General features: G+C 40.4%; 1 protein-coding gene across 1 annotated transcript; it reads right to left on the bottom strand.

The window, feature by feature from the left end:
• Window positions 1–29,263: 29,263 nt before the first annotated feature.
• Window positions 29,264–69,778, bottom strand: CDKL4 (cyclin dependent kinase like 4). Its single transcript, XM_006728029.3, has 9 exons — window positions 67,423–69,778; window positions 64,067–64,188; window positions 52,308–52,380; window positions 46,260–46,350; window positions 45,157–45,354; window positions 43,662–43,744; window positions 41,538–41,594; window positions 36,804–36,938; window positions 29,264–34,390 (listed from the first exon to the last, which is right to left on the bottom strand). Exons 1-9 carry the CDS (start codon window positions 67,588–67,590, stop codon window positions 34,289–34,291), a joined length of 1,029 nt encoding a protein of 342 aa, XP_006728092.1. The 5' UTR covers window positions 67,591–69,778; the 3' UTR covers window positions 29,264–34,288.
• Between the last annotated feature and the right edge of the window lie 2,311 nt (window positions 69,779–72,089).

Here is a 72,089-nt window from a genome sequence, read left to right as displayed (position 1 = left end):
TGTTTACCATGATGATCGATCCCTTGAAAATATCTTCCATTTCCCTGCCTCTCTCCCTTTACCACACTTGCCTCGCGAAAAGCCCAGCCTCAGAGAACTCTATCCACCCACTAGTTCTGCGCCTGCCCATGTGACGTAGGCTGTGCTAGAGAATCCAATGGCTCAGCTGGCGTCACCATATTTCGCGAGCACAAACCTCAAAACGGCAAACCTCAAAACCTCGTAAACTCAACCCATCTTCAGGACACCTAATTTACACCTGTGCCTCTTTTCTTACCTTATTTCTCCCACCCATTTCCACCTTCTTTTTGCTCCTGATCTCGACTTTCACTTCGTTAATAAAATCATAACCATCCACCTGGAGCCGTATCCTTCTCTTACATCTTAATGCAAGGACCATGGGTATCACTCCATTGTGACGCTCTTAAAGAGTTGGTTTGGCTATGGGCAAAGGAAAAGAACATTTCTGAGCCTTCCTAACATCCCAGGTACCTTACTTACATATTAGTTTATGACGCAGGGGTTAGCATCCCCACTTTTCTGAGGAGAAAACTGAGGCTCAGCTAGTTTAAGCACTTTGCCCTACCTCACCCAGTGCAATGCCGTGGGCTGACTCCAAAGTCCGTGCTTACTGACTGCACTTCATCTCCATGGTTCCCAGGCCAAGGACTCTATGTACATTGCTGTTTTAGATTTATCTTTTTGAAAAATGAGACTGTTCAAGAGACGAAAGTTCCAACAGCTTCGTTCTTTGATCTTGCGAAGGACACCAGTGTGTGAGAGGATTTCAGGTCCAGCTGGGGTGAACAGCAGGCTGTGACTTGAACAGGTCATCCTGCTCAATCCCATTCTTGTTCTTTGGTGTTTTGTTTTTAGGAGGTGAATACGAGCCAGAGTCACTGTGCAACTCCTACCTTTAAAACTTAGTCCTAGGAAAAATGGATCTTTATCCTAAGTGAAACCAAAACATATTTTTATGTGTGCAATCTGTACACGTACTATATGCTCTTTATAAAATGAGACCAGCACTGAGTCTCCCTCAAATGAGACCCATTGCTAAATTAATTTAGCATGATATAACACCATCAGAAGGGGGGGGGAGGCTGTTTTCTACCATTTACAAATCTTTTAAATTTTGAAGTATTCTTAAAGCCAAATAAATGTGTATGCTTAAGTGCACATTGGAACGTCTTTAATTATGTGTTCCTGTTGTATATAATTATCATGGAATGCAGGCGAGCTAAAGATGGGACACGATTTTCCCCCTGGGTTCTCAGTCTGGCACATCTGACTTTGGCTTCCACTCCAGGGCACTTGGAGATTAGAGCTAAAGAGCCTGAAAGAGCTCTTGCTTTGCCCTTCTCTCTAAGCTCCACAGCCCATCGCTAGGACGGACAGTGACCCAAGGGCATCTAGCTGGGCTAGGAGAGTGTGGAGTGGGGGCGGCGGGGGGGAGAAGGCTGTGCTGATGGAGGCATGGGATAAAAATATATGAAAATGTTGAGCCCAGAACTCTATGCTCCATCTCCCCATTCCTTACCCAAGCCTCCCTTCCAAGCCCCTCACCTGCCCAGCTCCAAACTCCCATTTCCTCAGAGATTCTGAATTCACTGAACCCAACCCTGACCTCCCCCTTCTTCCAGTGAGAACTTTCCTTAGGAAAACCACCTTTCCCCCCACTGCACGCCCATCATTTTGACTTGCCCTTTCCCAGTCAAGAGGATCTTTATTGATGAAATTCATGTAAAAACGCAGGAACAAGCGAAATGGTCTTGGAGGTACCCTTTCAATGACACCCACTGTAGATCCAACTCCATGCAGTCCTCAGTATGGCTTCAAGACTGGAATGGAGACTCTGTAAAGAAGATACGCCAGGGCCTAACTCACGCCAAGTGTTAAATTAGCTGTCTTTTACAGATTGTCAGGAGCGAAGAAAACATATATTCTCTGATAGGGTCTTCCTTAATCTACCTCATTATCACACAAAATTTCACAAGAGTGGTTTATGGTTTTATATCTAGCAAGAAGATAGTACTGGTTCCAAAGAACAGAGCGAATTTATTTCTGCCGAGTAAAGTGATTCCCAGCCCACCCCTCCCCCTCCCCCTCCCCCCCCCAAAGCAGAGAGGCTGCAGCAGCATTGATTTTTTTACACTTGTCTTATAACATTTCTCTTTCACGTTCTTTTAAAATCTATATTGCTAAGATGCTAAGACAAGCAACTTTCTTAGAAAAAGAAATCCCTGATGCAATGTTATAAAAATAATTTTCACTAGAGCTGGGCGTCTCTGTATTGCTCTTTCCTGACTTCAAAGCCACAAAATGCAGTCATTTCTCTGAGCCTAATTTCTTCAGGCATCGTGACCCTCTGCCATTAGGCTCATGGGAAACATTTCGTTCGAGATCCTAATTTTGTAAGTAAAGGGATAGAGCCTAAAGAAAAAATCAAGTACTTGCTTGAGGTCAAACAAGTCTGTTAATAGCAAAAGCAAAATTAGATCCCTTGGTCCTAAAGCACTTTTAACATTTCAGTGTGATCTTGCCTGGTATTTCAGGGAAGGTCTGCCTTCTTCAGATCCTGTGATTCCAGGACCAGATAACAACATGAGCAGTATCTGAACTTAGCCAGAAAAGGGTGTTGGTTCACTCTGATTTTTTTTTTTTCCTTTCAAACGTTTATTTTAAATAATCCTTGCTCGTGTGAATACCCTGCTCCTCAACGATCCATCATCCAACGGATTCTCAAACCAGTGGTTCTCAAAGTGTGATCCTGAGGCCAGCATCATATGGGACTTGGATAGGAAAGCAAATTCTTAGGACCCCCAACCCCCAGACCTGCTAAACTCTGAGGGTGGCATCCAGTAATTTGTGTTTTAACAAGCCTCTAATTGATTCTAATGCACACTGACATTTGAGAACCACTGATTTAGATACTCCTTGCTGGCATTAATTATAACACTGAAGTTGCAATGTGGTAAATTTCCATCATCCACTGAACACTTACTAGCTGGCATTCTTCCTCTTTTCTCTTCTTTTTTTTTTTTTACTGACATATTATTGACATATAACATTGTATAAGTACAAGGTGTACAATGTTTTGATTTGGTACATTTCTATATTGTAATATGATTACCATCGTAGTGTGAGCTAACATCTCTTTCAGGTCACATAATTATCATTTCTTTTTGTGTGGTGAGAACATTTACGATTGAGTGTCTTAGCAGCTTGAAGTATCTAATACAGTATTGTTAATCACAATGCTTTGCATCAGATCCCCAGAACTTATTCATCTTCTAACTGCTGGTTTGTAACTTTTGACCAACATTTTCCCATTTCCTCCAGCCCCTAGCCCCTGATAACTACCATTCTACTCTTCCTAGGAGTTCAGCTTTTTTAGATTCCACATCTAAATGAGATCATAGAGTATTTGTCTTTCTCTGTCTGATATGTCTCACTTAGCATAATGCTCTCAAGGTCCATCCACATTGTCACAAATGGCAAGATTTCCTTCTTTTTCAAGGTTGAATAATATTTCATCATATATATATTCCATCACATATATATCACATCTTCTTTATTCATTCATCCATTGAGGGACACGTCTATATCTTGGCTATTGTGAATAAAGCTGCAATAAACATGGGAGTGCAGGCACCTTTTCAATATCCTATTTTGATTTCCTTTGAATATACATCCAGAAGTGGTATTGCTGGATCAGCAATTTAGTAGTTGTATTTTTAATTTCTTGAGGAAGCTTCATACTATTTTCTGTAGTAGCTAAACCAATTTACATTCCCACAAACAGTGTGCAAATGTTCCCTTTGCTCCACATCCTCACCAACACTTGTTGTTTCTTAACTTTTTGACAAAAGCCATTCTAACAGGTGTGTGGTGAGATCTCACTGTAGTTTTGACTTGCATTTCCCTGATGATGAGTGATATTGAGCATCTTTTCATGTACCTGTTGGCCATTTGTATGTCTTCTTTGGAAAACTGTCTAGTCAGCTTCTTTACCCATTTTGATGAGATTGTTTGGGTCATTTTTTTGCTATTGAGCTTAGGAATTCTTAATATATTTTGGACATTGACCCTTTACCTGATACATGGCTTGCAAGTATTTTCTTCCATTCTATAGGTTGCTTTTTCATTTTGTTGATTGATTAACGGGAATCTTTTTTTTTTTAAGATTTATTTATTTTAGAGAGAGAGAGAGTGTGCGGGGAGGGGGGTGGGCAGAGGGAGAATGAGAGAGAGTCTTAAGCAGACTACCCACTGAGTGCAGAGCCCCATGTGGGGCTCGATCTTGCGACCCTGATATCACAACCTGATTGAGCTGAAACCAAGAGTCGGTCGCTTAACTGACTGTGTCACCCAGGCACCCCTAGCTGGAATCCTTCCATACGGAAAAACTTTCCTTTGCTTTGCCCTACTTTTCTCTCTATTCTCTTCTCGTCCCCCATCACCATGGATTCATAGACTTTGGAAATTCTGTGTGTTAAAATCTGTTACCGTCACCATTCTTTTGAATATCCAAATAGTCCCACATTTACCTGATGGAATCTCCTTCAAGCTGTTGCTGTGTTCTTTCCACCAGGCTCCAGGAGATGTTGACAGCATGGTCTCAACACAAGCAGACTCAGTGATTCTTGACTGTGTGTTTGCCTGTTTTTATATGAATCTTGAGGGCAGGAACAAAGTCTGCTAGTTAACATTAGCCAGAAGGGACCTGATATCTAAATAATGTTCTCCACAGTAAATGTATTCAAGCAAGGTGAGTTTGACCATTACTTTGGGAAGGACAAAGCCTGTTCAGAGTTATATCGAAGTCTCCATGATTCTTAGACTAGGGTGATTCAGAAGAGGTGTAAATTGTGGTGTTTTGTTATGACTTTAGGTTAACTGACTGTGAGGTCTAATCCTTAATCAGATAAGAGACACTTGCTCATAATTGGCAAGAGCATGCTGGAGATGGTAAAAGAGATATTTGGTTTCAGTCTTTAATTTGTATAGTTTTTAGGATCTGTGTAATACAGTGCACACACAGCTACTTAAAATATTTCAATGCTTATCAGAGTCACCTAAACATAAAATTAATCTGCAAATTTAATACAGCTATTTAAAATAATTAATATTTCAATGCATACCAGAGTAACCTAAACAGAAATTAATTTGCAAAGAGAATAATACTTTACACTTACGAAATGATGACTGTGAGTCAGGCACTGCACCAAGTGCTTAACATGTGTCAACTCAAGTGTTGCTTTCAAAACCTCTATGAGGTAGGTGCTCTATTATTCCTCTTCTATGGATAAGTAAATTGAGGCAGAGACAGTTGCGGTATCTTACCCAGAGGCAGCACAGCTGAGCAGCGGGAAGCAGTCCATGTTCTTAACTGCCACAGTATAATGCCTTTCTAAATTTCTACTGGTAAATATAATTATTTAAAGAGTTTGCTCTATGATTCGCTTATTATTCAGTTTCATAATATTTTCAGGAAGAGAACAGAAGCAGTGGAGTATTGTGGCAACAGCCCAGGCATTTTGAATGTCAAAACCTGCTTGTGGGTTTCAACTAAAGCTCCTATGTGAACTTAGGCAAACCTGTTCTAGGCTTCAGTGTTTTCATCTGTAAAATAAATCTAATAATACGTTCTCTCCCTACCTTGTGGTCATAAGTATTAGATAAAATAACGGGTGTGAAAGTGCTTTGTAAATTGGGCTAGACATAGAATCTTAACAGTATAAAACATATCTTATGTTTTTCTATTTATAAAGCCAGTTCACATCTCAGCTTAAAATATTTTAGATCCTTAAACTATTTCTCTTAGACTTTATTTGTGACTGAATGTTCCAAACTGGCGATTTTCTTCTCTTTTTTCCCCCCGTAATTATTTGACTTCCCAATCTTGGACTTATTAAAATTTTTATAAAGTCATTATGCAAATAAAGCACCTTTTACATGCTTCTCCCTGGGGCAAATTTTAACTTCTTGTCATGTTTCAATTTTATCTGCCACAAGCAGGCGACATAATCTGCAGCTCTGGTGGCTCATGCATTTGTGTTTTGCATATTTCATACAAGAAAATGGATTGGAGAGAGAAGTCAGCCAGATGGGAATCTCTTTCCAGGCAGAGAAGAGCTAGAAAAAAATTTGCATGACCACGATCTCTTCTGTGGACAAAGGATGCTTGTTTTCAGGACTAGCAATTGGTCATAGGGTGACAACCCATCCCCGAATTCCTGAGGCAGCCCTAGGTTTTCAATCTGAGGTTCTTAAATAGTTCCCAAGATGCAATTATTTCCAAATTTAATCAACCCCAGAAAATCGCTAATTAAAAATAATCATGTAAAACAGCAGGTCTTTTCTCCAAAATTAAACACACTTTCTTTTACTGGCTGTTTAGACAAGCCTTGCAAAAGCCCAGCCACCTGTTCTTTGGTGGTGGGGAGGGGGAGAGGGCAGGGGGTGCGGGGAAGTGCTGAAGTTCCTAGGAGGTGACTGTTCTTGGCATCCACCCCCACCCAGTCCTTCCTGGAATCTGTCATTGTCAGTTTCTGCTAAGATATGACTTTGTACTTGGTGGGAAAAGATAGGCAAGAAATTTTTTTTTTTTTTACTTCTCTTTGACTCTCTTTTCCATACTCTTGTTTATATTCTTGAAATGGCATAATTAGAGTAAAGCTCCTAAAATAGTGTGATCCTCCCTCCGCTTCTCTCTTTCACTCCCTACTTGCAGTCCCGGCGGTCCTGTTTCCCCAGGCTCTGCCCTACTACCCAGGAAGTTGGGTGTGGTTCCCAGAAGGTTTGGTTGGGATTTACATTCTAGTTTGCATTGATGATTTAATCCATCCTTTGGGCCTTTTTCAGCAGAAAACCAGGCAGAATATTTTTCTAACCTATTTTGTTTTTCTCTAAATTAAAACCTCAAGGAACAGAATGCCACAGAGTAAAACCAGTATAGAGAGGGGTGTTTTTCTAAAATCAGGGAATTCTCAAGAATTCATGGACCATCATGGAGACACTTGGCAAAGCAATACTTTGGAATTGAGATTAGTGTTCTTTTCCAGCTCAGTTTCTTTTCTGATGAATGTTCACTGTCCTAATAGCTCAAACAAACAAACAAACAAACAAGAAACAATGAAAAAATGCTTTAAGTTCTTGGGGGTTGTGGATTTTTCGTGTTGACGCCATTGAGCAAGCAGTGAAGAGATGAGCTCTGGCAACTCGGAAAACCTAACTTCTTGAGGCAGTATTGCTTTGTACCACTTTATTTTGTAAAGCCTCACAACTCTATTTTTAAATGTTTATTCATCTTTAATTCAGTTCTTTTTTAGTTCATTATATTGTTTTGTCTGTTTTGTTTTTAATTGCCATACACTTTGCATAGAGCTGATGCACACATACTAGATGTACAATTCCATGAGTTTTGATGATTGTACACACCTATGGAACCTTAATAGAGATGTAGAACATTTTCATCACTCTAGAAAATTCCCTTGTGCTCTTTACTTATCCCAGCTTAACTCTAAATAACCACTCTTCTGATTTGTATCACCACGGGTTGATAGATCTACCTGTTTGAACTTATATAAATGGAATCATGCACTATGTACTCTCCTTTTTGTATCTGGATTCTTTTACTCAAGATCATGTCATTGAGATAGCAAGTCTCTCATTCATACTTTGTGTGGATCAGTAGTTTGTTCCTTTTTTTGTGTGTGGTTGCCTTTTTTTAAGTGTGGTAAAATATACATAAAGTGTACCATTTAACTATTTTTCAGTGGGTCGTGTCACCTTCGCCACTACCCATTTCTGGAAAATTTTCAACATCCCAAACTAAAACTCTGTACCCATTAAGCTGTATCTCTCCAGCTCCTGGTAATGACTATTCTACTTTCTGTCTCTATGAATTTGACCGTTCTAGGTATCTCATAGAAGTGGAACCATGCAGTATTTGTCCTTTTGTGTCTGGATTCTTTCACTTAGCGTAATGTTTCCAAGGTTCGGCCATGTCGAAGTATGTTATCAAGAATCTCATTCCTTTTTAAGGCTGAATGATAGTCCATTGTATGTATACACCACATTTTCTTTTCTTTTTTTTTTTTTTTAAAGATTTTATTTATTTATTTGAGAGAGAGAGAATGAGAGAGAGCATATGAGAGGGGTTAGAGGCCAAGCAGGGAGCCCAATGCGGGACTCGATCCAGGGACTCCAGGATCATGACCTGAGCTGAAGGCAGTCGCTTAACCGACTGAGCCACCCAGGAGCCCTACACCACATTTTCTTTATCTGTTTTTCTGTTGATGGACATTTAGGTTGTTTCCACTTTCTGGCTATCGTGAACAATGGTGCTATGAACATTGGTAGACAAGGATCTGTTTTCATCCAGGCTTTCAAGTCTTTGGGGTAGATACCTTGGGGTGGAATTTGCTGGATCATATGGTAATTCTAGGTTTAACTTTTTGAAGAGCCACCAAACTGATGTCCACAGCTGCTGAACCGTTTGATATTCCCTGAAGCAGGGCAGGAAGGAGTTCTCAATTTCCCAGCCAACACTCCTTCTTTTCCTTTATTTTTTTAGGGGGCACCTGGGTGGCTCAGTTGTTAAGCGTCTGCCTTTGGCTCAGGTCATGATCCTTTATTTTCTTAAATAATAGCTATTTTGAGGGGTGTCAAATGACATCTCATTGTGGTTTTCATTTGCATTTCTCTAATGACATGATGTTGAGTATCTTCCTACACTTATACTTACTATGTAGCTTTCTGAACTTTTCCCCACATTTCTCCAATCTTTTTGCAGGAACGATTTGAAATACTATATAATCTAGGACAATAAACCTCAGATTTTTTATCCTTACAGAGAAATTCAATTTGAAAATATTTTAGAGGAATTGACTTATTTTTTTTTTGTAGTTGTTGTTGCCAAGAAAGGACTAAATTAATACTGCCATGTCCTATGGCCATCATTTTATAAATGAAAAGACATTTTAGTTAAAAAAAGAAGGAAGAATAATCCCCAAATAAAGGAGAGACTTTTGCATTAATTTGGCTTTAGGAAAATCTTTTTTTTGTTTTGTTTTGTTTTTGGTGGCCAGTAAAGCAAGGTTTATTGAGCAATAGCACAGTGATAGTACAAAGCTCCCAAGGAGGGAGGGGACCCGAGGGTTGCCCAGGAAAAACTTATTTTTTTATCCATATTTTTCTCATTCTTGCTGTGGTCCAGAAAAACCAACCGGTCTTTGAGACTTGCTGGTCTGGAGCAGGCCTCTCCAAAGGCAGAAACATGCACCCAGGGGGTATATAAGATCACATGGAGGGAACATATCAGAACTTCTATTCATTATTTATTTATTTATTTATTTTGGTCTGGAAAATAAGAAAGAAACGAAGCGTTCTGCTATTTAACATGGAAGCCCACACCGGCGCCCTCACTCAGCCACATCTGAGAGAAAGGGGTTCCGTGACGTGGATAGTTTGACAGTGAGGTTTCCATTCACTCTTCGAGTTTTAGCATTTTAGAGTATTTGTGGAATACTGTAGCCTTGATAAGACTTTTTTTTTCTTAGATTTATTTATTTATTTGAGGGGGGAGGGGCAGAGGGAGAGAATCTTCAAGCTGACTCCCCACTGAGCACGGAGCTTAATGTGGGGCTAGGTGAGATCTTGACCTGAGCTAAAACCAAGAGTTGGACGCTCAACTGACTAAGCCACCCAGGCGCCCCTTAAGATTTTATTTTTGAGCAATCTCTACATCCAATGTGGGGCTTGAACTCACAACCCTGAGATCAAGAGTCAGATGCTCTACCAACGGAGCCAGCCAGGCACCCCAAAGTCTTTAGAACTCGCTCTCCATATTTTGACAATTCCCCAAAATGTAAATCTCACTTCTCAATATAAAATGTGAAAAACTATGTTTTTCAACCTTTTTCAGAAAGCTAAAGTGCAGACTTTTTTTTTTAGATTTATTTATTTTAGGAGGGGAGGGGCAGAGGGAGAGAGAGAGAAATCCTCCAGCAGACTCCCCAATGAGCGCAGAGCCCGATGCGGGGCTTGATTCCAGGACCCTAAGATCATGACCTAAACTGAAAACCAAGAGCCGTTTGCTCAACCGGCTGAGCCACCGAGGCACCCCTAAGGTGTAGACTTTTGATTTAGGTTCCATGTGTAAGGCTCACGTGAGTTAGACTTTGATTTGGAACTGAATTACACAGATGAAGAGGCAGGGTGTGAGGCATCATTTTGCTATGCCAAAAGCCAGCATATTGTCGTGGAGCCAGCAGGGACAGGTGCAATCCCGTGGTGAGCCAGTTCTCGGTTGGACCTTTAGGAGTTCACTCAAGGAACTGTTTCTTCAGCCCTTCTGACTATTCTTTTTAGTTGACTACATCCCTTTCTGCTCAAACTAGTTGGAGTAGATTCTACTGTTTTCAACCAAGAACGCTGCCTGACCAATTTCAGGAGATAACCAGAAGACAAAGGTTTCCTGATTATCTACAGGCAGAGTCCTTAAAATAATTGTCAACCTTGGTGAAGAGTTACCTATCTTTCTTTTACAAAAAGACAAGTGTTGATCTTGTCTTTCAAGTGTTGACAAGAGGCTTTCAGTCATTTCTTAAGCTTGCTACTAGATATTTTTTGGGAAAAACAAACCAGACCAACTTTTCAAGACACAGGCAACATTTTAGAAATAGATAATACAGTAACTGCTTTTCGGAAGAAATTTATACTTTGAAGAATTTGTTTTGAAAAAGTATACTTGGAAAGGATTCCATCATTATGTGATTTTTTTTTAAACCTCAAACAATATAATCATACCTTTAAAAAAACCTACATTATGTGCACACATGAAAAACTTAAAAACAGAATTTTCTAACATGTTTAAAAATCTTACAAATGAGTTTCAATAGGCTTCAAATACACTTGTTTAAAATAAGAATTTGACAACTTCCAATTAATCTGTAAGAATAACCAATTCACTTTAGGGAAAATGGAAAACTTTCCTAATCAGATTTCAACAAAACATTAACATAATTGTTAGATAAGGATTAAAAATGAGTATTATGATTTAGGAAACTAAGAATACATGATACATATTGTTTTGAAGTATTTTTTTTAGCTTTGACAGACTTTAAAAGAATGTATTGAAAAAAAAAAAGAAAAAAGCTGAACATAGAACCAGAACTTTGCTTCACTGAAAAGTGCTAAACCAGGGCGCCTGGTGGGGGGCTCAGTTGGTTAAATGACTGCCTTCGGCTCAGGTCATGATCCTGGAGTCCCGGGATCGAGTCCCACATCAGGCTCCCTGCTCAGCAGGGAGTCTGCTTCTCCCTCTGACCCTCCTCCCTCTCATGCTCTCTGTCTCTCATTCTCTCTCTCACAAATAAATAAAATCTTAAAAAAAAAAAAAGTGCTAAACCAAACATTACAATCATGACATATTCAATTATGTTGCTCTTACTAATTATATTGCTATGCTAGTAATGATATTTTTAGTAAGAGCAAAATTTTTGTATCCGTAATAACTAAAATAAATATTTTCTAAAGCACATCATTTAGCTCCGTGTGTATATGTGTATGATTTACAAGTTAGAAAATATAGATATATTAGAGGTACATGCTTAAAACCTTTTTTAACCCAGTATATCAAAAAATTATTTTAACGTGCAATTGATAGAAAATTAATAATGAGATATTTCACATTCTCTGTTTTCATACTGCCTTTCAAATCCAGTGTGTATTTTTTTAAAAGGTTTTATTTATTTATTTGACAGAGAGAGAGAGAGCACAAGCAGGGGGTGCTGCAGGCGGAGGGAGAGGGAGAAGCAGACTCCCCACCGAGCAGGGAGCCCGACGTGGGGCTTGATCCCAGGACCCCGGGATCATGACCCGAGCCAAAGGCTGACGCTTGACCGACTGAGCCACCCAGGCGCCCCTCAAATCCAGTATTTTACACGTAAACATATTTCAATTAGAGCCAGCCGTAACTCAAGGGTCTGGTGGTGCCTCCTGTATAATCCAAAGCACAGCTCTGGACAGTGTAGCTGTAACTATAATTTAACTTCCTTATTTTCAATGTCTTTTCTAACTTTGTTTCATTCTGGACCAGGCTGTTGCAAACAGGCAAGTGTAATATATTTTTCCAACCATCTTTCAAAACAAACAACAAAAATCAGAAGAATAGTGTATGCCTAGGGGCGCCTGGGTGGCTCAGTCGTTAAGCGTCTGCCTTCGGCTCAGGTCATGATCCCAGGGTCCTGGGATCGAGCCCCGCATCGGGCTCCCTGCTCGGCGGGAAGCCAGCTTCTCCCTCTCCCACTCCCCCTGCTTGTGTTCCCTCTCTCGCTGTGTCTCTCTCTGTGTATGCCTAGTTCCGTGTAGGTTTATTGGAAATAGTCTCAAGATTTTGCAACTTTGCCTCTAGAATCCCTTATCTATACCTTTCCTAGGTAGTATCTACGCTACGGGAATCTGAATGTGGGTGTGGTAGTTCCCGTCTACCCTCTCCAAAACAGGATTCTAGGTAATTATATTTTCAACCAGAATTGGGGTATTGTAGCCACCAGTTCTATCGATGTGTCTGCATTTTATCAGATGAGTGCCGGGTACTTGTTTTGTTCTAAGAATTCATCACTCAAACCACATTCAAGTGCCTGCTTAAGATTGTATATAGTATTTAAACAACTCAGATATAATCTAATATAGCCTTATTCTCACACTTGAGGCCTTCTTAGTGTCTAAGAAGGGCAATTATTAAACTAATTTCTGTAAACATAACTGAGGTAAATAGAGGCCTCAGATAAGAATTCACCTCAAAATTAGTCAGAAGAGGTTTAGGCCTGTAGATGATAGAAATTGGCTTGGTTGATGCAAATGCAGGCTACATATGAATCATTCTTGTTTATTAAGCCTGGAAGGGCAGTAAAAGGTTTTGGCTCCTGGTTCTACTTTTGTCTATGTGATTGGTTATTTTTAAGCAAAAATTATAGAAACCTGGTCATTATGTGGTCAGTGGTGCATTTTAAAGCTCATAGAGAAGATCATGTTCACCTGGACCACTCACGCTCATTTTGTAGATGAAGAAACCCAGGCCTGAGGTGTGTGGGCTGGGGCTGAATCCCAAGTCTCTTGACTCCCTGCCCAGTGATCTTTCTACTGAGCTACCGAAGGACACGAATAAGCAATATTCAAAAGAAAACATACAAGTGGCAAAAACACATATGAAAAGCTTGTATTGAATGCAAATTAAAACCAGAAGATACCATATTTCATTGAACAAATTGGCAAAGATACAAGTTTATAACAAAGATTTTGGGGGGATTTTTTTTGGTGTTATTTATTTTTTTTAATGTGAGACTTTTGGGAAACGGGCCGTTAAGCACTCAGCTGACTGGTGCCTGAAATTTCACAGAGATCTAGTCCTTTGGCTTAAAATGTTGTCTCATCTTAAACATGAAAAAAGAAGTAAAATGTTATGCTTTACTAATCTACAATCAGAGAAAATGGGTGCCTCAGCTCCTTTGCTGAGAATGGGGTTTCCCTGAGGTAAAGAGAAAAAGTCAAACGTCTGTAGGTTCTTTTTTTAAAAGATTTTATTTATTTTTTTTGACAGAGAGCGAGAGAGACAGCGAGAGAGGGAACACAAGCAGGGGGAGTGGGAGAGGGAGAAGCAGGCTTCCCGCGGAGCAGGGAGCCCGACGCGGGGCTCGATCCCAGGACCCTAGGATCATGACCTGAGCCGAAGGCAGACGCTTAACGACTGAGCCACCCAGGCGCCCCATGAGCAATTTTTTTTATCTGCATAATCTTCTATAGTTTATAGAGGTCTTTAAAATCCTGTTTCGTTTGACTCAACAGTCTTGCAAGCTAAGGAGGAAGGGTCTTTTCAGTCTGCAGATGAGGAAACTAAAAATGAGAGACTTTTTTTTAAGTAATCTCTACACCCAAGGTGGGGTTTAAACTCATGACCCCGAGATCAAGAGTCACATGCTCTACCGACTAAGCCAGCCAGGTGCCCCACAACCCCCCCGCCCCCAGCCAGGTCTCCTACTCCCAGCCCCTTGTTTCTTCCACTTTACCACACTGCCTCTCCATAAAAGCGAAGGGGAAAAAAACCTCATCATTCCAATTAGGATAAATCCCCAGCAACTTTATTGCTTGAAATTCATGCCCTTTCAAGTGTTCGCCTGCCCTTTGCGCAGAGTCCAAAGGCTGCTGCCTCGGGCGAGTCCCTGAACGTCGCTCGTGTCGTTTTCCGCGCTGGGCAAGTCCTCAGGCGGCCACGGCGCCCTCGGAGCCGCTCCGCGCTCTGCTCACCGGCCCGCCGGCGTCACCGGGTCTCTGCCGCGGCCACAGCCGCAGGGAAAGCCGGCGGTCCCTCGGGAGCGAGAAGGGGACGCGGCCAGCACGGGCGCGCACTGGCCGGCCTCCCCGCGTCGCGGGAGTGCGGCCTAAGCTCTAACCGGGGGAACGCGAGGAGGAGTGACGGAGGAGAGTTCCATCGGTCTTGCGCACCGGGAAGTTCCGGGCCCTCGACTTGCCCTCTTCTCCCTGCCCTCCGGCTTGAACGCTGCTGACCGCACCGGCCTTGGAAGCTGCGTGTCGGGGTGGCGGCGCCCCGGTCACCGCGCGCGGGCCCCTGAGCGTCTGCGAGGAGCGCACGTGCCCGCCGCGGCCGACGAGGCGACTTCTCTGTAGTTTGCATCACCGAATTTTTTTACATGCAACACTTTGTTAAAAAGGAATTGTAATCACACTGTTCTACTTAGAGGTGCGGCGAATGGCACTCGGTGGTCACCAGAGTACTCCTGGTAAGGTCACCCACCTTTAGCTTCTACCGTCCCTGCCGCAGGTGCGGTGGATGAACATGGCCACACGCTTCCCCTGCCCCTCTTTTCCTTCCCCTCCTTTCTTTCCTTTAAAGAAAACATTGACTGCAGGTGGCCCGCAGAGTCAGGGCCGAGGACAGGCGCTGAAGAGGATTTGAAGGGCTCCTTATGTTATTCAAAGTCAAACCCGCGTTCTCACAGTGGTCCACGAAGGACTGCCTGTGGTTTTTGAGCTTTTAGAATCAGTCTGTAGAGAAGCATGGAGAACAAGTCTACTTTCGGAACGCTGTGGATGTTATCAACCCTGAAGACATACATGACAGGGGACAGGAGTTAGCAGGGAGGAGCAGGAGAGGTGATGGTGTGATCGTGTCTCCCACCTTATGAACTGAGTATAGCTGATTGACTTTAAAAGGTGTACGTGTATTAAAGGCATAAAGGGAACGAACAGAGGAACTAAATAATGCTGTATCTATTCAGAGGGGGAGGAAGGTGGAAGCGAGGAGTCAAAGTGAGCAAAATCTGCAATCAGCAATCAAAAAACAAAGTAATAAATACCTAGTTTAATATCAGCACGTTAATGCCAGAGAGTATTAGCTTTTATTACTATTTTATAAGGACACTTAACAAAGGGATGCATGCTATTAACTGCTGTCTAAAGCACTGTGGTATCTTTCTTCAAAGATGGGCCTCCATGCAGCATGCCTCTTCTTATTCCTGCTCCTGGGTAGCCCCTGCCACACCGAATCTGACTGACCCAGGACTCACTTGAATGAATAGAAGTGGCAGAGGTGACACCCTGTCCATTCTGGGTCTAGGCTTTAAGAAGGGCCAGCACTTCTGCTTTTGCCTATTTTGGAGCCCCGAGCAAACATCTAAGAAGTCCTGCTACCCTGTTGGGAGCAATCACACGGAGAGAGAAAGGCCCTCAAATTACCAGGGGACACAGAGAGAGGCCCGGCCGCCCAGCGCCCCACCTCAGCCCCCCTTCAAAGCAGGTGCGTGAGGGAGGCCATCTTGGCTGTTTCAGCCTCATCGCTATCTGACGGCAGCAGCACGAGATACCCGAACAGGGCCAGTAGAAATAATCATCCCGCTGAGCCCCAGCTGACCCACACAAGTGTGAGAGATAATAAAATGGCTGTTGTGTTTGGCCTCAAAGTTTTGGGGTGGTTTGTTATGCAGCAAAAGATAACTGAAACAGGCAGGTGTAATCTTTTTCTTTCAGGTCACCCACTTCCTGCTCAAGTTCCAAAATATTAATCCCCAAATTCCAAGAACTGAGGAGAGTGTGGGGAGGGGAGGAGAGAGAGGAGGATGGAGAGGAGAGAGAAGGCAGCAGGATGTTTGGTTGCACGTGGGGTGAGGTGGGAGTGAAAGGACCTCTGTGGTAGGGGACTAAAAGGACGTTTATCCCCATGAATGTCAGAATTCAAATTTGGGGTTTTCTGGAGCCACTATAAATACCTCACCTCCGTCTTCTCATTTTCTTCCAATCCTTAGGAAAGACTGCTACCCACAAATTACTTTGTATGAGTAGAATTTTTGTAAAAATTCAGGGGCTGAATTCATGGTTGGACACTTCCTAGGGAAAAAATCAGAACGCGGAGGAGAAGGCTTATTCAGTCCCTTCCCTGCAGGTGGACTTGGCCTTGGTCCAGTGATTTGCCTTGGGCATCAGACTGCGAGCAGATGTGAACTGCACTGCTCCTGAACAGAAGATTCTAGAGGCATTGCAAGTTTCCACCAGGCCTTTCTTTCCTGTGCCCTCTGCCATGAGAAGGGCATACCCCATAGAGCACCTGCTGCTTTAGCCTGGGTCCCTAAGTGAGAAGACACATGAACCTGTTCTCAAACCACAGCCTGCAGCCAAACCACAACCATGGCCCTGTAACATGAGCAGGAAATAAATATTTGTTGTACGCTGCTAAGATTTTGAGGTTACACAGCATAATCTAGCGAAAGCAAACAATATGAAGCCCAAATTCTAGAGGCTTCCAAAGGGGAGAAAAGAAATCTGGTAAGTTACAAAGGGTCCAAGTCAGACAACATCAGGCTTAAGATTAGCAATGCCAATCAGCAGTTTCAGGATCATTACCTTTAGAAGGTACAATGGAGCCCTGCCTTCAAAGCATTCTGACTTTAAAATTTATAACTGATAAAATTATGAAGACATACTCATATACACAAGAACTTGGAAAGCATACCATTCATGTGCTTCTCATGAAATAAAATATATAATATGTATATGGCCTTATAGGTTTTTCTTTTTTTAAGATTTATTTATTTTAGAGAGAGAGAGGGGCAGAGGTAGAGGGAGAGAGAGAATCTCAAGCAGACTCTCCGCTGAGCACAGATCCCGACACAGGGCTCAATCTCATGACCTTGAGATCATGACCTGAGCCAAAACCAAGAGTCCAATGCCCAACCGACTGAGCAACCCAGGTGCCCCGGCATTATATTTTATCCTACCAAAGTGAAAAGAAAAAAAACCTCTTTCCTGTTACTGAGGGTATAGGGAAATAAATGATGGTGCTGAGAAATATTGAGATTAATTTGTTTCTGGAGAATTTAGCAAAACATAAAAATCCTAAAAATATTCCCACCTTTTGAATCAGCAATTTCATTTGCAGAAAAATATTTGGAGAAAATTAGCATCAATATAGGCAAAGATTTAGCTACTAAGATGTGGCATGAAGCATCATATGTAATAGTGATAATTGGAAACAGCCTAATGTACATACTAGGCAGGCATTAACTATGATGTTGTAATTTTTAAAAATTATCCCTTTGAAGTAAACACTTTGTGTCTTACAAAATTTTTTTAAAGATATAAAAATAAACCTTTTCTTTTTACTCTTATGCTCGAGCCACTGAGTTTCTTCCTTGAAGGCAACTGTTCCAATTTTCCTTTCAATCTTTCCAGAGACATTCTTCCTTGTATATGTATACATGATAACTAGATTATATATTAAATTACATATGCATATATGTATTTTATAATGGTAGCATACTGCTCTGCTCTTGGCTTTTTACACTTAATTCTTCTTAGAGATTATTCAATATAAGCATGTGGATAGTGACCTCATTCCTTTAAACTACTGTAGAGTATTCCTTTGATATGTGTCCCTTAATTTACCTAAGCTGTTTTGAGAAGATCACATCTGTAAGGGATTTATAGAAGAACATTTAATAACATGCATAGATGTTCATGATTTACTAGGTGAAAAAATACATGAAGCAGCAGATTACAAAGTGGTTGAGAGCTATAGTAGTCTACAAGTCAACAGATAGTCTCTTCCAAATGCTCAGGACACATATACACATATTCACATGAAAGCCTGGCATTTGCCATTACAAATTCCTGGACTGACTCAACCATTGTGCCCTTTGTCCTAGCGAGTTGGCCTTTGTAACCAGGGAAACAGCCCCAGTTCATAATCTAAAGAAATACTGCAGAGATAGTCCAGCTAAAGATAAGGAACAGGGTTATATTATTCTCTGGGTACTTGGTGATCTCTCTCTAGCGCGCGCGGTTTTGTGACTTTGACAATCAGTGGTTAGTTCTCATCCACATTGTCTATAGATTTCTGAAATTGGTGACAGGTACACAGATAACCAACCTGTGGAGTTTGGTGAATCTTCATCCTCATGTTTCCTAGACAACCACACGTGGATACTGTATAGCACATTCTTATTCCTTTGACCCAGATACTCTGCAGAGGCTGGTGTTGATGCACATACCTGGCATTCCCATCTCCTTCAAGGCAAATTTCCACATTTCTCTGAAGAGTTTGCTTCTTGAAGTCCACTCCATGATGTACATGTGATTGTCAATGGTATGGTCTCTGGTCCCTACCCCACTGACGGCAGAACAACCCTTCCTCTCTCCACCCTTCTTCTGGAAGCCATTCTGCGGGGCCCAGGTTGGAAAGACTTGGTGATCTTAACACACTTTTCTTTTCCAGGGATGCCTGTGATGCCGGGCAGCATCCTGGTAGAAGCATCCAACCCCAGACTTCCCTGCTGCTTAGTCAATCCAGGAGTGGACTTCACTCCCACCTCCTTTCCTCACTAATAATCGAGTTAGAAATAGATCAGAGGAGGGGCGCCTGGGTGGCTCAGTCGTTAAGCGTCTGCCTTCGGCTCAGGTCGTGATCCCAGGGTGCTGGGATCGAGTCCCACATCGGGCTCCTTGCTCGGCGGGGAGCCTGCTTCTCCCTCTGCCGCTCCCTGCCACTCTGCCTACTTGTGATTCCTCTCTCTCTCTCTCTCTGTCAAATAAATAAATAAAATCTTAAAAAAAAAAAAAAAGAAAGAAATAGATCAGAGGAAGGGACTAATCCATGAGTGACCAGAGGCCTTTCAGTCTTGTAGAAACTATAAAATCAACACTAATAGAAAAACAGTCCTGGATCAGGCCCTCGAGATTTGCCTGCCTTGCCGGTCTGAGTTTTCCCTTTTCAGCCTCACTCTGGCTGGACGCGGGACCCTCCCTGGGAAGCAAGGACAAGAAGGGAGGAGACAGGTCCAGACCCTGATGGTGTGAAAAGCTTGTCACAGCTGGAACCTTATCTCTGCCTCCACAAGGGCTGTTCATATTGAAACAAGTATGCTTTAAACAACAACAGCACAACTTTTTATTTTGGAATAATTCTAGATTTACAGAAAAGTTGCAGATACGACTTACAGTTCCTGTATATCCTGACCCAGTTTCCCCTAATGTTAACATCTTGCATGACCATGACACATTTGTGAAAGCCTAGAAACCAATATTGGTTCATTACCATTCACTGAATTCCAGATTTTATTTGGGTTTCACTAGCTTCTCCACCAATGTCCTTTTGCTGTTTTAGTATCCAGTCCGGGATCCCGCGTTGCACAGAGTCATGTCTCCCCTGCTCTGTGACAGTTTCCCAGCCTTTGTCTTTCACAACCTTGACAGTTTTGTAGAGTATTGGTCAGATATTTCATAGACTCAGATTCAGGTCATCTGATGTTTTTTCTCATGATTACATTAGGATTATGGGTTGTAGGAAGAATAACAGAGGTGAAATACCCTTCTCTTCATCCCAGATTGGGGGTACAGGACATCAACATGGCTGATCACTGGTGATGCTAACTTGGATCACATGGACAGGTGGGGTCTGTGGGTTTCTCCACTCTCGAGTCACTGTTTTGTCCCTTTCCATATTCTATCCTTTGGAAGAGTCACCAAGTCCAACCCACACTCAAGGGGAGGGAAACTGGGCTCCACCTCTTGGAGGGAATAGTATTTACATAGATTATTTGGAATCAGTCTGTAAGGAAGCTTTGTCCCTCCCCCCTCCCTCCCTCATTTATTGATTTATGTGTGTGTGTATATATATATACACACACACACCACACAAAGTTGTTTAAAAAATATATCTAAGTGGCGACAGTTATTATCCGTGTTGTTGGATCATGAGCGACTTCCTATTTTCTTATTTGGGTTTATCTGCATTTTCCAGATTGCCTACAAGAAACCTAAATTATTTTTGGAAATAGAAAAAGCCAATGCTATTTTTAACATGCTCATCACAGAGAATTTGGAAAATATAAAATTTTATATAGAAGAAAGTAAAGTTATAATTTTACCACTTAGGACTATTACTAATAATGCGTTGTATTTCTTTAATTCTTTTATGTAAATGTGTGTATGATCTTTGCCACTCCCCCCTCCTACCCAGGTTAGGATCATACCATATGGAATGTTTTGTATTCCGCTTTAAAAAAAAAAAAAAAGTAACACTGTATCATAAACATCACCCTAAGTCTTGAATACTTTTAAAAACAATGTTTTAAAAAAATACCAAGCAAAGTAGTGGGGCAAATGTGCAGGAACTGAAGTATAAAGATTCATTACAAAGTGCACAAAGCAAGTTGCAAAGCCGTATTACAGGGTGATCATACAAGATAGTCACTAAGCACATAGTTTCGGTTATCTCTTAGGAGGAGGAATTATGGGGAAATAGTTGGAGGTTTAAAATTTTAAAATAATGTGTATATTGTTATTATCTCTGTAACCAAAAAAATAACACAGATTTCAAAATAAATAAAAACATTTTTAAAGGGCTGTACAATATTCCACTATACCCTAAAATTTCCTGTTGCACATTTGGATTTGTTTCCACCTTTTCATTATATAAATAAAGATCATCCTAGGATGAACGTCTTTGCTTTCAAGTCCTTTTCTGAGCTCTTTATAGCCTATGATAAATTTGAAGAAGAATTCCTAGGTTAATTTGTGTGTACTGATCTTAAAGGATTTTGCTTGAAATGCATGCTTATACATAAATGTATGCCTGTATATAAAGGGTAACAGATTTAACTTTCTATTTTTTTTTTTTTAAGATTTTATTTATTTATTTACTTGACAGAGAGAGAGACAGCGTGAGGGGGAACACAAGCAGGGGGAGTGGGAGAGGGAGAAGCAGCCTTCCCGCTGAGCAGGGAGCCCGATGCGGGGCTCGATCCCAGGACCCTGGGATCATGACCCGAGCCGAAAGCAGACGCTTAACGACTGAGCCACCCAGGCGCCCCTAACTTTCTATTTCTTAATAGAAATCAGCAAGACCACTTAGTTTATAGCCTCTGGTTTACTCAGAGAATTTCTCACGGGAAAAATGTACTCTCTTTTGAAATATATTCCAGAGTCTTCCTTGAAAACTCTAGGAGAAACTTTGAAAACTGGCTAATAGTCTATAACAGAGAAATGGAGGCAACAGATCAATGTTCTTGATTCATTAAGCTAATGTGACGCAAGCCAATTCACTCGCAGTACTCTGACATGGAATTCAGAAGAGAGACTGTAAAAAATAAATATAAAAAATTTAAAAAGTCATTAATCCATGGTTTTATCCTCTAACCTATTTTAAAAATTAAATATAGGGGCGCCTGGGGGCCTCAGTCGATTAAGCATCTGACCCTTGATTTCAGCTCAGGTCATGATCCTGGAGTCCTGGGATCGAGCACCCCCCCACCTTCCCCCCGAGTCGGGCTCGCTCTCTCTCTCTCTCTAATAAATAAATTAAAAAATTTTTAAAAAGTAACTATAGTCCGGGCGCCTGGGTGGCTCAGATGGTTAAGCGTCTGCCTTCCGCTCAGGCGGGGAGCCTGCTTCTCCCTCTGCCTCTGCCTCTCTCTCTCTCTCTCTCTGACTCTCATGAATAAATAAATAAAACATTAAAAAAAAAAAGTAACTATAGTCCTACTTTTTTTAAAAAGAAAGTTTTATTGAGGAATAATTCATATATCATAAAATTTACCCTTTTAGAGTATACAATTTGATGGTTTTAGTATATTATTACTGTGCAACTGTCACCACTATCTTATTTTGGAACATTTTCGTCATTCTTGCTTTTGGAAATTATTTCCCCATTTTATGTTATAATTATTATACATAGAAGCTGCTTCAAATCTATTATCAAATGAGGCAAGGAGGAGACACATGTAGTTAAATAAACAAATACAGTTTTGACCACCCAGTTAATCTGTGTTTAACATTCTTGAACTTTATCAAGGCCTCGGTTTTCTTATCTGTAAAATCAGACGTTTGGTGTGCTCTCACAAAGGACTCCAATTTAAATTCTATCTTTTTGTGTAGCATTCATATGACTGTTCATATTTCATGATAATTTCAGTCCCATCACTTTGGGTAGAGCCAGGCCTTGTATATACAGAGGAGGAATATGCAGATGCCTTCGTTTCCAAATGTGATGAGATCTACCCAAAAGAGACAACACCTTGTTACAGTTTGGGGCTAACCAGTTAGCTAAGGACACATGTTTCTGCATGGTTACTTTAGTTAGGACTGACCTAACTAAACTACAAATATCTGGATGTAAGGATTTAGCAAAAATGGAAAATGCTGCAAAGCAAAGGACCCGGCTTCAGATAACTAGTGCTTACCACCTTTAAATGCAAAAATAAGTGAAATTGGTGGAAGTTTTCCGAAAATTTTAAAGCTGGCTCTGCCAATTCCAGGCTACCTCCCCGAACCTGAGATTTCTTACTTGTAAAATGTGGCTAACAATACCTATTTACTCATGTGTTTGGGAGAGTCTGTGAGAGAGTAGTATAAAGCATCCGATCCAGTGCCTGACATCTAAGGAGGGCTTACTGTAATTTAGTTCCCTTGGACCAGTTAATCTACCAAGAGGTAGGTCTGATGATCTAAAGCTCATCAGAAAAGAGGTGATAATACATAATGTCATACATGATACATGTATAAGTCAGTGAAATTAAGGATTATTTGAAAAAGCCATGGGGCACTTGGGTGGCTCAGTCAGTTAAGTGTCTGCCTTTGGCTCAGGTCCTAATCCCAGGGTCCTGGGATCGAGCCCAGCATCAGACCCTCTGCTCAGTGGGGAGTCTGCTTGTCCCTGTCCCTCTGCCCCTCCCCCACCCACCCTCTTGCTCGTGTTTGCACACACTCTCTCTCAAATAAATAAGATCTTTTTTTAAAAAAAAAGGAAAAGCCATAATTTGCCTCCATAATGCATCGATGATTTGTATTTCAAGTATGATAGCTGCTTTATATTTAGAATATTGATTTAAAATATTTCTTTCCTTGCTACTACACAAGGCTTGAGATTTCTATTATTACTTAATGCTTCTCTCTTGCTTTGATCCTATCAAATTTCCTAAAATATCCAACTGCTTTGGTCATTAGTGCTCCCTTGTGGGTTTAGAAATTCTGAAAATTAAGGGGTGCCTGGCTGGCTTAGTCAGTAGAGCACGTGACTCTTGATCTTGAGGTTGTGAGTTCCAGTCCCACACTGAGGGGTAGAGTGTACTAAAAAAAAAAAAAATCTTAAAAAAACCCCAAATTCTGACAATTAAAAAACCAAACAAAAAACACTTTGTAAATTTGTGCAAGACAGTGTCTAATGGTTAACAAGTTGAGATAAAAATACTGTAAAAAATGTTCTAGGATTTTATATATTCAGAGTCCTGGAAAATCTCCTAGCAATGTAACTAGATGGAGTCTTCTTGGGGATCTTGGCCAAAGATTTACTTTAATCCTTAGGGATTGTGCAATTTGAAAATTGAAGTTTCAGTTTCACTTGTACTTAATGGCTACCTTTCAGCCATATGTATTCTGCCTTGTCAATGTTATTGATCAAAGAGCACGTTGTGCACTTATTGGGCAAAAATTATATTCTTCCTCTTCAGAGTGGCATCCAGCTTATCTATTTATGGTATGCCATAATCTGTAGCAACAAGGAGTTTAAAGTGCTTACAAAGGCAAAACAAAACAAAACAGCAATAACAAAACCAATACCATGCCCAGTGTTGAATAATGTAAACCCTCTAGTACCTCTTATATATTTTTGGTTTGCTGAAAAATTGACAGCTGGGCTCTTGCAAAGCAACTGCACCCTCAGGATTTTGCACTCACCACCATGGAGCTGGCAGGTTGGAGAAAGGCGATCTTAGAGTAGACCGGGAAGGTGGGAGGACACAGGACTAGTCCCTTCCTTGTGAAGCAGACAGAGCATGATCCCTAGCTAGGCTCTTGCTCTGTCCTCACCTCTCTATTCAATCTATAACAGACCTGAGAAAAGGACGGAAGGAGGACACAGGTACAGGACAAGAGAATAATGACAGTTGTTTGTCTATATCATTTCACAAACTCTCATAGCCAGAAGGATCCTTAAAAACATCGAGCTTGACTACTCCTTATTACTGACTGAGAGGCCAGAGAGACACAAGAGAACATGTTTAGCACAGTGCAGTTTGCAGTGGGGTTGGCTCTAGAACCCTGCCTCATGCTATTTCTCCTTGCCTGCACAGCTCTGGTGCATGGTTTTTGTAAGAAATGATGGCCGGGCTTGGCACTAGTACATTGTTGAAGCCCACAGTTTGCTGTCGGCCTATTTCCACCTCCATTTCTTACCCCCTGTGGTGGCCTCCACTCCAAGCCCTGAAGAGAGGCCGGGGCTCTGATGCTGCCCTCCAGCCAGTCAATAGTGCCCCCCATGGCAGCCCACACGCCCATTTTTCTCAGCATACTGATGATGAACAGCTCTTGGGAAAGCTATTCCTTTAAACAAATTCACATAAAAATCAGAACTGGGACTTTATCTCCCTAATCTCAGTGGGATTACTCTGGAACCCAGATGCATTTCTAAATGTTAAATATTTCAAGTAGAATGAGGAAGAGATTTTTATCTCTTCTAGGCCAGTCAGCCTCTGGGCAGAATTAGTCATGGTCTTGCTCTATTTCAAGTGTAAAGGCTCTAGATGCAGGGACAGGCAAACTGGGGAGTACCAGGGCAAGAGGGAAGAGGTCCTTGTCCTGGTTGGAAGTACTAGGAGTTGTCTAGATTAACCCAACAGAACTTCCTGGAGTTTGGGGCGACAGTAGCCCCGAGTTACATTATAAAATCTGGATTTGGAAATGGAAGAGGGGACTTCCAATGGATCTCTTGAAGCCAACTCATGGCTGAGAACCTGTGATTTAGAGGGAACATTTGATGGAATCAGTTTTGGTGAGGGATTTTTCTTCTAAATGTGATCACATTAACGGAAGAACGAAGAGTATGGCATCTAAAGAGAAGTCAGTCTCTAAGACAAATGTGTGTGTGTGTGTGTGCGCGTGTGTATTTTTTTTTTTAAGTAAGCTCTACACCCAATGTGGGACTTGAAGTCATGACCCTTAGATCAAGAGTTGCATGCTCTACTGACTGAGCCAACCAGGTGTCCCTCTAAAACAAATACATTTTAGAGATTTGTTTGAATTCAATCTAAGATTATTTTCAAATTTAGTTTATATAAGGTAGGGCTGGTATTTTACAGGGGTTCTTATATTCGTAAGATTAAATACAGTATGATTTTCTCTGACCTGAAAATTTCAGGTAGTAGAAAGGAGGATAATTATGAAAGAGGAAGAGAGGAATGGTGGAAAGGTGATCTTGAGATGGGGATGGTGGCAGGACAAGTGACAAATGCCAATTCTTCCCCTAGATGCACTCCTGACAGTTCCTCTCCTTTTCTTTTTTTCCTCTCACAGCAAGCATTTCTCCAAGATTAGGACTGACTTTTCTTCTCACTCACAGCACTGCCCCACTGCCTCACAAATACAAATTGTTCATAGGATTTCGGTTGCCAGAACACACACATTAAGACTCGTGTCTCTAACATACGTCTCCTGCTTTTTTCTCTAGCTGAACTTCCAGTAGCTAATCATGCTGGACAAACACAATATTTTTTTTTTTTGGACAAACACAGTATTAAATTTGTTTTGTGTATTCCCATAACGAAAATGCTTTTTCATCAACATTTAGTTGTACCTCCCCAGCCAATTCTTCTATCTCTGATGATTCCAACCCCTCAGGAAATCTCTTGGAGTTCTGGTCAGATTTTCTCATGATGCTGATGTTGGTGTCTTCTCTAAATTTTCTGGTGAGGTCTTAATTTGTGGCCAACTCCATCAGGCTGTTTCTTCTTGGAGGCTATATATTCCCTTGAGGGCTTATTTTCTTCTGTGTCTACCCAGTACTTGATGACTTGATAGTGTTTGCTAACAATAAGCAAACATTTTCAATAATATCAATAAATTCAACTGATATAGAGAAAAACTTGACATTTTTGTCTGCTGGAAGATAAGGGCCTTTTCATGTTGGAAATGCAAAAGTCATTACATAGAAGATACGAGCAATTGGGCGCCTGGGTGGCTCAGTTATTAAGCGTCTGCCTTCGGCTCAGGTCATGATCCCAGGGTCCTGGGATCGAGTTCCACATCGGGCTCCCTGCTCGGCAGGAAGCCTGCTTCTCCCTCTCCCACTCCCCCTGCTTGTATTCCTGCTCTCGCTATCTCTGTCTCTGTCAAATAAATAAATAAAATCTTTAAAAAAAAAAGAAGATACGAGCAATTGAGGAGGATGAGGTCTCACACCTTTTTGGGAGGAAACATGGCAACCACTGTTTTAAAAAAAAAGTCTAGATGGTTGCCAGAGGGGAGCATGGTGGGGGATGGGCAAAATAGGTGAAAGGGATTAAGAAGTACAAATTTCTAGCTACAAAATAAATAAATCATGGGGATGAAAAGTACAGCATAGGGAATATAGTCAATAATATTATAATGACTTTTATGGTGACAGCTGGTAATACACTTACTGTGATGAACATTTTGAACTGTATATAAATGTCGAATCACTCTGTTGTTGTACACCTGAGACTAATATAGTATTGTATGTCAACTATACTTCAATTAAAAAGTAATAGGGGCGCCGCTGGGTGGCTCAGTTGGTTAAACGACTGCCTTCGGCTCAGGTCATGATCCTGGAGTTCCAGGATCGAGTCCCACGTCGGACTCCCTGCTCAGCAGGGAGTCTGCTTCTCCCTCTGACCCTCCTCCCTCTCATGCTCTCTGTCTCTCATTAAAAAAAAAAAAAAAAGTAATAAATGAAATAGTCAAACTAAAAAATATTCTATGGATTTCCTTCAAAGGACCACAATTAATGAAAAAGTTAATATATTCCCAAAGTTCTAGAGGGTAATAAAATAATCAATCATTATATAGCTCTTTCTATACAAAGCACATTAACATCATCATTTCATGTAATACTTTTAACAACCTCAGGTGTTAGGATTCTCATTTCAGGTAAGTGTTATTATTCTCACTGTAGAGTTGAAGACACTGATGATCAAAGGTCATGACCTGGAAGTGGCAAAGCCAAAATATGACTTGTGGTCGGATGTCTTTCTGGTTCAGAGAGAGGGAAAATGTGGAAAGACAGTGAAACCAGTCATCCTGAATACTCAAAGGTGCTAGAGACCTTTTTGAATGAGGAGAAGCTCTTTTCGTGCAATTAGATAAGCCTTTTCCCTAAGAGCACAGAAGATGATCACTAGCCGATGTCTGCTGAATGGGAGGGTACGTGAGGAGCACTGGTTAAAAACACCCACCAGGACCCAAACTGGCTGATTCTTTTTTTGGGCAAAAGGTAGAAAATGAATAGTTTGGCATCTATCCAGTTATCTAACACAGACATGAATATTTTTTCCTTGCAGTTCCTCTTAGGCCACTTTAAGAGATCAAGTAAATTTCCACCAAGAATGTACTCATGTATTTGGTAAAATCCAATGTTTGGATCATTTCTTCATTACGGTGTTTTAGATTTCCTGCATAGGATAGTTATATATGTTTTATGAGGAGATGATGTCCTCTTTGGAAGGATAGTAGCCTTGACTAAAATAAATAGAATCCAAAGAAAGAGGCCAATGTGTGGTAGGGAAGAATGATTTTCAGATTTCCTCCAGTGTATAGTTCTATATAAAAGAACATCAGATCCCTGCCTAACTTTAAGTGTGATTATTGTTTGCGAACATGCTTCTCAACTTCAGGGGTATGCAACTGAGAAACATACTCTTTTCAGTTATCACTGCTACAAAACAAATCATCCCAAAACGTAGTGGCTGAAAACAATTTATTCTCATAATTTTGTGGGTGGGCTGGGCACAGCTGGGCAGTTATGCTAGTCTCACTTATTTGGCTATATTCAGCTGGTGGCTGCACTGAGTTGGAAAGTCCAAGAAGGCTTTACTGGTCCCTTGGTGTTCCTCCTGTGGCCTCTTTCTCTTCATAGGGTATCTTGTCATCTGGAGGTCTAGTCTAAGCTTCTTTACAGCATGGTGGCTGGCTTCCCCAGAGAGAGAAAGCAGAAGTTGCCAGGCCTTTCACGACCTAGGCCCCAAAATAGCACAGTGGGACATCTGCTGCATTCTCTTTGTCTAAGGAAGTCACTAGTCACAAGGTGAGGAGAAGGGAGGGAGACTTCACCTCTTGATAAAAGGAATGGCAAAGTGTCATTGCAAAAGGCCTTGGGATGGGAGAAATCCTTGCAGTCAGCGTTGGAAAGAATCTACTATACTCTCTCAACACAGCACTATTAAAAATAATGAAAGCAGAAAGATTAGTTCAAGAGAAAATTAAAAACCTCATTCATTATTTTACTAATTGTTTTCTCTCTTTTGATCATTGGTCTAAGTTTGGTCTTTGAGACTCTTCAACTTTTTAAACCCACAACAGAAACTATTGTGACGATTTGGAATCGAAGTTGCAAGAAAATTTCATATTTTGTAGCTTATGTATTGGGAAGGGTCAGAGAAATATTTTGATGAATTGAAAGAAAAAAAATCTTATAGCCTCAAAGTAAATGTTCTCAGGAATAAACATCTATTGGGTTGGACTGGAAAAGATTTTCTTAGTTTTTCCATTTGTGAAAATTGCCAACTCAAGGCACAAAAAGGAAGAGTTGCTATACCAACTGTTCAAATAGTCCAACTGAGAGGAAATGAAATAACAAGTTCTGAAGTTTATATGTGAATATGACAGTTTTTCTCATTTAAATACAAAGTATTAGGCAATGGACTAATAGGTGAGTTGAACAGAAATAAGGAGACAGAAATATTTCTAACTTTTATTAAAATAAACTAAAGAACATATTCAGGTTGAGTTATATATACAAATGTAAGGTCACCAAAGTATTTAAGCCCATATTTAGGTTTTCCAAACATCTTCAGCTAAATTTTTAAAATATTACGTATATTTAACATAATAACTAAAACTGCTTTGTAGTGAATTGTTTCTGCGGTATAAGTTGTCATTATGCTAATTATTGTGTGCTAATTAATATTACAGCTACAAGTTCACGCGGTTTGAAATAGACCTGCTTCTCTACTAATAGATTCTAAAATCTTCAATGTGACAGTATTGAGAGACACGGTCAGTGACTAGTGTTCACAACAGAAAAGAAAAATTGTAACTTTAATAAATACAAGTTGTTTCTACTCCTGTTAAGTACGATAACCAAATCTCAGCTTGAGTAGATTACAGGTTAAATATAAAGTAGACTGAAACTGAGTCTCTGCTGCTCAAATATAAAACTGGTATAATTTAGACATATTTGTAGAATTTCCTTAAGTTACCATTTACTGAAAGCATTAAAAGTTTTGCTGAAGTTAGAAATGTCCTCAGTGTTCTTTGCCTTAATGGATATCTTAAATTAGTATTTCACAGCATATGTATCATTTCCCAGCTAATTAGAGTTATATATTAAAACATCAAAGAATGATCACATATTACTCTGCATTTTAAAAGCACACCTGTTTTATTTAATTAAAATTTAGTGATAATTAGCTTTAAAATCCACTCTAGTTTATAAAATTGAACCTCCATTAGTTGCAAACTTCTATTGACGTGATAGAACTAGCAGGGAGTGGTTGTGTGTATGTGTGTGTGTGAGTGTGAAAGCAAGCAAGCGAGGGAGAGATGAGAGATGGGGAGGGAGAGGGGGGAGACAGAGACACAGAGAGAGAGAGAGAGATCTAGCTCCTCTCTAGAAAGCCTCTTCTAGTGGGAGAAATGTCCAGGACAGAAACGCCATGTGCTATGGAGAATCATGGAAGTCCACAGCTGAATGGGAGCCCTAGAAATCACCTAGCTTATCTCTTCCTTTATTTTTCAAATGAGAAAATGAAGGCACAGAACAGTTAAACGTTGTGACAAGGCTACACGGAGAATTGCAAGCCAGTCAAGAACCTGGTGTCCTAACGCCCAGACCAAATGATAAGTCTATTATTCTTTAACCTACCACTGGTAAAGACTTTGTCTTCTACTAAAACAAGAATGAAGTTGATGAGTTCATGATTTTATTAGGAAACAAACACCCACACTCACACACACATACACACACACCCAGAACATTACTTTATCGTGTGTGGCATTTTATCTTTATGTCTTAATTGTATGCATCACACATTTATATGTAATGCATACGTATGCATTATAAATCAGAATCTGTGATTCAGTTAATACTTATACTGACTCCCCAATTTTTTCAAGATTTTAAGGTTTGTGCAGTTGTACGATCATTCCTCTTCTGGTAGTATGTTTTAATTAACAAAAAAAAGTTTTTTGGTCTTTTTGTTGTTGTTTTGTTTTGTTTTTTCTTTTGAGAATTCTGTGCCATTCAAGTTGTTCAGAAACCAGGATTGGAAATCATTGGTAGTGACAAATGAATAAGAAAGTGCCATCTTTTTGAACAACTGTAATTCCATGGCAAGTAAGCTAAAGAACCACAAAAAATCTTCAGAGTTGAGAATTTTTTCAAAATAACTTATTAATTTTTTTAGGTCTTGTAGTTTGGGAGATCTGCAGAGCAATGAAGAGCCGTGATATGGCTGACTTAGAAGGGGGATAGTCTACTCTCTGCTCACCTCTTTCTTTCCTGCCTGAGAGCTTTGTTTGCACCCCTTCCTCAATTATCTCCCTAATCCAAAGCATGCAAAAACCTCTTGAATACAATTTTTTAACAATTCAGTCTAGTTAAAATAATCCCCAAAAAGTGACCCCCTAAGAGGGCTTTGTGGTTGGGGGCAAGTTGGAACAAGTGCAGTCAAATATGACCAGGACTGAAAGGAGCCCAAAGGCAGAGTCCAAGCAAGTAGACTCCCAGGGCTGATAAAGGTCTAATGAAACGTCCTTTTCTATGGTGTATTTCCTTCTTCCCTGAAGCAGCAGCAGGAGCACAAAGAACTAAAGTCCGCATTTTCAATTCTCTGTAAAGTGCTCTGCAAACCAAATAAAACGAACTGCTTGGCTGCTTGGAGATTCTCAGGTACGATGTGGAAAGTCTGAGGAAACCAGGGTGCGAAGAGATCACGCCTGGGAGTGGAGAGAGGGGGAGCATTCAGGTGGTGCTGCTCACCATGATGGCTCAATACTTGGATGGCACCAGGAAAGAGCTATATACATAAATTAAAAAGCTTGAAAGCTGGCACAGGTGAGACAAGTCACAGGTGAGCCAGAAACCTCACAAGAATGTAAAGGAAATGCGTGGTTACAGAATTGTGTGGGCTTCTGTGAAGAGCCCGATGAGTTTTACAGAAGTCATTACTTAATTTGGGCACTACATGCTGAAGCGCAACTATCTTCCATGTGGCTGAGAAATGCAAGGGAGTATGTGCAGCACCGAAGTGAGAAACAGGCACTTAAAACAGAAAAGAGTTGTAGGTTGAGGTCTGTGCGCCTGCATGATTCCGAGGCGGGTAGCCCAGGGAAAGGGCCAGTGTGCAAATGTTACTCGGATGATTGTTTTTCTTCACGGTAAAAGGACTGCAACAGAGCACTTTCCTAAGCATTAGATGCTTTCTCCTCTTTCCCCCTCCCCAGTGATCTCTAAATGATGAATTTGTCTATGGAAAAAAAAATTGAGAGAGAAAAACGCCAGTTTGCAGTAATTCTTAAATGTAAGCAAAACTAAGAAATGACAGTCACCCTATCAACCGTTTGAAGCATGATTATAAGCAAAATGGGAACTGGAGTTGTGTGCTGTGTTCTGAATTTCTGAGTGTGTTTGTCTGTGTGTGTGTGTGTAATGTAATGTAGATATTTAGGAGAGCTGGAGCAGGATGAGTAGTTTGGCAATAAGAAGGCTTACATGAGGAGCGCCTGGGTGGCTCAGGCGTTAAGTGTCTGCCTTAGGCTCGGGTCGTGATCCCAGGGTCCTGAGATCGAGCCCTGCATCGAGCCCCGCATCGAGCCCCGCATCAGGCTCCCTGCTCCGCGGGAAGCCTGCTTCTCCCTCTCCCACTCCCCCTGCTTGTGTTCCCTCTCTCGCTATGTCTCTCTCTGTCGAATAAATAAATAAAATCTTTAAAAAAAAAAGAAGGCTTACATGATAAAAACACTATGGAAGTTAAAAAGAAATCTTTCAGCGAAGTTGCCGTTTATCTTTTATTTCTCATTTTCCTTGCTCCTGTGGCATCATTTAATTAAAAACGCAAGAAACATACAAATCTGAAGAGGCACATTCTTGATGATAAAATGACAAGAGGAAGACCAAAGAAGCTTAGAGTCACACTAAGCATGTTAAATGGCCAAATAAGCCCATTTAGAATGTCCTTCCAGTGAGCAAGAAACCCCTGTTGAGATGCCATAATTCCTAAGTAAAGAGATGCTCCTCCCGAATAACTGAACAAGATTCTCTAGCAGTTTCCACAGCCATGTTTATAAGTGCAATAAACTTTTAGAGGTGAACAGAAGATGTTAGTGTGATTTCCTAAAAACAATTTATGCTTGGCGTATAGTGCCAGATACATGGCATTTCTTGGAATTATGTGTATTTGCAAAATTTGACAACGTTCAGGTAAGCATGCCAGACCCAGGAGCAGAAAAGAGTTAATGAAATAATCTTAATAGTTATTGAAACATCACTATTTTGTGCCTTTATGCCAGGCAGTGATAGACAACCCCATGCTATTATTTTATATGAGTTCCTTGCTAGCAAACGAAAAGCCCCTTAAACAGACTGCCTCATTCTTTGATGTCTAAGATAAAAGGCATCTATCATGATGTTTCAAAACTTATAAACATATATGTATATATGTGTACATATGTATGTATGTATTTAGGTGTATCTGTCAAGTGTACTTGGGAAAATATCCCAGTGTAAACGGGGCTTACCTACTGTGGTGTTTTGTTTGTTTGCTTCCTCTTTTTGGTGGGAGACACAAAGAAGTTAACTGAACGACAATCTTTCTGTTGTTGGAAGCACTTACAAACCTGATCTGCTCATGATACACAAGTTTAGGGCTGCACAAGTTCACACAGGCTATGGATTCAAAGGTTTGGAAGAATATCGACTGTGAACTAAATATTTAGGACACGCACCCAACAGGATACATCTAGGTACTGAGATGATCGAGCCAGGAAAAAGAATAAGAAACGATGATGTTCCAAAGGACAGCATTAGAGTCAGCAGTCGGTTATCATAGGGCATTATGTCATGAGGATGGTAATTCCTTGTAGTTCCTTATTTGCTATGTAAATGTATGGAATTTTCTCTGACTTGCTTTAAAATTAGAATCGTCAGTGTCTCATGAGACAAAGTAGAGTCTGCCCTGGAATCGAGGGATAAACCTACATGACATTTCAAGGTTCCCTTCCTACACCAATATAAAATTCAGCATTACTCAACAGACTTGGTTACAATAAGCGTGAATTAAAATGCAGAAACATAATGTCATTCCTTACACAAAAACAGCTAGGCAAGCTATTTGATAATGCTCTAAGACATTATGTGGTCAGGTAAACCAAAATGACATATGTAAATCTTTTCCAACAATCAACGTACAAGCCCACAAACTCTCACTATAAATTGCCTCGGGAGGGGCTGCTCTGATGAAATGGAAATGTCTCCTCCATATGTGCAGTTTCAGACTCTATAACATTTAAAGAAAATGTTCTAAAAGATAAAGTTGGCATGTAAAAAGCACGGGCAGAGGAATCAGTAATGATCAGAGCAAAACAATTCTAGAAGGCATCTTAATTTTCATATGGCTCATTTGCATTTGAAACACTGAGAATTCCTATCTCTTTTGTACAAAAATGTGTACATATTAAATTACTTTCCACTTGAAAGAACATTTTCCTAAATGTTTGGAAGATGATCAAATTTTAACTGGAGGACTTGTTTTCTTCCATCAGGTGTGGGGGAGATGTGGCTTCCTGGTATGAGAGGCAACAGTTGATTCTAATAGCAGAACAAGACAAAAATAAGAAAGTAAATGGAAAAGAATTCCTATTTGTACAATTTGATTTAAAGATGGCAAAACAAAAAGGATACATATGATACAAAGATGTCAAAAGACATCAATTTAAAATCAAATAGGGTTACCTTTCCAAAAATTGTGATATTCTGATACTTGAAAATTAGGTTCTATTACTTATTCTAGGATTCTCATGGATGTAGCTGATTTATTTCAGTATGTTTATCTCTGAGTATCTAGTCCGTGTTTAAAAGTTAGATGCCCCCCAGCTTTTAGACAATAATTTCAAGAGTCTACATTCTACCTATCTTAAATTTTTAATTTTAGGATATTAATTTTAGGATATTTGACAGAACAGTAAAGATTTAAAACCTCTTTACTATCAATTTTAAACAATATTTAGTCTTAAGGAAATTGTTGGTTACTCACTCAGAGATCTAGAAGTTGGTATCCAGGGGGAAATTTGAACTCACAAAGTGAAACCACATTGAATGGAAAGATCTTTTTGAATTTTTAGTTTATTTTCTGATATGATAAAATGTTTAGGGAAGAGGCTCATGTTCAGAAAGAAAACCAGAACCTGAAAGACATCCCTGCCTTTCTCCTGGCCTTGCTCTCCAGAGACTTCACCTGGTGGCCGGAGATGCTTAGCCATGGTCTCAATGGTGGGGGCTCTAGTAAGGCTTCCTCCTGAAGTGGGAGAGGATGCAGTTGATGAAGGACTGAGAACATGACCTGAGTTCTGTAAATGAGATTATCTAGGTCTATGCTGCTCTTTGTGCTTCTTTTCCTTTTGGAGAAATAAAGTTCCCGATCTGCATCAGCTGGGCTATGGGGTATGAAGGAATGGGGAACACAGCTGTGAACGGGAGACTCCCAGGGAGAGGAGCATCGGCACCTCCTCAAGGCAAGGCTGGTAAAAGCGCAGTCAGGAACCAAGGGCCAGGATGGGGTACTGCTGCTCTTCACCCTCCCAGGCCAAGCAGGGGGAATCTGGTGACATGTTTTTTTTAAGGAGACAGTGTTTTTACACACAATTCACCCTGTATTTCAAACTGCTGCCTCAGACTTATTTGAGCAAACCCTAATCTTTTGGTTAAGTAAAGTGCATTGGGCTTGACTTGCAAACGCATAACTTAAAACAGTAAAAGATAAAATGGTCTATGTAGTAAAAATTTGAAAATCATCTTAACATGTCGTCTTGTTGGTTAGTTTGATCTTTCTCTCTCAACAAACTTCGATTTTAATTATTAAAATGGTGGAAAAAAAACAACCACCACCTGCTTTCTTCCTTTATGGTAGACATGCTAATGAGAAGATAAATGACCAATAAGTAGATCAAAGGTGGAAGCTGAAGCAAACATAGAATGGGATGATTGTCCGTCTGGTAACTTGAAAGTTACATCTTTGTTTATTAATAAGCAATGTTCAGCTATTTATTTATTTGGATAATATTTACTGAGTACCTTCTATAGGTCAGACACTGTTTTAGGTGCTGGGGACACAAGATGAAAAATAAACCCCAAACCAAAACAAACCTACTTCTGTGGGGTTTATGATTTAACCTCAAAGTTTTTCTGAAACCAAGTAAAGCAACAGTCACCTAAGAAACTGCAGAATCAAGGTTTGTCATATTCATCATATTATTCTACTATACTGGCACATTTTAGGATAGAATTTGGTTCTTAGGCGTTTGAGTTTCATCTCTTAGTATTTGCCAGAGCTTGTCCTTGGTTTTGAGGAAAAGCTTAGGGAAGGTAGGCTTAGGTGCCTGCCATCGGTAAAAAGACGGGAAGAGTTGAGTTTCCTTTATGGTGTGTCTGGAGGCGAGAGAGGGTCCTGGGCTTTCCTTGGTAACGTTCAAACTCAGTCCTGCTGTAATCAGGGTTTTATTGTATGAAGTTGTTGTATTTTGGGTATATGAACTATCCAATCAGCATGGCAAAAAGTTGAGCAATACTTTGATTCAAGTATATTTGGAATAAGATTTTGCAACAAACTTGGATATTTTCATAGTTTTTTTTTTTTAAGATTTTTTTTTTTTTTTTTTTGCGTGAGAGAGAATGAGAGACAGAGAACATGAGAGGGAGGAGGGTCAGAGGGAGAAGCAGACTCCCCGCTGAGCAGGGAGCCCGATGTGGGACTCGATCCCGGGACTCCAGGATCATGACCTGAGCTGAAGGCAGTCGCTTAACCAACTGAGCCACCCAGGCGCCCGGATATTTTCATAGTTTTATGGTTTTATTACATCAATCACCAAAATTTATTAAGATAAACAAATACAACTAAACCAGTGCAAAGAAAGGTCTTGGTGTCTACCTAGTCTCACTTTGAAAAGTAGAAAAAGAAAAAAAAAAGAATCATTTTTATAGCACTTTAACTTTTGAACAGAGGTACCTGCTGGCGTCTTCTGTTTCTTACTTCAGTACGTGCTTTTCTTTTAATTTGGTCCTCGTGAAAAGAATCAAAGTAGGGGCTCTCCAGGAGTTGGGCACAGGTTAATCTGTCATCAGGATTCATCTTCAGACACTCCTTTGGAAGAAAAGAAAGTATTAAAAGGGGGGCCTATTTTGTTACTGTGACCTGAAACTGAAAAACTTGTTAGAGCAAATATGAGTTTAGAAAATCTTCAGGTTTGTATATTACCAAGTACTTGAAACTTGTTAATAACTAGAATTGCTTTTCTTTTGCCATTTCAAAGTCTTGAGGGTAGAACTGAACATTCAGTGTCCCTGGAAGGGGGCTACAACTAGAGCAGGTGTTTCTTTTTTCCCCCAAAGATTTCATTTATTTGTCAGAGAGAGATACAGAGCACAAGCAGGGGGAGGGGCAGGCAAAGGGAGAGGGAGAAGCAGACTCCCCGCTGAGCAGGGAGCCCAATGCGGGGATCATGACCTGAGCTGAAGGCAGACACTCAACTGACTGAGCCACCCAGGCATCCCGTAGATCAGATGTTTCTACCAATGACACCTCTTCATCACTTGTCAAAGCACATAGTTTGCGTGACACTTCAAGTGTGATCCCGAGCGTGATCCCAGGACCAGCTGCATCAGCATTACCTGGGAACTTGTTGTAAATGCAGTTCCTGATCAGTCAAAAGCACTGGGGGAGGGCTAGGGCTACTAGAGGCTACTAGAAGCCTCTAGCTTTGCCTCCAAGAGAAGGGAGGACTCTGGCAGCATCGGGGCTGGTGGAGTCCCGTCACAAAGATTTTCTTCAAGAAGCCCTGATGCTCTTTGGCCAGAAAATGGGGCTTTTCCCATGAAGAAAGACAGATTATGATCCATAAGAAATTAGAACAGCCTTAGAACACCCAGGCACAGGAGACCTGAAATTTCCTGCCTTACGGCCATGAAAGAGAAGTAAAACTTATCAACATAACAGACTTAGTTTGAGGCATTTGGGTGTCCAGATAATTATTTTGACTGAGGCTGCCCTGTCGTGTCCATTCCTCCCTAACCCCAGCTGACCTCAGGTCTCTGAGATCCCTGCAAATGCTGCCACCCCTATAGTCTCACCTGCCCTTCAGAGCCGTGTCTGATTGGACCTGGCTTTAAGTAACAACCCTACTCGGCATAATCAGCATAATCAGATTCACCTGTCCCTTCAGAGCGTCACCTGCTCCAAGCAGATCCCACCCCACCCTCATGTTAATGATCCATACCATAATTAAGTCTAACTGCTATTGGGGGTCTGTCTCCTCAAAGCCTAACACTGTCAGGACTGTAACCAGCACAGAAAAACTGATATTCCAGGATTCTGAATATAAACAGTAGTGGTCTATTTCTTCATCACTTCGTTCTGGCTTTTGCCTCCATCATTCCACTTAAGTGACTCCTGTTGTTCATACCTATGACTTCCATATTCATAAATCCAATAGGTAGGTCGTGTTCTCATCTCCAGTGTTAGACGCGACTGACCACATCCTCCTCCTTGAAACTTCCCTTGGCTTCTTGATGCCTCCCTTTCCTTCTCCTTACCTCGTGACCACCCCTTCTCAAACCAGCCTGTGTTAGTTTACCTTCTCCACAATGGGTGGGTGGAACTCCTCCAGGCTCAGTCCTAGGCTCTCCTTTCTCCTCTCTGTTTCTAGCTAATCGCACTGATTCTTAAGTCTTCAATTATTAAGGTTTATCAGGGACTTCCACATGTATATTTCTGGTCCAGACCTCTCCTTTGAACTCCAGACCCACATATGCAGTGGCCTACTTAACAGTTCTGATTTGTCTCAAGGGCACTGTTACGGATTGACTATGTTGAAATCCTAACCCCCAATACCTCATCATGTGATCTTATTTGGAAATAGGGTCTTTGCAAATGTAAATGGTTAAGATAAGGTCATACTGGAATAGGGTGGGCCCTAATCCAATGGGATGGTGTTCTTACAAGAGGGAAGACACTACAAAGACAGACATCGAGAAAACACCAGAAGACAGAGACAGAAATTGGAGTTCTGTCATAAGCTCAAGAATGTCTGGGGCTAACAGAAGCTGGTAGAGGCCAGGAAGGATCCACCCTAAAAGCTTCAGAGAGCGTGGCCCTGTCAACATCTTGATTTGAGTCTTCTAGTCATCAGAATTGTGAGAATAAATTTCTGTTGCTTGCAGTCACCCAGTTTGTGGCACTTTGTTACAACAGCTCTAGGAAACTGGTACAGATATCTCATGGTTGCCGCCCTCCTCTACTCACTCCCCAGATCTGAATCATAACGAAGTCCTATCAGTTTTATTTCCAATCATATGTTGAATTCATTCACTTTCTTTAATGGGCTTTCAATCTATTGAAATCTGGTCTACTAAATACCTATGGGTTTTTAGTTTAAAGAACATTTTTAGATTCTAAGAATAAGCTGCTAATGCTGAGCTGTTCCTTGGGCCTGGGCTAGAACTATATCCTATTTTGTTCTAGGAGCAGTGAGATGAATTGGGTGGAGTTGAGGCTTCTGAGTTGTTGAGCCTGGATTAATACCTTTCTATACACCTAGAGGCCGATGAATTCTCAGAGGTGTTGTTCCCTGATCAGAGTGTTCCCAACCCAGGAAAGGTTTTTATGATGAAGGACAAGAAATTGGAACTGCAAAGTACATGTCAGGATCCTTTTCTTGAAACTTCAGATGTCAATAGAAAAGCCTTAAAAATATTTCCAAGAGCCTACAGACTTCTTCTTTGGCCAGATTAAACTAATACAGTGATAGGATGTTATGGCTATGAAAGCAACTGAGAAATAAATAATACTGTGTCTGTTGTCTCAGTTAAAACCAAATGAGGAGAAACACACAAGCTCTGCCATAGATTGGCTACTCCATGCCACCACTGACTTTGGCACCGTCATTGGCTGGCACTTCATGCATTTGAGCAGGCGCCTGCATAGATGATGGCCTAGTCCCATGGGATGACTACCTATTATAGTAGCTGGTTTTTGTTATTAAAGATGTCTCAATTGCAATTAGTGAAAGAAAGCCTTCCTTCATCTAGCCTGGGGTAGAAGTCTAGGAGAAAGGGTGTGACCCACGGAACAGCACAATCCTTGATGCACTTAGAGAATCCTTGGGTCTCAGGTCAGACATTACAGGTATAAATCAAATGGTTGAGTGACAAAACTAGCTTCATCCAGAACTGGGCAGGCAAACAGGCCACTTCACCTTTGGAGCTGAGGACAGGGAGTTTGTCCTATACCTTGGAGTTTTTCTGCCCTGGAGTTGCCTTCCAGGAAGTTTTCTCTCTCGTTAGTTAGAGAAGTAACTAGCAGAAGGCTCGGCCTACACCTGAGAATGGGTTGGGTTTGCGGTGCTTGACAGATACCCTCCCCACAGGAGGTCTTGCTAAATTGCAGATGGGTCAGAACAACCTGTCCAGAACAAGGTTGGGAAATTGGAGTTCTAGGACAGGGCCTGCAGGGTGCTGGGTTAAGGCAGGTCAGAGCAGGGAGACAGAGAGAAGGCAGCGGAGGGCCAGTGAAGTACTGGTCAGTGCAGTCTGAAGGCACAGAGGTGTCAGGCTTTCAGGAGGACTCAGACCAAAGGAATCCAGCACCTTGGATAGCACCTTAGCAGTGACCACCATTAGCACAATGGCAGGTCTACACATTTGACTCTAGGTCATCCAGGTGGCTCTGCCTTCTAGATCAGATGACTTCTGAGCTAGGCTGTGTACCATAGTCACCTAGAGGGATGTTTAAAGATACAAATTCCAAGGTCCTATACAGAGAGATTTTGCTTCTGTAACGCTGAGGTTAGATACTGGAATGTATATTTTTAAAAAGTTCATTCTGATGAGTCGTCATTCTGATGAATAGTATGGAAACCACTGCTATAGATAGAACTTAATTGGTTGCTAAAGATAGATACCTTTACTGATATCTCCATCCGTATTCCACTAAGAGCTTTCAGTATCCACAGTGGAGGTAAGAGTCACATCTTATAGCATGGGTCAGTTGGTCAAGCATGAATGGCAGACTAGTCATAGGTGAATTTCTTCTGCTTTTTATTAGAATTTATCCTTTGTCTGACTATTTCTTTTGGGCCTAGTGAAAGAGCTATATCTGGTGTCTGCATGTCTCTGAGTTTGCCTGGTCTACTAATTTAAAACAAAAAAAGATTTTAAATTTTATTTAACCCAATGTATCTAAAACATTATCAGTTCAACATGTAATTAATATCCTAGAACTTCTTAGTGAAATATTTAATATTCTTTTTTATAGTAATTTTCATAGAAATCTAGTACATCTTCATTCAAATTAGCCATATTTCAAGTGTTCAACAGTAATAGGTAGCTAGTGACTACCATATTGGACAGTACAGTTCTAGACCTTCAAACATTCATCCTCATAAATTTCCATAGTCTGAATATACTGACATAACAGTCAAATTTCCTAATAAATGCAAAAGAAGTAATGGTGTTCATCACAGCAAATTCTAATTATACTCTTCTGTCTTTGACTAGTTTTAATGGATATGTTAGAAAGATTACTACTTCAAATACTGATGTTCTTTAACCATAATTATTTTACAGTTCCTTATTATGTTGAATGACTAGTTGGCATTATTTGCCCTACTGTCAATCCCTCCCAGAGTTACCAGCTTCAATTATTACAATTTGCTGTCAATAATGGTTATAATTAATTCTTAAGTACCTGCATGAAATTCAAAGACATGGGATGAGCATCTGAGAACTTTTCTTCAAGAGTTTCCTAGAAAACAAAATAAAGAATTTCAATGCTACATAACAACAAAGTTATGTTTATTTTGAATATATTAGAAATAAGAACACTTTGGAGAAAGACCTCCCCTAGTAGGTTAGATAATTCCTTTTAAGGACTTTTTTTAAAGTCCTATTTTTATATAATTTTACACTATAGTATAAAGGTTTAAAAGACAAAAACTGGAATTATTTTCTTAATTTCACAATGTCTTACATGTCTTGCAATTGATGCTTGGTGAATGTGAGTTCCAAATATCCCTGAAATCCTACAACATTATTTTATTTTTCAAAGATTTTATTTACTTATTTAACAGAAAGAGAGAGCACGCACACACAAGCAGGGGGAGCTGCAGGCAGAGGCAGAGGGAGAAGCAGGCTCCCCGCTGAGCAGAGAGCCCGATGTGGGACTGGATCCCAGGACCCTGGGATCATGACCTAAGCCAAAGGCAGATGCTTAACTGACTGAGCCACCCAGGTGCCCCTACAACAGTACTTTAATATCTGTGCAGATTTACTTATGGGGATGCTCTGAGCATTAATGAAAATGTGTTGAACTACATGTGTATGAGCACTATAGAAAGCAAGAGAATGATAAACACAAAATTCAGAATAGTAGGGAAGGAAGAGAATGGGATCAAGGGAGGAGCACATAGGGAAGGGGAAGCTCCAAAGATAATGGTAATAGTCTCCTTTATGTTTTTTAAATTTTTTTTTAACTTTTCTTTTCTTTTTTTTAAGTAGGCTGTTCCCCCAGTGTGGAGCCCAACGCAGAGCCTGAACTCGCAACCCTGAGATCAAGACCTGAGCCGAGATCGAGTTAGACGCTCAACCAACTGAGCCACCCAGGTGCCTGGGTAATAGTCTCCTTTAACTAGGCACCAGGTACTTGTGAATTTGTATTTAAACTAAACTGTTACATAAATATTCTTTTGTAATTCAACCTCTAGCCTTGTTAATTCAATTTTAACCTTTTGTTATATTTGTTAAAGCCTTTAACAAACATAGGGGCGTCTGGGCAGTGCAATTGGTTAAGCGGCTGACTCTTGGTTTCGGCTCAGGTCATGATCTCAGGGTCCTAGGATGGAGCCCTGGGTCGGGATCCATGCTCAGCATGGAAGTCTGCTAAAGTTTCTCTCTCCCTCTCTCTCTGCAACCCTCCCACTCGCTCATTCGTGCCCTCTCTCTCAAATAAATAAACCTTAAAAAAAAAAGCTTTAACAAATATAAAAGAAAGAAATCTATAATATATCAAGGTATTACATGAAATACCGAATTTAAAATGAACAAGGTGTCTAGAAATAGTCGGGATTGTTCGAACCTCGGATTGTTCCCACAGCCATAAATCATGATGTGGCTTTACAGACTTCCCCATCCCTGCTCCACTCTCGTACCAACACACAGCCCGAATGTGGGCACACACCTCTTCTGACAGTCCTTTCATTCTATAGGCAGAATTTAGACCACTTGGAGCTTTAAAAATCATAGCCCACGCTTAGGTGACACAGACAGATCAATGTCTGTAGAGACTAAGATGGCAAGTAGTCATGGACACATTCCCAAAGAAAGGCAAAGACCACAGCAAGAGCATAGCAATGATCAGTGTGGTCTGGAGTTTTGATTTGGGTACAATGAGGGTCATTTTGTAGAATGACTTTCCACATGAAAATATCCGCTGTGAAGAAATGGTTTTTATGGACTTGGGCTTTGTTTTACAAGCTGAAAAAATAGAGAAGACTACAGTAAGTACTGTTTAACAACAGATAATTATTTCAGGGGAAGGTGCTGAGCGTTTTGACTAAAAGGATCAAGGTATTTATGTAAGGAACTAAATATAGTTTCGCTTCAAATTTAACATTAAGTTAATCTTTGACTAGATAGGGCAAGTAGACTTTTAAAGCATTCTCTTGGTTAATTTATGCTGTTTTATATAACTTCTTTGATCTGTCTCAGTGTGCCAGAAGGAAAACAGGACCCAAAAGTACAGATATTGTGAAAAATACCCCTTTAAAGAAAGTTGCAACACAAATAATAAAACGTCCAAGATTGAGCAGTTTACCATGTCTTCTGGCTCAGGAATACTGATGCCATGGAAAAACTGGTTACTTTTGAAGATAGACTGATGTCTTGGGATTAGTTTTCCTGCAAAATACAAACCATGTAACTCATGACAAATTTAATAAAAATAAAAGTGTTTAAATGGTTAACTTCTGAGGTCCAGATACACAAGAAATACTGAGCCTGATCATTCCTTCCCGATTCGGGAGGAGCGAGTCGCTGCAAAAACAGGCCTCCTCAGGGCAGGGCAGGCCTCCCATGCAACTGGCTTTACCACAGGCGGCTCAGTCTGCCACTCAGCCCCCCCGCCAAACGCGGAGGTCAGAAAACCGTGCTCAGGGCTTTACACATGTGATCGCATAACTCTCTCACAGCAGTTGCTATTTTTAATGAGCAAAATGAGGCTCAGAAGTTCAATAACCTGCTAAATTTGCATGGTGATTAAGAGACAGACGCAGGATTCACCCTCAGGTCTGTCTCATGTGTGCTGCATGTAAATTTCCACAGTCCTTCTGGGAAATCAATCAAACAATATATACTGAACGTGTGGCCTGTGGTGCTCCTCTACCCTACATTTTTCATGCTGTAGAATTCTCCGGAAGAATGCACTGGAACCAAACAGGGACCTGCATCAGACCACACAGCAGTGCTTCCATCGCCCAGCAGCCGGGCTGCCGGGACAGGCCAGGGGCAGGAAATAATAAACACCCATCGGGTGTGTAGATGTGTCGCTTTCCTTGTGTCCGTGCTGCTTCGTGTGAAGCTGCAGCTGACCTTCTGGGTCATGTCCTCTTCCAACTGCCACGGATGCTGACACATGGTGGAAGCTTATGAGAGAGGCCCCCTGAGTCCCATTCCTGCTCTGCATGTAATTTGTAGGACTTCAGGCCAATCATGGAAGCTCCCTGAGCCTCAGTTTCCTCATTTGTAACATAGGCACAATTAAAAATGTTATACTGATCTTAATGGGTTTTTCTTAAGACTGGAAGAGATGATGTGTGCGAAAGTAACTTGTAAATTCTCAAGTGCTGTACGAAGGAGCAGAGTTGAAGAGTTGCAACGGAGACAGTATAGCCTACAAAACCTAAAATATTTATCATCAGGCCCTTTATAGAAAAGTCTGCTGACCCCTGCTCTAGAGTAAAGGGGGGGAACCCCTCCTTTGCAGTGGGCAGAAATGACATTTGATCAAATATCTCTTAGAGTCTGTTCTGTGCAGATGACTCACATCCTTGTTCCTATCTTAGCCTAACAGGGAAAGTAAGTGGATAGTTTATCCAAGGCTAATTGACTTGACTTGGAAAGGCACCTGAGAGCTCCTCACTGAGCAGAGTTACGGCTCCACATGGAGAAAATGGCTGGACTTTGGTGACAACCCAGCACAAGCAACCGAGTAGCACTTCGGAGAAGCAAGAAAGCTCTTGTTGTTCATTACAGTGATGTCCTATCGCTGTAACAATCGAGCAACTCTGGAAGCCATAAAATGCAACTCCTACCCAGTGTTCTGATGATCAGATAAAGCTGGTCCACATCTGATTTTCCAGGCCAGAGTGGCTGGCCCGTCAGAAGCTCTGCAGAAACGCAACCAGTGGCCCACACATCTACAGAAGAACCGTACTGCGTATCTCCCACAAGAAGTTCAGGAGCTCGGTACCACCGTGTTGCCACGTAATCGGTGTAGGCGGCTCCTGGAACTGCAAATGCGTCAGTCAGATCGGGGTGGGGGGGGGGTCACATTCCCGTGACACGTGACCTACTCCCGGGAGCAGGTCAGGCATTCGGGCAAGCTACAGTAACTCCGAGGCCACAATACTCCTCACTGTTGTGGCAGCGAGGCACCAGCTGCCCAAATACTTCCGCTGTGCGCTCCCAGGGGTCCCTCGGCTTAGTTAACATCAGTCTCATCCCACACAGAGGGGGGCGGGAATGAGGATTTCTGTAGTGGAACCTCAAGTTGAAACCAACTTCCAGGTGCACTGTGAAGCTACCTGCGTCTGTCCTACCAGGAAACTGGTTGTGTGCACACCCACCTTGCGGTGCGTTGCTGCTAACGCGTGTTGTTGCCTGCCGCACAGTTCTAGATTCAGGGAGAAATCGTGATCTGTTCTCCTTTCCCTTTGGTTCCCCCTGTCGGGGATGACTTCCTTTTTCTTAGCACTGTCTGAAGCCGCTCCTTAATTTTCTGCTTACTCTTCTAGTCTTACCAACCCCACGGGATTTTCCCGACCTCTCTGGGGCACAGTAATGTCTCCCTCCAGGGAACCATCTGCACCCTCGCTTTGGTACTTCCCTGCGAACCATCTCGTATTATTCTTTTGTTTCTTTTACTTCAGATAGTAAGTGCATGAAGAGCAGAAATGCATCTTATAACTCTTTTCCTCTACGAGGCAAAGCACATAAATATGACATCCAATAAATTGGAGTGGAGTGGAGCGGAGTTGCAGTGCACACCAAGGTACTGGCTAAAAGGTAAAAGTGAACTTTTCCTCTTTGAATAATCACAATGTTTGTCACACTTAGCATCTGTTCAATATCTAAAGTAAGAGTTTATATCATTTCATAATCATCTGAATTGGATAAGGGAAAAATTGCTACTTACTCAGAATTCGTGCAAACCCAAAGTCACAGATCTTGATTATTCCTTGCTTAGTTATTAGAATATTTTCAGGTTTTACGTCTCTGTGAATACACTGTAAGATAATATTTGATTATTTCTCTGAGTCATCAAAATGAAAGCATAATAAACATTAAATATTAGTTTAGATGATAAACATATGAGATAAAAACAATGTTTTTCCTTCATTTTTCTAAAAGTTCTTTAATTGGCAAATTTTCACTCATAAATCTTATCACACCAAAAGAAGAAAAATCAAAATGCTGCTATATAAGCAAAGAAATTGAAATCATAATTGTTGGATAAGAAAACTTTTTTTTTTTTTGAGGTCATGTCATACAATTATTTCTTCCACATTTTACTGGTCTCTACTTAAACTGCAAGAGGTAAAGCCCTAGATGAGATTAGACTTGATGTATCTTGATGCCGCCCAAGAATCTCAATTCAGGTTGAATAAGTATTGCAGATTTGAGAAACTGGAAAAACATTTGAATGATAACAAAGAAAATTTGCTTAAAAATTGGCTTGTAACTAGAGTGACCATATTATTTATCACCCAAATTGGGATGTATGAAAGGAGCGCTATTAGTAATTACGCCAGGAAAACAGGACCAAACCACAACTGTCCTGGGTAAGCTGGGAGGTACAGTCACCTACTTCTCAAGAGACGCTGAGCCTTCAGCATTGGGACGAGGACCACTGCCATTCTTCCTCAGCACTAAGCTAACCTGGGAGGATTAGCAGCTCTCCTGGGATATGACCACACAGCGCTGTCTGCCAGGGTCTGTCCTGGGAGAGCAGGACACCCCCGTGAGGCGTTCCCCCCTCACAGAGGCTCCCGTTATTCCTCTGTAGGCAGAGACCTTACAACTTGCTGCATCACTGTAAAGACCCTGAATGGAGCACGTACTCCTTGCTGGATGTGCGAGGGCCACACTGGGGTAAGGAGGCAGGCAGGCTGCATGAGCTGCACTCCTTGTTCTTCCAGAAATGGCTGCTCCATGGTGTGGAGGCCCTCCAAGAACACGGCTCAGGCCCTATTCTTCAGCACTTTATCTTTCCAGTTCTTCCTCCCAGACAAGCCAACGGATAAAACTGATGTTGTTCTTCTGCAGCTCAGCCTTCTTCTAGAGCCTCGTCCTTTTCAAGTCCTTGCATGTGAATTATTTCATTCCTGCCACAATCTTGTGACTGCAGGTGACCACTGACAGGGTCTCTGGATTGACTGTCACAGTAATCTGCTCCTTTTGCCTCATTCCTCTGCTGTGCTATCAGTCCCTGTATATATTCCTGCCACACTGACAATTCTGAAGTAATTTTTCTTTGCTTCTATGGTAGCTATCTGGGAAGATAAAAGGCTGAGTCCTAAATTCATTTTAGGTCACAAAAATGGCAGTGGTAACAGAAGCTCGTTCCTAGTTAGTCTCAATTATTGTCAACTGTCTCATAATTTGTATGACCAACAGAAGAAACTTCTAGGCCTCTTTAGAGTCCTAAGGCCTTTGATATTAATTAAAAAAAATACATTGCTATAATATAAACCAACATAGTTTTGAGGTCCTACCGTTTAAGCAACACATTTATGAAACTTGGATTAACACTCTGAGTCCTAGTCACAATAGTTGGTGATTTACTAGGATTAGGTTATGTTCCTCAAAAGAGTCTGCATCAAATTCTAAAATTTCTGGACTACGTGTGGCATTATCAGGCAAATGGACTTACACTGACACTTGTCTTTTGGTCTACTTAAATATGATTTTTGGACCTAGTGCAAATCCATGCAAAATTTTTAGCAATTTATTTTCCAACCAAAAAAATACCAAGGCAAATGAAGTACTGATGTGTCCCAAAGAAACAGAAAACTTACTGGTGTAGATGCAGGTAAGAGAAGCTACTAATGAAGAGGAAGAGGATACTGAAGAAAGCAAAAGAGAGTAAAAATGCCTGGAACAGTAGGAAGTCAAGCACGGAGAACGGAAGCCGCTTAATCCTACAACATTCGCTTTCTCTGCTGCAAAGCCACACTCTGTGCACACTTGGCAGTGCCTCGAGCAGTCAGTTTGCTTTCCACCAAACACCAAGAAGCCTGCAAGTCAGTGTGACACAAGCAGGGTTTTGTTTGTTTGTTTGTTTTTAAATAACTTGGGTTGCATACACAGCTTTTAGAAAATGTTCAAGTTGGGTTACTGTGGCTAATGTGTAATCTCATTTTTACTGGCTCACAAGTCAACAAGAAGAGGTACCGTGACCCTCAACTTTAAGAAACTCCAGAACTTTCACAAATTGCTTCTTGTAATACCTGATCAAATAAGTTTTTTTTTTTTTAAAGATTTTATTTTTAAAGTAATCTCTACACTTAGTGTGGGGCTTGAACTCACGACCCCAAAATCAGGAGTTGCACGCTCCACCAACTGTGCCAGCCAGGTGCCCCTAAATAATCGGTCTCTATTATCTGAGAAGGTTGTCCTCTTGAGGTTTAGAGATGGTTACTGATACAGCAGTGAGGAAAAGGACCTCCTTCTTCACAACCAGAACATTAGTATGAACAAGATGATGATGGATGTTGCAGCCTGATACACATATCTTGGAAGTCACTGTAGTTTTGTCATTTTGCAATGGACTTCTTTTTGTCTAATATATCAGGTATATAAAAATCCATGAGTTCATTATGATACTAAATGGGTCACTTCAGTTAACTCATTCTAGCAATATTAGAGGGTAAGAAAAAACAAAATGAATAGGTACTTTCTTAAATCCAGTGCTTGTCAAAATTTAATGTGCACATGAATCTCCTGGAGATCTTGTTAAAATGCAGATTCTGATTCAGTAGATCTAAGGTGGGCCTGAAATTCTGCATTTCTAATGAGCTCCAAGGTGATCCCTATTAATAAGGCCTAATCCCTTATAACTTTAACCTTCCTTGTCTTGGTTAGGATCACCACTCTGGAGATAATAAGGTAGTCATGGTCTCCATAGGTTGAAAGCTGTGAATTTTCAGCAACACCATTGAGTCAGATTGCCTTTTCTATTCTTTGAGAGTATCATGAGGGTTCCTTTAAAAATAAGGAGAGGATAAAGGTTTTAGATGTAGTATTGTAACAGCTTACATATGACCTAATTTTTTTCCTTTGCACGCATTTTAGTAATAGATAATATTTAAATAACTTGGGTTGCATACACAGCTTTTAGAAAATGTTCAAGTTGGGTTACACAAAGGCTTACCATAGCATAAGAAAATGAGATAACCAGAATTCAGAAGTAATTCCCATGTTGGAGGAGGGAAGTTTGAAAAATTATCCATTTTTAATAGAGGTCATGGGTTATCAATTGGAGGTTTTAAAACTTAAGATACAGAACGTGATGTTCCGAGCAGAGAAATGATGGCAGTTGCACTGAGCTATAATAATGTTTGGGTCTGCTGGGAATAGTAAGTCACAATCAGTAGGTAAGTTGATTGACTTCATTCATTCATTCATTCATTCATTCATGCAGCTATTCAATAAATACTTATTGAGCAAGCACCTGTTATATAAAAAGATCTATGCTAGGTGTTGAAGAGATACAAAGATAAATCAGCCCAGACGTTGCATTCAAGTTTATAACCTAGTACACAGGAAAGTGTCTGACTATATAGAGATAAAGGACAAACACTTATGGTAAATAGAACTTCAAAAAATCATTTTAATTACCCATAAGACTCCTACAAGAACCTTAGGTAAACTTTAATACCTCTGATAGCATGGTAGAAAGTAACAGAGACATGGTTTTATTTATTTTTTTAGTTTTTTTTAAAGATTTTATTTATTTATTTGACAGAGAGAGTGAGCACAAGCAGGGGGAGCAGTACAGGGAGAGGGAGAAGCAGGCTCTCTGCTGAGCAGGGAGCCCAATGTGGGACTCGATCCCAGGTCCCCGGGATCATGACCTGAGCCAAAGGCAGACACTTAACTGACGAGCGACCCAGGTGCCCTGGGATGTGGTTTTAATTCAGCAACATCTTTAGTAAGTATTTGAAAGCATTTGCATCATGAAAACCAGGCTTATGTATCTTGTGAACAGTATTTCTCTATATTTTTTATTTTTATTTTTTTTAAAGTAGGCTCCATACCCAGCATGGAGCCCAATGCGGGGCTTGAACTAACAACCCTGAGATCAAGACCTGAGCTGAGATCAAGAGTCTGATGCTTAACCAACTGAGCCACCCAGGTGCCCCAACTCAATACTTTATTAATAGAAAATATAAGCTTTTGATTGATTCTACAAACTCTTCTTTGACTTTCTTAAAACTAAAGGAAGCTTCCTCTAAGTATTGAAATTTATTTCCATGATTTTGCATTCTTTTCCAGCAATCCTAGACTATGATAGACATTATGCTGGCATCAAAATTTACCATATGGTAGTCTGTATCCTTGCCTAGGCATTGCCTCTGTCTAGGCACCAACTCAAAAGGTCTAGAGTTATTTTTTAAAAACTATCATTATAAAATCGGAGGGGGAGATGAACCATGATAGACGATGGACTCTGAGAAACAGACTGAGGGTTCTGGAGGGGAGGGGGTGGGAGGATGGGTTGGCCTGGTGATGGGTGTTAAGGAGGGTACGTTCTGCATGGAGCACTGGGTGTTATACACAAACAATGAATCATGGAACACTGCATCAAAAACTAATGATGTAATGTATGGTGATTAATATAACAATAAAAAATTTAAAAAAAAAGAAAACACACACACACACACAAAACAAAAAACTATCATTATAGCAAAAGTTCCCAGAAGCCAACTTAAAGAAGCTCCCACTGGCCCAAGATGGGATAATTTGAACATCAGAGAGAACTATCATTGCAAAGGATTGAACACATCAAATATATAAGATCCATGAGTTTGTAATGATGCCTACGTTCCCCTAAAACCTTCATTGTTCATTCTTGGAGGTTGCTAAGATACCAACTTATCACTCTGAGTATTGACAAACAAGGGAAATAATCACACCTTTATCTTACTGTATTTTACAGTAGCCAGAGTCTGTGAGGGTAGGTTCTTCTTCATAGAATTCAAATTAATAAATGCAGAAGAAATAATAGAATTTGAAAATCACCATCTTTTAACCCTAATGAAATACTAGACCTAGGCAATTATCATCAATGAAGGCTAAAGCCATCAAGTAAAAAGGTTGACCAGGAAACTCATAGTGGAGAGGATCAAACTAAGCTCCCGAAGCCACTTATCTATTTCAAGATGATCAAAAGTGGGACAAGCTGACATAAGCCTAATGATGTTGACGCAAGAAGACATGTACAGCATTACATATGAAATATTCTTGCCTGAAAAACTGAACCTGAAATGATCGAGTTTCTAGACACAAATACCAATTTACTGGAAATACAGGTGAAAGAACAAGTTAAATGACACACAGGAATCAAACAGCCGCAATGATTTCTAGAACACAGTAGTATTCAAAGTGTGTTTCTTGGACCAGCAGCTTCAGCATTAACCGGGCAAATGTTAGAAATGCAAATTCTTGGGGCCCTACCCCGGACCTATGGAATCAGAAACTCTGGGGGTGGGCCCAGAAAACTGTATCTTAATAAGACCTCCAGGGGGGTTGATGCATGCTCAAGTTTGAGAATTATGGGTCTAAAAAACTAATGCTAAAAAAATTTTTTTAAAGGGATACTGGAAGGGGGCCTCTTAAAGAATAAAAGACTCAAAAAACATAAAAACAAAATTAAATCAAGTGCCATGGGGAGTTACACCACTGCTATCCAGCAAACTTATTTAACCCAGTTTAAAAATGGTCACAGGAATCACCAGTAGGATGGCAAAAGGAACACTGAGTTTACACAAGCTTTTAATTCATAAGGAATTAATAATTTGGAATGGAATTCAAATGGAAATTTGAAAAAAAAGCCATGGATTACGTTTCCCATATTCTGTGACTTTCTTCCTTTCCTTCCATCTTTAGCTCTTTAAGGCGATCCCTGAGCTATTTAGAAGAAAAGAAGAAATTGACAAGTGTGTGGGAAAATGTTACTTACGTTATGTTTATGACAGAAATTAAGAGCTTGAAGTGTTTGCCATAATACACTTTTGATCACTCCATCAGCAACTCTGGGGGAAAGAAAATTAAAAAGGAAATGAAAACTCCTAAGATGGGGGGGGTCAGGAGAGGGAGCTGGGGCCAGAAAGGGAGTGGGTAGGGCTTGCCGTGGCCAACAAACATGGTGAAAAGGGTGTGCTGGAGATAGTTTTTTGAATGTGTTCATGAAAATTGCTTTACTGTGTAGTTTTCATTATAGATACATAATTTTCTTTCGTAATTTGAAAATTTTAGATCTGTAGAAATGGCATATGCTTATCACAAAAATCCAAGCAGTATCGCAAAGTAAAGGAATAGAAAGTGTTGACTCAAAACTTGCTACCCCAAACTTCTTGCTGTAGTATAAGTGGCTTTCTCTTCCGGCACCTCTGTTTCTTTCCCTCTCTCTGCATTTACTTTTTTTTCCTCTGCATTTACTTTTTAACTTTAGCTTTTTTTTTTAGAGACGGGGAGAGAGAGCAGGATTGGGAGAGGGGTAGAGGGAGAGGGAAGAGTCTTAAGCAGCTCCGTGCCCAGCACAGAGCCCAATGTGGGGCTCAATCTCATGACCCTGAGATCATGATCTGAGCCGAAATCGAGAGTCGGATGTTTAACAGACTGAGCCACGCAGGTGCCCCTTTAATTTTAGATCAATGCATTCATATGGCTCAAAATTTGAAGAGTATAAAAGTATATCCATGAAGAACTCTTTCTTATACCTGGCTAGTCACACATTTCATTCTCTGCAACTACTCCCCCCTCTTTCAGGAAGCTTGTATGCATAGAGGTACAAATACCAATGCTTTCACATCTATTTCATGGTCTTATTATATGGATGTGTCATAATTTACTTACTTAGTTCCCATTGGTGAGCAATTAGGTTGACTCAATTTTATTCCTAGAAACATTTCAATGAATATCCGTAATCGTCCATCCTACCGCAGTTGTGCAATTATCTTTTTAAGGCAAGTTCTAGAAGTGGGATTTCTAGGACCAATGGTAGGCACATGTTACATTTGGATCCTGCAGATACGACCTTCAGATAGACCTAAAACCTGGTTTTGCAGGAAGAAAGGCATACTTGAAGACTGACTTCCAGCAGTTATGGTGGTAAACACACTCGAGTACATGCTGTAATTGTGTAACAGTTTCTTACACCTGGTGAGCAGGCAGGTACACAGCCAGGGGAGGCCAGAAGGAACACATATCCCATAAGAATGAGAGGCCGGGTGCTTCTTGTCCCTGTAGGATCCTGGAAATACTGGAAGGTATTTTCCATTGCAGAACTGGGGATCTGGGCAACTCACATTTTGTCTGGGAGTAGTCTACTTTGTGTAACCATCTCTATAAATTATAGCAATTACACTCCCTTTAACTTTCTGTTGATATCTTTCCATGGCTCACATCACTGTCCCATGATGGCGACTTCAGTTGCATATTGCCCACTGAACATCTGTGCATTCAAGTCCCTGTCTCCTCATTGTCTTGCCAACACCCAGTTTTGCCAATGTTATGTTTGCCAAAATGTGGTTAAACTAAAAAGATAGCTCATTTTGGTTTTCATTGGCATTTCATTAACTATTAGTGACTTTTGTTTTCACATGATTATTGGACATTACATGTCTTCTTTTCAGTATTTCCTGTTCATGGCCTTTATGTCTTTTTTGACTGGCCTGTTTACCCTTTTTAAAATTGATTCATGGGCGCCTGGGTGGCTCAGTTGGTTAAGCGACTGCCTTCGGCTTGGGTCCTGGGATCGAGCCCCGCATCGCGCTCCCTGCTCCGCGGGAAACCTGCTTCTCCCTCTCCCACTCCCCCTGCTTGTGTTCCCTTTCTCGCTGTCTCTCTGTCAAATAAATAAATAAAATCTTTAAAAAAAATAAAAATTGATTCATGAAGACTCAATATATACTGGAGTCTGCATTTGTGCTGCAAATATTTTTACCCATGTGTTGTTTGTTTCTCAACCCTCTTCGTGGGGATGGGGTGGCTGTTTGCAGAGTTTCGAAAATCTGAGACACAAGATGTCTTTTGCTGTCTACTGTAAGACTTTTTTATTTAAAAAGTTTAAAATGATCGAATATTCCAAATATACCCATTACTTGGCCTTAATGTTTTATCATACTTGGAAATTTAAATCGTATGTTTAGGTCACTTTTAAAAACTAAACTCATCCTGCAGCTGTTGTGGGTCTTACAGAGGGATGGGACAGCCTCTGTATGACTCAGGCATCGAACCAGCTACAAGACCTCACCATGCAAAGCTGTGGTACATGCCGAGAAAGAGCAACAAGTGCATGGAGGTATTTTTCTCAGGGCAGTTTTCTAACTTCAGGTGACAGTTATGACAGCACATTCTTGATATCCATGGTCTGGTGGCGGCCCTTTGACTCCAACTCTTCTAATTAAGTATTATTAATATTGTGAACAGCAAGAGGCCCCGAGGTGAGAAGGAACGGGGAGGGTAGAAGAAACAATTAGGAGGCCAGTGTGGCCAAAATGAGTGAAGAAGTTGGTGAGGCTGTTAGATCTCTAACCGCCAAGGGCCTTAGAGATCTGGGTAAGTAGTTTGGATTTTACTCTAAGCCTAGAGGAAAGTCATTGAAAGGACTCAAGAAAGCAAGTGGCGTAATATGGAAAGTGGATTTCTGTGGGCAGAATGGAGACAGGGAGGTTGATGAGGGGGGCAGATTTAATAATGCAGGTGAGATCTGGTGATGTTGGTCAGAGAGGTGGCGGTGGAGGGAAGGGAAATGGACTTCAGGCCTTGCAAGGACCTGCAAGAGAAACACGTAGACACGGAATGCTGGGCGGGGTCTAAGCACCGCAGGGACGGGGTATCAAGTCCTGGAATCGGGAAACAAGATAGGGGCGAGGGTTCAGAGACTGGTGGAACTGAGGTTCCTAGCGCTGATAACATGGATCCGGGCACGAATGAATGCCGTAGCAAAGTCCCGAGCTCTTGCTGTGGAAGGGGAACTTTTGTTTCGTGGCTTCTCATGGGAACGGGTCATGGCTCTGCTCGAAACAGAACAGCTTCGACTCCGAGAAGGCAGGTTCCATTGTAGGCAACACAGCGTATGTACAAAATACCAGCTACAAACACATACCACCGATCTTACAAAGAGAAGATAGTTATCAGAGAGAAGACAGATTCGCACAGGGCTCATTCCAGAAAGATAGAGGATTGCAACATGATTCAGCCACAGGCAGCATGTTTCAAAGTGCTTTGAGGTGAAACAAAACCTTCAGAAGAAGTCAGCTGACACTCGGTGTTTAAATATTATAGGCTGGGTGAGGGCAGAGACAAATACTGCAAGGCACGGTGAAGGCCTGAGAGCAAAAACTAGACATCCTAGCTCAAGACTGAAGAAGGGTGTCTCGAGGTGGGAATGCCGACTTGATTGCTGGGGGACTGGCTCTCTCCGTCACTCAGAGGGGTCCTGCTGTGGACATCAGGACTCATCAGCTTTGCCTTAATTCCTTATATAACTTCACAGGGGGAAAACCTGAGTTCACTGTCAGTACCCGAGACTAAGTGAGTCCTCAGTCAACCCTTGCTATCCGAGACTACAAGCCCATCTCGACTCCAGTCTGCCATCCCCTTCACACCACCACTTCGGTTAACCTCCTCCCCTTCTGTCTCCTCCCGTATTCCCACAGATACTTCACCCCAGCCCCACTGGTTTCCACCATTTCCTGAGCATGCCCGGCTTCTTTGCGCCTCCAGATCTTTGTGTTCATTGTTCATTCTCCTCCCCTCCCTGTGCTTTCCTTCCATTCAGGGACTTTGTCTCATTGACTACCATGGCTCTGGGGCCTCGATGGTACCTGGTATCTAGTAGGTACTTAACTAAGCTTGTTTCTCTGGCACTCTTGGAAATTTTATAAACTAGCACCCTGTCCTAAGTCCCTTTCTGCTTACACCAGCTGGAGTGAATTCTGTTGTTGAACCCTGACCGGTTCAGAATACGCTACCAGAAGCGGATGTGGGCCACAGACTAAGGCCTTGGGAATTGGGGATTGGCTATCTGATTTAATTGGGTTTAAAGGCAGGAGAACCTGATTACCATTAGTGACTGGACTAGCTGGTAGATGGGTACCGAGATGAAACAGTTGTTAAATCATCACCTGTGGTCATCTGGAATAAAATGCCTATTCAAGGCAAGCCTTTGCCTGACTGAGTGTGACAGAATAATATGGGAAACATAAATAATACAAGAAAAGTGGGGGGGGGGTTGGCTCTAACTTCATGAGAAATTTTTATAAAGGACAGAGATAGGGCTTTAATATCTTCATTCAACGCAGTTAGGAAACCAGAAGTTTCAGTGCTTGCACTAAAAGAACCCGTTATTACTTGTATCTTTAGGACTCACTTCATGGATCTATAAGAATAACATGAAATGACTGAAGAATCAAACACGGAGAATAATCCTGCAGGATGCTAAGTGACAACATAGATATAACTTATGTGAGGTTAATTAATTTCTCAGTTATAATTAACTGAGAAAGAGCTACCTATACTTCAAGAATTGAAATGTGGCACTCAGGGGTATTCATATAATTAAGAGCACCCCAACTTCCTACCAAACATCCTGTCTCAGGCAAACTAGCCCCCAAACTCGTATGATGAGGCTGGTTTTGCCTTGACGAGAACCCTCTAATGTTCTCACTTGAGGTAGCTGTGTTGCATGGGGATGCCAATTCTTCTCAGACCTTGAGAGGTCCCTAAACCTTAACTAAAGTCAGAGTTCAGCATATCCCACAGGGCCTATTACAAAGTCAAACAGAGGAAAAGGTTTACACAGCAAAAGAACTATAAGATATTGCTAATTTACAATGGGGAATGCCTGTGAGCATGGATTTCACTGATGTAGGACCAGAGGGGAAGAATCAGAATTTTCAACTGGGCCGATTATAACAATACGGGCACACTTACTAGAGATTCCAGTTTCACCAGATGACCTGGAACAGCTAGGAATGAGTCTAGCTGATTGCTAAACTGGTTGACTGAAACCTGGCTAAAGGATTGCCTATGGCAATTGAAGTTGAACGCCAGAAATTCATTAGTAAAATGAGGAGGAGGAGATCCAAAGATCTGAGGCGATAGAGTGTTGGAGAGGATTTTTCATACGCAACACACTCATCTACCTCCCAACTGTGCCTCCTCAAAGTCTGTAATGGCAGCGCCAAGCTGTGCTCTTCCCCAAATGCGTAGTGGGCTTCCGGTTTTCTATTTTGGTCAAGAAGCAGCAGCATGCCAGCCCTTCTACTGGGCTCTTCCTACCACAGTGTTCACTCCGTGGACCAGTCAGCTGGCTCTTTCTCCATCTGCTAGTGTATCTGTCTCAACTATCCAGCTAGGAAATGGAGAAATAATCTCAAGGTTGGATCTGTGGGCCTACCAGGACTACCGTGAGATGGATTTGAGTCAGATTGCATTCACCACCAGACTTAATGCTTCCTGCTCCCCATCCCCTCCAAACTGACTGCAGGGGCTTTCAAGGTCATTGGTGCCTGGTTTTCCCTCAGAGACTTGTCCATTAATTCCTGAAAGATAGGGTATTTCTCTTTTTCTAGCGCCTGACTATCCTGGAAAATGGCTACAGACTACTTTGGGGGCAGGCTAAGAGGAAGAATTAAGAACAGAGTGTGAAAAAAAAAAAAAAAGAACAGATGTGTGATTGCAGGGCATTCCTCAAGGAAAGCCATCTTCCCTTTAGTCACAGGCCCTGGTTCTGCGAACTGGCTACTGTGGTGACTCAAGTTAAGCCTCTAGTCACCAGTTTTTATTGAAAAATAGAACCTTAGTGATCGTCCCATCTATTTTGGTTCGAGAGAAACTATGGTCAATTAAACCATTTTGATCATCACTGCAGCTCTGTTGCCTGTTACCGCAATTCTGGAAATGAAAAACTACCACTTGGCCTCTTGTCCAGGGATCCCATGATCCCCACGGAAATCAGGAAGCCATTTCAAAGAAAGGATCTCCTCACTCCATTACCTGGGACATGACTCTTGTGCAACCCTCACCAATGTATTTCTTGGTACTCATGATTCATGGCCATCTTTCCAACAAACCACACCCTGTCTTACGGGAAATTTTCTATGAACAGTTAACTGAGAGAGAAATTCAAACCTTTTATACGTCAATTATACCTCAATAAAGCTAAAGTTAAAAAAAAAAAAAGAAATTGAAGCCTGACTCGTGGATGTGCATAATGTGTTCCTATCAGCCAGAAGGGGAATGGACAGCTGTAGTTTTGTAAACCCGTTCGTAGTTTTCTAACACTATAACCGCTTGTAACTGTTCCTTTGTATTTCAGATTCCTCATTAGATCTTAGGCTTCTTGAAGGCAGGATTATTTCATTATACATCGTGCAACGGGAAGGAAAATCCTTCCTCTGGCAGGGAGGCAATTTCTATCCCATTACCAATGAACTTACCCATTGTATTTAGTGTAGAACACAGAAGGGTCTTAGAGAAAGGAGAATAGATCGCTTTAAGCTTAATCAGGTGATGCCAATTTCGGCTGCCTCACATACATGTAGTTTCTTGAGCAAATCCAACACAGTCTTAGTACTCAGTATGGATGCAGCTATTGATCTGACAAGTGCTTTTTTCTCTATCCAAAATGTAGAGGACACCAAAGGCTTCATCCGGCAGAGGAAGCAGTACACTTTCACCATCTTAGTGTGAAATCAGCTCTTCTTAATGATATAAGTTAGTCCTCGGGTCTCTTGATCATCAGCTCACCATCCCACAGCTCACCCACACGTCCCCTCTGTTGATTGCCTCATATCCACACACCAGTTAATTCTCCAAACTGAATTTACCCTAATAAACAATGGCTCAAATAGGGTTGGTATGTATGCGGTCTGGTTGTTTACCTCTGTTTGCTATTCGCTGGTTTTACATTCTCTTGGCTGTTATTTAAGTAGGTTTTAGGAAGGGAGTGAAGGTAGATGGGTGTTTTAAATTAATCACTGTTATGTGGAAGCACCCAGCATTTCATAAAAAGACTGGCGTGTTTTGCACTGTTCCTAGTTGCATTCCCCTATGTAGATCCAAGTCTCAGGGTGGACCCAAAGCCCGTGTATACACTGGCATTGCTAAATACATTTACAAGACTTAAAAGAGTGGAAAGTAGGTAGTTCAGCAATCCCTGTGGGGGCGCCTGGCTGGCTCAGTTGGAAGAGTGTGAGACTCGATCTCAGGGTCATGAGTTTGAGCCCCATGTTGGGTATAGGGATTACTTAAAAACAAAAACAAAAACAAAAACAAAAAAAAACAACTTAGATCCTTGTGGTTGCTAAATACATACTGAATGAGAGGCTGCCTGTATATGCTTTGCTCCTTCTTTCTGCACATTCCTCCAAGATTGTCCATCCGGCCAACTCTTCCCTTTGTAAAGTCTCAGCCTAAACCCTTCCTTCCCTGATTCTCCAGGACTGGCAGATGTTGCAGCCGTACCAACATTAACCCAATCAGAATTGCCATTTGTAACTGCTACTCTGAATGTCTGTCTCTTCATTCGATTTTAAGCTTCTTGAAGGCAGGATTGTGCCACTATATCTTTGTACCCTCTGCACCAGCAGAAGGACTCAATAAAATACTCCTGAAGTGAATGAAAGAATGCTGTACACTGAGGAAGCTATTAAGATGAATTAGATATGAATTCTGCACTCAAAATACTTACAGTCCAGTAAGAGAGAGAATGCACATAAAAACACATAAGGCAGAAGTACCAAGTACCATAACAGGGATAAAAATCAAACTCTGTGGCTATGCAAAGGAGGGAAGCAATTCCACCCAGGTGGAGGAATCTCTGAGATGTTGAGAATATCTAGGATTTCCCATTTTATTTATTTTTAAAAGATTTTATTTTATTTTTTTAAAGAATTTGTTTGTTTATTTGACGGAGAGAGACACAGTGAGAGAGGGAAAACAAGCAGGGGGAGTGGGAGAGGGAGAAGCAGGCTTCCCGCTGAGCAGGGAGCCCAACACTCCTGGGGCTCGATCCCAGGACCCCGGGATCATGACCTGAGCCGAAGGCAGACGCTTAATGACTGAGCCACCCAGGCGCCCCTAAAGATTTTATTTTTTATTTTTTTAAAGATTTCATTTATTTATTTGACAGAGATAGAGACAGCGAGAGAGGGAACACAAGCAGGGGGAGTGGGAGAGGGAGAAGCAGGCTTCCCCGCAGAGCAGGGAGCCCGATGCGGGGCTCGATCCCAGGACCCTGGGATTATGACCTGAGCCGAAGGCAGACGCTTAATGACTGAGCCACCCAGGCGCCCCTAAAGATTTTATTTTTAAGTAATCTCTACACCCAACACGGGGCTCGAACTTACAACCCCCAGATCAAGAGTCACATGCTCTACCAACTAAGCCAGCCAGGTACCCCTAGGATTTCCCATTGTCAAGATGCTGATAGAGATAGGGAAAATGGAGTAAGTTAGAATATTCCAGGTTAAAGGAAGAGCATCAGCTAAGTTCCACAGGCAGGAAGGCTTATGGTACATAGAAAGAAGAGAAAGATGGTTAGTTCAGTTAAACAGGTATGTGTATTGTATGTATTGTATGTTTTATTTTCAGGGCCTTGAATAATACATGAAGTTTACATTTCTAACTTTTGAAAATGTACATTAATTTATAAATTAACTTACAGGATGGCTGAACAATCTGTCCTCTAAACCAATACAAATCCTATTTAACTCATAATAAAGCTGAACTATGAATTAATTTATCATGTAAACTGGTTTTTAAATTTTTAAAGTAAAATATGTGCATTTGCTGGGATATTGGGATAAATTCAAAATAAATTTCAATTACACTGAACATTCTACTTTCTAACTTCATTTTTTTCACATACCATTTCATGAACATGTCCCCAGGGCATGAATTATTCTACAGCTTCCTTTTTAATGGGTTGGATACATAGTGTTCCATTGTATGCATATAGCAAAGTGCATTGAGTCAAATCTTTACTATTGGAAAATTAGGTCAGTCCCAATTTTTTGTTGTTGTTGTAAATAATGATGTGTTGAACATTGTTATGTATAACTTTTTGCACCTGATTATTATAAATTTCTCTAAATGGAATGTCTTGGTCAAAGGATTAAAACCACTTAAAGAATTTTCATACATACTGCTAAATTTCCATTCTAATTATATACTCTCTCCAGCTGTGAATGAGGGTGCCTGATTCCCAACTTTAACAATGCTAGGAATTTTGGTTTTTCAAAATTCTTTGCCCAATTTGATAGGCAAGAAATGGTACCTTATCTTAAATTTTTGAATTTTTCTGATTAATAGGGAGGATAAACATATTCTCCGAGGTGTATTTGTCATTTCCCTCCTCTTTTTTCTGATTTGCTTTTTCATGTAGGAATTGCATGTAAGTTCCATAAAGTTAGGCAACTTTTTTGTATGTTCTGTTTACTGCTATATCCTTAGCACCCAGCTGGAACAACAGTAGGATTCTACTCAACTTTTTTTGAAGGAATATATATATATATTTAATATTTTATTTATTTATTTGAGAGAGAGAGAGAATGAGAGAGAGAGAGCATGAGAGGGGGGAGGGTTAGAGGGAGAAGCAGACTCCTTGCTGAGCAGGGAGCCCGATATGGGACTCGATCCCGGGACTCCAGGATCATGACCTGAGCCAAAGGCAGTGGCTTAACCAACTGAGCCACCGAGGCGCCCCTATATATATATTTTTAAAGATTTTATTTATTTATTTGACAGAGACACAGCGAGAGAGGGAACACAAGCAGCGGGAGCAGGAGAGGGAGAAGCAGGCTTCCCGCCGAACAGGGAGCCCGATGCGGGGCTCGATCCCAGGACCCTGGGATCGTGACCTGAGCCGAAGGCAGACGCTTAACGACGGAGCCACCCAGGCGCCCCAAATGAATATATTTTCTAACTGGGTGTTAATCTTTCAAAACATTTGATTTGCAAAATCTACAAATGAAATGATATTAATTCTTCATCTGGCAAACAAATTACCTAACTTACCACTTCTTTTTTAGTTTTGTTTATGGTACTTTTTGTCAAAGGGAATCTCTAAAACTAATTGATTTAATATTTGGCAGTTAAAAAGTCCCTTTTCTTTTAAAAAAATTTATTGATTTAGATAACTTGATTTTCAAGTTAAAAAAATCCCATTGGCATTCTGATTAGATTTTTGAGCAATAAATAAATAAATTGAAGCAGTATCTTTATAATAATGAATATTTCCACTCAGAAATATATGTTCATTTAAAAAAAAATCATTTATGTACCTCAGTTAAGGTTTGTAAGTTGTAGCGTCTGAACAATTCTTTTTATCTTTATTTCTAAACTTCTTTGTTGTTGGTATTTGAATGAGATCCTCTCCACTAGATTTTCTGGAGTGCTGACTGATACAAGAGCTGTTAATTTTTGTGTGTGGAGTTTGGAGGGCTGTAGTCATTATACTGAATTCCACTGGTTATAATGACTCTTTAGGCAATTCTCTTAGATTTTGTAGAATACTATCATCCAGATAAAGATGATTTAATCTTGCTTCCAAAGTTATATATTCTATTTGTTTACATTGGCTAGAGCTCTCAGAACAATGTTACATTGTAGTGGTGACAACTGACTTCCTTGTTTCTCATTTTAACAGTGGTTCCTCTAGCATGGAGTATAAAGTTAGCTGTTGATTTGAAGAGGAGTGGGTGGGTGAGTGGGTGTGTGTGTGTGTGTGTGTGTGTGGGTGAGTGGGTGTGTGTGTGTGTGTGTGTGTGTGTGTGTGTGGCGCGTGCGTGCTACAGAGGTATCTTAATCCTAGTTTGCTAAGGTGTTTTGTTTTTTTTTAATAATCAGGAAAGGACGTTGAATTTATCAACTGCCTTTCCAAATTTTATCAACCACATGTATTTTTTTTTCTCCTTTAACCTGTTAGTGAATTTTATGAATTCTAATATTGAACCATGGTTCATTCCTTGAATTCAGAGGGCATACCTTATTTTATTGCCCTCTGCTTTACTGTGCTTTGCTTTAGATTTCACAGACATTGTGTTTTTTACAAACTGGAAGTTTGTGGAAACCCCATGTGGAGCAAGTCTACTCGCGCCATTTTTCCAATAGCATTTACTCACCTGAGTTTCTGTGTTTGGTAATTCTCATATTTCAAACTTTTTCATTATTATTATATTTTATGCTGATCTGCAATCAGCGATTACAACTTGCTGAAAGTTCAGGTGATAGCATTTTTAGAGCAATATGATATTTTAAAATTAAGGTATGTACAATTGTTTTTTAGACATAATGCTGTCGTACACTTAATAGACTACAATATAGTGTAAACATACCTTTTACATGCACTAGGAAACCAAAAAATTCATTGGACTCACTTTATTGCAATATTTGCTTTATTGCAGTGATCTGGAACTAAATCTGCAATATCTCAAAGGTTTGCCTGTACATAAGTTAGCCTCGAAATGCACTGTGATTTATATTTGCTGTTGATTCGTCTTCCTAAATATTTTTACTCTAGGTTAATATTTATTTCTCTGAGCACATCCTGATCTCTGAGCACATCCTAACTAAGATGCGAGAAGGGTAGCCAGCAGATGCATCTTGGCAGAAAGAGGAGTGTGTTTCAGATCTGAAATTTGCCACAGTTAATCCCACATATAATGAAACTGAATGGCCATACAGAGCCTCAGTTTCCAGATTACTTACCCTTTGGGGTTTCTTTCCAGCTCGTTTAAAAGTGTGTGATCACAGTATTCAAAAACTAAATGCATTTTCCTTTTTCTCCTGAATACCTCAATGAGGTTCACAAGGTTTGGGTGTTTTAATTGCTGCAAAGGAATTGAAATCAAAGTTCGGTTATTTGTTTCTCCTGATAGTTTCTCCCCAGATCCCTCACAATTTAAACAGAAGGCCTTGTTTATTATTCTCTGTGCATCTCTTGTGGATAATTTTATTAAGGTTACTCACAAGAGAAACTACTTTAAGGTTGAAGAAAAAAAGAAGACATTTTTCTTCTTCTTCTAAAGTACCTGTAACAGATGGTAATTAAACTGCCTGAATCTCTCCAGAGATAGCAAATAAAGTACACAACATAAAATATTGGACACTGATACCATAAATACTTTATGGATTTTGTGAAAATTCTAAATATCCAAGTCATAAAGGAACCTGGATAAAAGACAGAGGAGATGGAATTATTGAGTAAAAGGTTATAAAAATTATCAATCCCCATTTAGCTTGCATATTGCCATGGATTTAATATAAATGTCAGCTAGATTATTTATTTTTAAAAGATTTTATTTATTTATTTGACAGAGAAAGACACAGTGAGAGAGGGAACACAAGCAGGGGAAGTGAGAGAGGGAGAAGCAGGCTTCCCATGGAGCAGGGAGCCCGATGCGGGACTTGATCCCAGGACCCTGGGATCATGACCTGAGCCGAAGGCAGACACTTAACAACTAAGCCACCCAGGCGCCCCAATGTCAGCTAGATTTAAACGCAGTCTGAATTTTAGTGTTGGCTCTCAGAAATACTAGAGCCCAAATTTCAAATCTGATTAAACTTCCTATTGTAGGAGTCCCCACAGTGTGTTTTTAATTTATCATGTTTTCAGCTCTGTTCTTTGATTCTATTGTTTTCTCTTATGCTTAGATGTTTTATGTGTTAAATTCTATCTCAAGCTGGAGCATTTCACAAGGCAGCCTCTGTTTAATGTTGTAAACCAGAGGAAAAATTCTAATTAAGATAACCCATCATAGAGTAACTATATAATTTATCATCCTATCAGGGTAAGGAGTATAAGACAAGACTGTCCCAGGAAAACAGGCAGATACGGTTTCCCTGCCTATAACCAGGGTGACCATATAATTAAGCATGCAAACCAGGATGCTTTTGAAAGAGGGTGCTAACCAGACTGGACTCCGGGACAAAAGCTATAAACCAGGATATCTGATCACTCCCACTTACATATAACTCATCTTCCCTGTTTTCCCAGTATATTAGATACATCACTTTTCAAACCCTATGCCACTTACTCAGAAAGATACCTATATAGAGGGAACACAGGATTTTGTATATAGCAGGAGCTGCAGAAATATTTTGTAGGCCCAATAGCGATAGCATCCTCTACTTCAGTATCTGTAAGCATGGTTTCAGGGGGGAAAAAAAAATCACCCTGCAACTATGTGCTCAACAGTTTGGGAAAAAGGACTCTATTACATATTAAAAATACGTCTAAATATGTCTAAAGCACAAAATCAATTTGCCATTGCCTGAAAGAGCAGAGAGGCAGAGTGGAGGAAACAGGCCACACAGGTAAGCCAGCTTTGTGCGACACTGAAAGCCATGCAATGGAAGGGAAACAGTGGCTTTACCAGGAGAGTAAGGGATTCATAGAAGCTAACCTGGTTGAATCTGTCTTTGGGTAGATAAGCAATTTATATCCCCTTTGCAAAGGAAATTAACTTAGCTCAGAAAAACAGTGACTTGTATAAGTAACATAGGCAATAAGGAGGACAAAAATCAAATCACATTTAAGTAACAGGAGGATGTGCGGAAGGTAAGGTAAGTTTATCATGGAAGGAATCTGCTCCTGGTGCGCGGAGGGCAACATATCGAAGCTGGCAAGAAGTACATTATGAGAACCATCCCCAGACACCAAGCTGAGGTGGGATCTGGCTACTTCTTACCTGAAAGTCCATTCTTAAAATGTGGGCATTGTGACCCAGGAGGTACTACCTGAGCGTTAACCTTCCTTGCAGACATGAGGAGGAGGGAGGTGGTGGATAAAAAGCATTACTTTTATTAGACAACAACTCGCAGTCCTTTCCGACACACCCTGTAAGCTTAGCTCTGTGACAAAGCTGGCTGGCTAACCAGCGCCTTCTGCCGGCTGTGAGGTAACAGTGAACCGGTTTTTACGATGGATGTAATCTTGAAAACTCCGTGCGTATTAACTTATATTTTAAACTATTAATAGTTTGAGGAAACCTGCTGTAAATAACACCTGAAAGGACAGATAATATGATAATTATTATATTCCTCTAAAACTGATTTCTGGGGTTTTCCTAAAAAAAGATGACCCGTGTCAAAAGTAAACGTCAAAAAAAAAAAAAAAAAAAAGTAAACGTCAGCTGTGTGTTCTTGAGGAAATCACACTTTTATTACTCAAAGTGTGGTCTACCAAGCACCGTCTGTACCATTGGGGAGTTTACTGGAAATGCTGCATCTCAGACTGACCACCGACCTTTGACTCAGAATTTTGTGTTTTAGCAAAGTCACCTGGGGAATTCCCACATTAATTCTGCACATTAATGTTTGAGAAGTGCTGTTCTGTGCCTCAGTTTCCTCTCTGATAAGATAAGGATGCTGGATGGGAAGCATCCCTAAGTTCTTTTATGGTTCTAAAACCAGAAGAGTTCTAGGATAGGAAAACACTTACATTGAAGACTTATGAATCTTACATGTCAAATCCTTTCAGAGTAAAAACAACTTTAGGGACGTCTGGCTGGCTCAGTCTGTAGAGCATGTGATTTGATCTCTGGGTCCTGAGTTCAAGCCCCACGTTGGGCATAGAGTTTATTTAAAAAAAAAAAGCTAACAAAATCTTTGTGGAAAATGTGTATACATAGCTGGGGCAATACTCAATATGCCTAAGAACCAGTGGAGAGCAGGAAGGACTACCCCATATCGATGCCTACAGGGGCATGGGTCCAGTCCTGTGGGCTCCTGTGCCAGGAGATGTTCTTTTAGTTGCTGGTTTGTGGGGAGAAGGATTTGGGAGGGGTGTAAGGCAGAGCAAGGCCAAGGCAGGGGAGGGGGTGGGTAAACACTGGGCCAAAGGACTTAGGACAGTGGATATTTACCAACCAGAATGGAAGTACTTCAATATCAGAACTGCCAAAAGTCCAAAGTAATAATTTATTTTCCATAGTTGCTGATACCAAGAAATTAAGTCCAATGAGAAAAAAAAATCACTTTAAAATTCATTCAAATTGTAATGTTGGCATACATATTTCATCCAATACCATGATGTTATAGATATACAGAGAAAGTGAACCTACCTTCAACATACGTATTTCTCTTAGTGCTATTTTCTTAACAACTGGTTCATCTTCAGATTCCACAAATTTTTTAATAGCTACCACTTGTCCAGAGGTTTTATTTCTGCATTTGAATACAACCCCATAGGACCCTTCTCCAATCTTAGCTAATTTTTCATACTTTTCCATTATAGTTGAAAGGACTTAAATTACTGTATTGATTGACTTGCAGCACAATGTTACATCTGGAAAATAAGATGACTCAAGCTTAATCAAGTGATCAAGGACAATGTTCTCACAGTCTCGTACATAAAACCGATTTACTTAGGATGCCAAAGATTTATTTCCACCAATTAATTTTAAATACACTTAAAAATATTTGAACATTATTTTGGTAATTCAGTTGTCTTAATGTGGTTCTTCCAGCTACTGCAAAGATTTTTATATTTCTTATAATGGGTCTGCCTTTACCTCAGTTGAATTAAAGAATTTGTGGAAAGGAACATTATCTAGTCTATTTTCATTATCCTCAAGTAAATGATGAAAATATGGTGCTGTAAAATCCAGCTGAAGGAACATTTAATACTCTTGCATTCAGTATTTATCTTTTCCCTCTTCACCCCTTGGACTAAGGGAACTAGGAAGAAGTGAGAACAAGACACGTACAAAGTGCTATACTTCCACCTGGTGGAGAGAAGAAAGAGTAGATGTGGACTGTGGAATAAAGCTGCCATTACAAACAGTGACATCTTTCTGGCACACCATTTATTGCTCTTAGCTTTTGTATGTATGAAGGAACAGATCCTTAAATTCTTAGCTCCCAAAGAAAATAAAAAGCACAAAAAAGAAGACAGGTCTCTCTAATTTTTCATGAATGCTTTCTTTTATCTTCATTTCCATGGAAATATTTAATTTTTCTGTCCTGCCTCACCCACTTGTGAATTTCATAGTGATTGGAATTGCATATTAAATAACAAATAAGGCCAACATTATTAAATAAATCAGTCTAGGAATTAAAAATATAAAAATTCGAATAAGTCTCAAAAATCCCACCCCACTTTATCCAGCAGAATCTTAATATAATCTAATAGTGATAATAGTTAGCACTTAAGTAACATTGTCCTATGAAAATCACATCTTATGTGTACAACCATTTTATGAAGTGCTATTTTTATCCAATTACGTGGATGATAAAACCGAGACAAAATGAAGCTAGTATGGAGTTAGAACCCAGGCAGTCAGGTTCCAGAGATCACAATTTGAATCACTACGCTATACTGCCTCTCAGTTAATTCAAAAGAATGAAAATCCAGGCCTTAGTAATAATAAAATGTCAAGTGAAAGAGTTGACCACTTTATAAATTTCTCATGTTTCAAATGAGTACCCTTCTTTTCTTTTTTTTTTTTTTTTTACTTCACTAACATCTCTTCCATCCACAGATTGTCTCAATGGAGAAAGAAATCATCTACACTTTCTTGCCACCATAGAAATACACAACTGGGAAAAGTGTTTACCTGGGTAAATGACTATTACTAAACTATTCTACAATGCTACATATATTTTTTTGGAGATTTATTCTCTTATGAAAGGGAGAAAATGGAAGCAAAAACACTTTAAAAACATGGAAAATTCATCACAGATCATGTTCTGAAAACTCTATTAGTTATACTGAATTGTTACATAGATATTATTATCTTAAATGTGTTTAGATACAAACATGCATACATTTGTTCTTTAGCCTAGTTATAGGTGATACGGAAGAAAACAGTAGATACTAGGAATTTGCTTTAGAAAGTTATTGGTATAAATCTTTGTGGATTTATGAATTTAACCTGCTTGATAAGCCCTATGGTTACTGGAATAAACTACAAATATGCCAAAAAGCTTAATTATGGTATTTAAGTCAGTATTATTTTATTTCCCTCTAGGTAGATGATTTGATCTATTGATCTATGATTTTCTTTTTTTTTTCCCCAAATGGTTTAATAGTGATTGAGTTCTCAGACTAATATTTAGACCTCTCAGTCACATCAACCAAACTTCTGAATATGATAAAATAAAGCACCAGAAAATAGTACTTTATCTGGTAACCTCTCAATAGTATCTGTTTTCTAAAGCCTTTACATGTTCATGGAAGATGAGTCTGAGCATGCAGGCAGGAGTTAGACCAAGGCAGAAATTCCTCAAAGGGATTTATGGCTCTAATTCCAGCTTACTAGGAATTCTTACTCTACCAGAGTAAGAAGCAGTAATTCCTAATATCTTACCTGAGGTACAGACCAACTATGTTTGATGACTATCTCTACACAAATAGAATCATCTCGAAATCAGTTTGTTTTAAATTAAATGCCTTCTTTCCTATCCTCTACCCCTACCCAAAGTTCTCAAACCTGCTCCACATTACACCTAAATGGCTTGTGAAGACGTATATGGTGGAGAACTTTGAGATAGCTGAGGATAATGGTGGCTATCTAAATCAAATCTCCTCACATAGCTTTCTCGAAGCTGTAGAAATCAACCAGAACAATAAAACCACATAAATGTAATGCTTCCAAAATAACAGGAAGACAGAGGAATTTACAAACTTAAGTAGAAAAGTAAACTCCAAATTCTGGAAGAGATATCTCTTAAGGTCCCACTATAAGCCTTTGCAGAGAGCAAATACAGGAATGGGGTGGGATCTGGAAAAACTGTGAAGAGAGAAGAGGAAATGAAGAGCCTAAGATAGACTTAAAATCGTCCCCCCTCCATCCCCTGAAGAGAAAATACATCACAAGTGCAAAAATATTAAGTGTGTCCTGGTAGATCAGAGTATTTGCCCCAGGGAAGGGACGTAAAAGTCATGGATACTGAGGGGGTATCAGTCAGTGTGACACTACTCTTGGACAAGAGGGAAGGGAGAGGCTTATCAATCTCTATCAGAGACTGGATAGTGAAGGGAAAAAGAAGCAAGAAGGATAAACTTGTGCCCCTGCAAGACAAAAGAGAACCCCAAAACTGAAGGACATGCAAATCTCTTCACCACTAATTAAAAAAAAAAAAAGTGCTACTCATTAAAGAAACTGAACTTTGGTACAGTGACAGAAAAGAACTCTCTTGAGCTAGGATTACTGTCAATTATTACAAGACAAAACCTGCCCAGGAAATAAAATAGAGAAAAGCAGTCTCCATACAAACCTATTATTGGAAGAAAATAGAAATGAGAATTGGACATTTTCGCTGATGAAAATCATGCCAAAAAAAACAAAAACAAAAAACCCCTAACAGTGAAGCAGAAGAAAACCAACACAACACTCCAAACTAATTTAAATATCTTCTAACATTCATCTGGAGATATGAAAAGCACTTTTTAAAAAAGATTTTATTTATTTGAGAGAGAGAGATAGGAAGAGAAAGCATGAGTGGGGTGGGGAGCAGGGGGAGAGGAAGCAGGCTCCCTGGGGCTCAATCACAGGACCCCAGGATTATGACCTGAGCTGAAGGCAGAGCTTAACTGACTGAGCCACCCAGGTACCCCATGAAAAGCCATTTTGAATCAGAAATTCAAATAAGAATAGAAGTGAAAAGGAAGAAGGAAGGAAGGGAGGGAGGGAAGGAAGGAAGGAAGGAAGGAAGAAAGGAAGAAAGGAAGGAAGGAAGGAAGAAAAAAAGACAGTTGATTGAACTCAGGAAAGAAACAAAAGAAAAAGACAAAATCATTTCACAGATAAAGGCTAAAAAAACACAAGATGCCAATGAAAATTTAATAAGTAGAATTTTAAAAAGGCAGAACAACAATTAAGAGAATAAAAATGAGAAAAAAAGTAGGAGAGTTTAGAGAGAAAGTGGTTGAAATGGAAGACAGGCAAAGAAGACCCAACATGTTCAGAGACCCAACTAGAGTCTCTGAAGAAAACAAAACAGTGGAACAGAACCAATAGTTTAAACTATAAACTATGAAATTTTTCTGGCAACAAAATAAGATCGGAGTATACATATTGAAAAGGCCCATCAGTAGTTGGGAAAACTGAATCAGAACAATCAACTCAAAGATGTATTTGAATAAAACTATCAAAGAAAATACTCTCGTAGCCTGCAGGCATAAAGACTAAACTGAAGTGTAGGAGAATGAGAGTGACAACAAATTTGTCAAGAGAACACACCATGCAACATAAAAATATAGCAGCCTTTTGAAGAAATTCAAGAGAAGAAAGTGAAAGCCAGGATTTTACACTCAACCAAGATGTCCTTCAAGTCGCAAAGTTATAGACAGATACAGTTGGAAATATGCAGGATCTCCAGGAATACTGTATTCATGAACCTTCTCAAAGAATCTACAAGGCGATAACTTTCACCCAACCAAGAGCTGACTGAGAAAACTTCAGGAAGAGATTTACAGTAAGCATTTAATATATTTAATTGAAGACTATAGCAAAGGTGAGGAGAAGGGTGGAAGAATAACATAAACGTTAGAAGTGCTGACAGTGTAGAAAATAATGCAATTAAAAATATGTTTAAGAAATGGAAAGGGAAAGAAGAAAGCAGAATAAACTCATTGATAATTGAAATGATGGAAGAGTAAAATATACCATTAAAAACAGACAAACCAGAGAATAGAAGGTTAAATAAGAAAGCAGGGACTAGGAGCATTAAGAAAATATCCAAAGAAATGTAAGAAATAAAAATCAAACACAATACATAAAGAAAG

The sequence above is a fragment of the Leptonychotes weddellii genome, chromosome 10 (assembly GCF_054177405.1).
Source record: "Leptonychotes weddellii isolate Sample4059 chromosome 10, ASM5417740v2, whole genome shotgun sequence".
NCBI classification, from domain to species: domain Eukaryota; kingdom Metazoa; phylum Chordata; class Mammalia; order Carnivora; family Phocidae; genus Leptonychotes; species Leptonychotes weddellii.
The sequence above is the reverse complement of the archived record's forward strand: the minus strand, read 5'-3'. Positions and strand labels throughout refer to the sequence as shown.

What these genes read in the sequence shown, in the direction of transcription:
- CDKL4 (XM_006728029.3), bottom strand. Translation starts at nt 67,590, where the DNA reads ATGGAAAAGTATGAAAAATTAGCTAAGATTGGAGAAGGGTCCTATGGG. An exon ending in ATTTCTGTCATAAACATAAC is followed by an intron (nt 46,351 to 52,307) that starts GTAAGTAACATT and finishes ATTATCTTACAG; the next exon opens with TGTATTCACAGAGACGTAAA. An exon ending in TCTGATCATCAGAACACTGG is followed by an intron (nt 43,745 to 45,156) that starts GTAGGAGTTGCA and finishes TGTATTTTGCAG; the next exon opens with GAAAACTAATCCCAAGACAT.